This window comes from Acomys russatus, chromosome 30, assembly GCF_903995435.1.
Source record: "Acomys russatus chromosome 30, mAcoRus1.1, whole genome shotgun sequence".
Taxonomy (NCBI): Eukaryota; Metazoa; Chordata; class Mammalia; order Rodentia; family Muridae; genus Acomys; species Acomys russatus.
The window spans coordinates 21557238-21627348 of NC_067166.1; the positions used below are offsets into that span (position 1 = coordinate 21557238).

The 70111-nt window shown below is 43.8% G+C and overlaps 4 protein-coding genes across 7 annotated transcripts in view; all 4 read right to left on the reverse strand.

Annotated features, from left to right (window-relative positions):
* Nucleotides 1-283: 283 nt before the first annotated feature.
* Nucleotides 284-23264, reverse strand: Cdk7 (cyclin dependent kinase 7). 3 transcript variants are annotated; one of them, XM_051172445.1, is made up of 12 exons: nucleotides 23089-23264; nucleotides 22792-22851; nucleotides 18596-18629; nucleotides 17175-17242; nucleotides 15615-15683; nucleotides 13655-13765; nucleotides 12356-12474; nucleotides 10884-10983; nucleotides 6839-6925; nucleotides 3730-3879; nucleotides 1714-1861; nucleotides 284-531 (listed from the first exon to the last, which is right to left on the reverse strand). In XM_051172445.1, exons 1-12 carry the CDS (start codon nucleotides 23152-23154, stop codon nucleotides 503-505), a joined length of 1041 nt encoding a protein of 346 aa, XP_051028402.1. In that variant the 5' UTR covers nucleotides 23155-23264; the 3' UTR covers nucleotides 284-502. The 3 variants fall into 3 exon arrangements, with proteins under 3 accessions (XP_051028402.1, XP_051028403.1, XP_051028404.1); XM_051172446.1 differs by lacking the exon at nucleotides 17175-17242 and having other exon boundaries at nucleotides 23089-23260; XM_051172447.1 differs by lacking the exons at nucleotides 18596-18629; nucleotides 22792-22851; nucleotides 23089-23264 and having other exon boundaries at nucleotides 17177-17242.
* Nucleotides 23265-29288: 6024 nt separating this feature from the next.
* Mrps36 (mitochondrial ribosomal protein S36) lies at nucleotides 29289-36724 on the reverse strand. The gene is made up of 4 exons (XM_051172464.1): nucleotides 36577-36724; nucleotides 33729-33792; nucleotides 30271-30458; nucleotides 29289-29482 (listed from the first exon to the last, which is right to left on the reverse strand). The coding sequence occupies exons 1-4, from the start codon at nucleotides 36613-36615 to the stop codon at nucleotides 29465-29467; spliced, it is 309 nt and encodes a 102-aa protein (XP_051028421.1). The 5' UTR covers nucleotides 36616-36724; the 3' UTR covers nucleotides 29289-29464.
* A 9732-nt stretch (nucleotides 36725-46456) lies between these two features.
* Nucleotides 46457-59088, reverse strand: Cenph (centromere protein H). 2 transcript variants are annotated; one of them, XM_051172479.1, is made up of 9 exons: nucleotides 58921-59088; nucleotides 56121-56176; nucleotides 55025-55073; nucleotides 54568-54642; nucleotides 53421-53477; nucleotides 51649-51712; nucleotides 50973-51024; nucleotides 48548-48711; nucleotides 46457-46682 (listed from the first exon to the last, which is right to left on the reverse strand). In XM_051172479.1, exons 1-9 carry the CDS (start codon nucleotides 59031-59033, stop codon nucleotides 46590-46592), a joined length of 723 nt encoding a protein of 240 aa, XP_051028436.1. In that variant the 5' UTR covers nucleotides 59034-59088; the 3' UTR covers nucleotides 46457-46589. The 2 variants fall into 2 exon arrangements, 1 of the variants encoding a protein (XP_051028436.1); XR_007833542.1 differs by lacking the exons at nucleotides 51649-51712; nucleotides 58921-59088 and having other exon boundaries at nucleotides 56121-56180.
* Nucleotides 59089-63534: 4446 nt separating this feature from the next.
* Nucleotides 63535-70111, reverse strand: part of Ccnb1 (cyclin B1) — an 8987-nt gene continuing 2410 nt past the window's right edge. The window contains exons 4-9 of the mRNA XM_051172476.1: nucleotides 68591-68773; nucleotides 66308-66466; nucleotides 65855-66091; nucleotides 64978-65118; nucleotides 64248-64358; nucleotides 63535-63836 (exon numbers count right to left, since the gene is read on the reverse strand). Of these exons, the coding sequence (XP_051028433.1) occupies nucleotides 63726-63836; nucleotides 64248-64358; nucleotides 64978-65118; nucleotides 65855-66091; nucleotides 66308-66466; nucleotides 68591-68773 (942 nt within the window). The 3' untranslated portion in view covers nucleotides 63535-63725. The remainder of the gene's footprint in view (nucleotides 63837-64247; nucleotides 64359-64977; nucleotides 65119-65854; nucleotides 66092-66307; nucleotides 66467-68590; nucleotides 68774-70111) is intronic.

The following is a 70111-nucleotide window of genomic DNA, read 5'->3' on the forward strand; positions in this document are numbered from 1 at the left end:
TGGAACTAACATATAAGGGGCTGGTCCTGGTGGTGCATGCCAACACAGGCAAAGCCACTCAGCCTGTAGCAGAGAGACACAGTGAGCTCAAAGTAGGGAGTAGTAAGGGGAGGGGCCAGTTTTATCTTTTCACCTCTTCTTAGTCTGGATAGTACTTACAAAACTGCTAACAGTATTTTCCTGTTTGAAATGTGATTTCTAATGATCCTGAAGTAGTCTATCATCCAGAGCTGCAGAATAACCAGTGACTGCATGTAAGGCTCTCCTAGTGCACGCTGAATTACATGTCAGAGACCTGAACTTATTCTTATACTCTAATCATAAATGACAAATATTTTACTTTAAAATATATTTAATAAAAATAACCCATAGTTTTACATATTTTACATGTGCAGAATATTTACAAGTTCTCTTCTACAGCATTTAACGTTCCCTATTTTTCCATTATTTGCCTGTTGGATTATTTCTTTCAGCATGAAACACTGTCCATTGTTCACTGCAACTAAAAAATTAGCTTCTTGGGCAATATTCCTGAAAACAGAAGAAAAAGGTTGTTCACTCCCTGCACTCCAGTGCCATTATTTGGCTTACAGGCTTGTTAAACACTAGCACACAGCACTTTTCTAGCTGCTGGACAGAGCGCTGGAGAACTGACTTACAGTTACGCTGCCCTCTGAGGACCCTTCAACTGCCAACACCACACAGCAGCACAAAGATGTCTATAACTCCAGTGCCAGGAATCTGGTGCCCTCATATAGCCTTCACAGGTACCACACACATGTGGTACACAGACACATGCAAATAAAATACTCATACACATAAAAATAAATAAAAAGATTAAAATTAAAATGCTAAAAACAAAAACTGTTGAAGAAGCTGGCTGTGCTGAAGGTATGTTTAATTCTAGCACTCAGGAGGCTGAGACAGGTGGATTCTGTAAGTTCAAGACCAGCCTCATCTAAACAGTGAGTTTCAGGCCAGTGAGAGATATATACTGAGACCCTGTGTCTCATAAATAAATAAATAAATAAATAAATAAATAAATAAATAAATACATGCACATAAATAAGAGGGGGATGGCTAGAAAGTTGGCTCTGTGGTTAAGAGGACTTCCTGCTCTTCTAGAGAAGCCATGTTTGGTTCCCAGGATGCATGTCCAGTATCTGACAGCACCTGCAACCCTAGCTCCTAGGGATCTGAAGTCCTCTTCTGGCCTCCACACACATATGACATACAATGAGAACACCACAAAAAAAAAAAAAAAAAAAAAAAAAAAAAGAATATTTTTGTTTTTGAGACAGAATCTCTCTGTCACCTTGGCTGTCCTGCACTGTCTTTGAAGACCAGGCTGGCCTCAAACTCACAGTGATCCGCCTGCCTCTGCTCCCCAGTGCTGGGATTAAAGGTATGCGCCACCACACCCAGCTCACAGATTTTTTTTTTTTATTGAAAAAAAAAAAAAAAGTACATAGAAGGCACATGTGGACAGCTCTCAGAACTCTCATGTGTAGCTCACATGCCATTCCTCGGCTGGAGCACAGGAGCACTCTACGTCAGGGTTTAGAGAGCTCCTCGACTGGAGCACAGGAGCACTCTATGTCAGGGTTTAGAGAGCTCCTCGGCTCCATTTTCCTAACTGGCTTCTAGTCACTGGCTATTTAGAGCTCTTTGATGTCACTTCCCCTTTCTGTTTTTATCAGTGGGGATCCTTACCTTGTTCTAAGGCCTCTGTTCTTTTCCGTTTTGTTGCCATGGTAGGATCTGACTGTTCCTTTAACGCCTCCACTGGACAGTTTGGTCTTGGGAGCTGGCATCCAGGTGTTGGCCCTGGACGATTACTGAAGTACTTAGTCTTCAATGCCTTTTCAAAGAAAATCAAGTGAGGTCTTATTCTTCTGTTTTTCCTTTGAGACAAGGTCTAACTGGGTAGCACTGGTTGGTTTGTAGCTTGGCAAGTATGTCAGGCTGGCCTCTTGCTTGTTGCTTGCTGCCATCCCACTGCTTGTTTGTGAGTGCAGAGATTACAAGCATGCACCACCACATAGCTCAAAAGTAATGCATTAAATGTCTGTACTATATATAGGAAAATCAAACACCAAATTAAAAATTAAAATAATATGTAAATACCCCTATAGCCTCAAACAAAGAATTCACATTGACAGTTACACAAATAAACATCATCCTACAACTGGCTGATGCTGTTATTTGAGGGGCTAGCGGGGTGGGCACACTTCCTTCTAATGTTTCTCCAACCACAAAGCCTATAGTGGAACCGTAAGTTACAAGTACAAATGTAAGCAATGAGTTACAAATACAATAACCCACTGCAAATGGGAGAAAATTTACTTGGGCCTATCCAAAGTTTTTATCAACCATTATAATGTTCCAGAATTTAAATTTTTTAAAAGTGGTTTCCTCTCAGATGACAGGTTTATCAACTAATATTTATTTATAATATACCAGTAGTGTCCAACAGCCACAGTAGTTTATTTACTCTAGAATATTTCTCTAAGAGTTAAGAAGATCGGGGCATTTTAATTTTGTAACATTTTTTGGAAGTATAATATATTTTGATTATAGCTAGGCATGGTGGTACATACCTTTAATCCCAGCTCTTGGGAGGCAGAGGCAGGTGGATAGCTATAAGTTTGAGGCCAGCCTGGTCTACAAAGAGAGTTCCAGGATAGCCAAGACTACACGGAGAAACCCTATCTCAAAAAACCAAAAAGCAGCTGGGTAGTGGTGGCACATGCCTTTAATCCCAGCCCTCGTGGATCTCTGTGAGTTCGAGGCCAGCCTGGTCTACAAAGTGAGTCCAGGACAGCCAAGGCTACACAGAGAAACCCTGTCTCAAAAAACAAAACAAAACAAAACCATACCAAAACAAAACAAAAAAACCAACCAAATATATTTTGATCATATTCTTTCTCCTTCCCCAACTCCTCTCAGTTTTATACCAACTCATCTTCTCTCTCACTCTCAAAAAAACAAAAACAAAACAAACAAACAAACAAACAAACAAACAAAAAAACCCAAGCCCATCACTGGTGGTGCATGCTTTTAACCCCAGCACTCAAGAGACAGAGGCAGGCAGATCTCTGAGTTTGAGCCAGCTTGATCTACAGAGTGAGTCTAGGACAGCCAAGGCTACACAAAGAAACCATTTCCAAATACAACAACAACAAAAAGAAGACAGACAGACAGAAGATGCCATTCTCAACTATATACTGAATTCAAGGCCAGCTTAGGCTACAGAAAGTCCTGCTTCAAGAATAAAGAGTTCAAGTGAAACAAGCTAGAGAGATGGCTCAACAGTAAGAGCAATGGCTGCTCTCCCAGAGGACCTGGGTTTGACTTAAAGCACCTAACTCCAGCTCCAAGCAATCTGATGCCCTCTTCTGGTCTCTATGGACACTGTACATACTTGATATAGAGACATATATGCAGGTAAAACATTCATACACATAAACTAGAAGAATAAAATATTCATCTGAAATATAGCAGCTGGAATGAAGACACATACATGCTAGGCAAGTGTAAACTCTTATGTGTACACATAATAAAATGTAATATCATCCTGGACAGTGTTTATAGCATGGGCAAAGAACACAAAAGATACATATCTTGATGGTACTTAAGGGATATTAGGACACTTAGAATACTAGTATTATGTAATATAATATATATAATGCTACTAAAAAGTGGCCCTTAGGTTTCTAATATAAATACCTGTGAAGCTGTAATTCTGGTGCACGGATTAAATAAGAACAAGCCTTGTATGAGATCGAGCAAGTCATCTCCGGCCGCAATGAAGATGTGCTGCAGTGGGATCCCAGGGAAACTCTTAAATGTCACATAATCTGGGAGACTACACATGTCCTGAAAAAATTGTAATTCAAATTTGAGTAAAGGATTCGAAGATACAGAAATGGAATGAAGAGACAACATGACCTGTTAGACAGTCTTTGTAGAAAAGCCTAAGAAAACTATTTAAAGGGAAAAATCAATTAGAATTGGTAATATGTAAAGGCTATAAGACATAACAAATATATTTAAAAATCATAGTTCTACATACTACCAACAAGTATGTGAACATTAGAACAGAAAAGATAATACTTTATAATTATGCCAAAAAGAAAAATACATAGTTGAGAAGTCTAACAAAATGTATATAGGCTCATGTACTAAAAGATATAAAATGCTGATGAAATAAACATCCATATAAAATATGAGAAATAAGTTCATGGTCTGAAAATATTCAACACAGGAAAGAATTGATTCTCCAGGAAACAGGGTTAAAATTTTGACATATTATACATGCGATCAAATTATTCTGAATCTTACACAGAGAGGGAAAGGACTAGTTGAAACAATTTTGAAAAAGAAAAAACTATTAATTCAAGTAGGTACTTATTTTCAGACCTAACAGGGCAACTGTAATTCATACTGTGTGGTACTGCAGGAGGGACAGAGAGGGATCAGTGGAGCACACAGAAAACCCAGAGGTCCACATGTATCCAAGCACAGTTCAGAAAAGGCGTAAAGGATTCTGTCAAGTGTTTTTGACAACAGTTCAAGCATGTGGACACACAAAGACAAAAGGACAGCTTAGGCTCAGCATGGTAACGTATACATACCCATAATCCCATCAAGCCAGGGACCAAGGCAGGATCAATCAATCAAACAAGAAAACCAAAACCAAAGCAGAAACCTTAGAAAATTGAGAAATGACACAAAAAGAATTCCTTGGATGTTAATTTTAGCCTCATATATTTTTGTTATAGTTTTAACAAGAAGATAAAATCCAGCTTAAAATGTTCACTTTCTTTTTTTGGTGAGGGAGAGGTGCAAGAATGTGTGTGGCATATGTGCCATGTGTGTCCCAACAGCAGTGGAGTTACAGGTATGCTGCAACTGCTCTTTTTTCATGTGGCTGCTCGATATTCAAATCAGGTCCTCATGCTTGGGCAGTCAGCACTCTTAACACCAGGCTGTGTCCTCAGCCCCTACAACTCATTTTTCTTACATTGATTTGCTCCTCAGAACTTGGAGCTTCAGTGGGAATAAAAAGCCAAAAGCTCTTCAACTTTAAGAATTTGAATAAGGGGCTGGAGAGATGGCTCAGAGGTTAAGAGCACTAGCTGTTCTTCCAAAGGTCCTGAGTTCAATTCCCAGCAACCACATGGTGGCTCACAACCATCTATAATAGCTTGTATCCTCTTCTTTATACATTGTATGTATAAACAAACAAACAATTTTTTGAAAAAGAAAAGAATCTAAATAAAGTGATAACAGGTATTTGTTATGTTGAAAGTCAGGCCAACCCAAGGCTTTCTCAGAGGCACCAGTGAAAAGACAAGAGACCGAGAGTTCCACCGGGCATGGTGGCGCACACCTTTAATCCCAGCACTCGGGAGGCAAAGGCAGGTGGATCCCTGTGAGTTCGAGGCCAGCCTGGTCTACAAATAGAGCCAAGGCTACATAGAGAAACCCTAGCTTGGGGAGAAAACAACAACAACAACAACAAAAACCACCAATCAAAAAACGGTGTGTGCCTCCACCTAATTATGCAAAATAGCAATGTGCCATCAGTATCTTTTTCGTTTTTTGAAAAAGGGATGGGTCTTGTCCAGGCCAGTCTCAAACTCTTGGCTCGAGTAATCCTCTTGCTGCATTCTCTGAGCAGCTGGGACATGAGAGATATACATCATTAAATGGTTGCTGGAATAAAATGATTATAAAAACAAATATTTTAATCGTGTTTATAATCTACTTTACCTAGACACTGGTTAACTAGCAAGCATCCATAAATGAGAGTATTATTGGTTGGCGGTGTTGGCTCACACCTTTTCACCCCAGCACTAGAGAACCAGAGGTGGATAGATTTCTGTACTAACTCAAGGTCTCTGTAGTAAGTCCTAGGCCAGCCAGCACTTACAGTAAAAATTGCCTCAATTAAAACAAAACAAAACAAAACAAACATTAGGCTGTAGTGCTTCAAGAAAAAACAAAGTTGGTGGAAAAACAAAAGATTAAAAAGTAATCCTGTTGTTATTTCTTCCAGTACATTTAGTAAACCAGAGACCTTGAGCATGTTAACAGTAAACACACTCTCTTCCATATAGCCACACCCCGGCCCCTCATTTTTTATTAAAGAAAGAAAGAAATGCAAGTAAATGCACACTGATAGAACAGCTCTCTATCAAACTGAAGACACTGATTAACCTGGAACAGAATACTGCAGTGGGGAGGGGTATATACACGTAAGATGGTGGGTGTAGATCACAATTACAATGTTTTCCTTTGTATTTCCTTTTTTGTCATTTACAGCCTCATAATAAGGATCATTTTTATTTATTTACTTATTTACTTACTTACTTACTTTTCTGAGACAGGATCTCAATACACAGCTCAGGTTGGCCGGGAACTCACTATTAACCTGGTTGGCCTCACAACATAGAGCTCTTCCTGCCTCCCGATTACAAACATGTGCCACCACACTACTTAAGTTAGCTCAGTGGCAGAGCACTTGTCCAGCACAGGAAATCTCTCTCTAGCAGTCCAAAATAAATAAATAAATTTCTTTAATAGCCATATAGCTGCACTCAGATATAACTTACAGAATAGTAAGTATATTTCAAAGAAAAAGCATAAAAAGCTGAGCATGGTGGCGCACACCTGTAATCCCAGCACTCGGGAGGCAAAGGCAAGCAGATCGCTGTGAGTTCAAGGCCAGCCTGGTCTACAAAGGGAGTCCAAGACAGCCAGGACTATACATAGAGACCCTGTCTCAAAAAATAAAAACAAAACAAAACAAAGAGAAAGTACAAAGGCTTACAGGCCACTGTTCTTCAGTTGGTGTGCCCAAAGTCTCAAATATTCTTGTTAGCTGATCAAGGTCTGAATCTCCAGGCAAAAATGGAACCTACAAGTAAAAAAAATGACATTTCAAGGTTATTAGTGAGAGTGGTTACATAAATAGTGCTGTAAACTTTGTAATAAGAAAATTAAACTCTGAGTGGGATGCTAATGGCACCTGCTTTTAATCCCAGCACTTAGGAGGCAGAGACAGGCAGATCTCTTGAGTTTGAGGCCAGCCTGGTCTACAGAGTGAGCTCCAGGAAGCCAGTTTTACACAGAGAAACCCTGTCTCAAAAAAATCAAAAAACAAACAACTTACTCCTACAGGGTTGGAAAGAGCTTAAAGTAGCTTTAGCAGCTGTTAAAAAGCACTGATTTCCGTTATCAACTTACTGCTTTTCAGTGCAAACCCTTCTGCCCTCTCTGTGAAAAGCAGATTTGGGCAGTCTCTAGCAGGTGCGTCCAGACAAACACTTTCTGAAGAGCTTCCCTCAGCATCCCAGAGCATATTTTCAACATATTCCAAATAGCAGATTTAAAAATTCATTTTATTATTTCATATGTCTGAGTACTGCTTACATTATGTCTGTGCACTATGCTCGTGCCTGGTACTCTCAGACACTAGAAGAAGGCATCAAATCCCCCGGAAGTGGAATTACAGGTGGCTGTGAAGCACCTGTACTGGGTACTCCGAGGTGCTGAGCCTCCAAAAAGCAGATTTTTGGCAAGTCATCAGAAGATATGCAAAGCAATTTCTCTGGCACGCAGCCCTCAGCTGTCCCTTCCAGTGCCTAGATTTCAGCCCTGGAAGTCTTCCTTGGATGCTCTCAAGCGGTGCGCAACAGTGACTGTGCTTGTTCTTAGACTTATTAGCAAATCCTTTATTAGTCCCACCCACTACAGTTTTGAGTAGGAAGAGGTGGGGGTTGGATGGATAGTTGCCAACAGCCGCCCTGTTCAGGGAGCTCACTAGGCATGTGGGCTGTCTAGGAGGTGATCTGGTGTTTGCAAGGTCTTATACCACAATGTACATGCTGTCAGGAGCCATTGATTTGGGAAAGTCCAGGAGGCATGAGAGATCTCTGGAGGTGATCCGATATTTGCAAGGTCTGTATTGTGATGTACCCCAGAACTGCTTCCAACCTCTGACTACCCTGTCAATTGTGCACTGCTGCATCTCTCTGAAATCTGGCATTAGAGCCGGGCATGGTGGCGCATGCCTTTAATCCCAGCACCCAGGGAGGCAGAGGCAAGTGAATCACTGTGAGTCTAAGGCCAGCTTGGTCTACAAAGCGAGTCCAGGATAGCCAAGATTACACAGAGAAACCCTGTCTCGAAAAACCAAAAATAAATACATCTGGCATTGGTGAGAATTGTTAGCTTCTGGGTACTGACCAGCTCTGATTGAGCAAACTTCCTAGAGGATCTTATTGAAGATGTACTTTTTGTTATCCAGATGAATTAATCCCTGATTATGGAATTGCTGATTTGGCTCAAATAGTTTTAAAAGTTAAAGTTAGTTTATGGCTACAATAAATACCTTTGTGGACCTCCAGATGCCTCACTAGGATAGCCTACCAGCAGATTTGTGGCTTCAGATAAGCCTCCACCGCAGATGGCACCACGAATCTTGGTATTTGACCATAAATATAGCCAAATTTGTTTAAACTCCATGTGAACCTATGTAGAATGAAGTTACCTAGAGATGTCTGAATTTACTGTTTCTTAGAATGAAAGACAGACAAAATTATTGTCCTGAGCTCATAATGAACTAAGAGATAGCTGGATAATGTATAGTCAGGTCCGTCCTAACTGATAGGTTGTATACTCTTAACCTTAGACCCTGCCAACCTTCGTCATTTTGAACTCACCATGAACTTACGTAATGGATACATAGATAAGAAATGTTTAGATTTAAAGCATGTAACCTGTTGTATTTTAGAATTCATCTGCTTTTGTGATTAATTGTACTCTTCTAACTATGAAGTATATATATGGGCTACAATAAACGTGAGCAGGAGAACAAAGGAGAAGAAGAGAAAAGAGAAAGAAGGAGACAAAGGAGAAATGAAGGAGAAAAGGAAAAGAAAGAGAGAGAGAGAGAAATGAAGGAGAAAAAGGAGAAAATGAAGGGAACAGAGAGAAGGAGAGAAGAAGGAGAACGAGAGAAAAATGAAGGAGAACAGAGGAGAAAATGAGGGAGAACAGAGGAGAAAAGATTGAACAGCTTAACTTCAGTTGAAGTTAAGACGCCTGACTTTATCCACCTTTTCTCCTGGTCCTCTTCTCTTGAATGTATGTATGTGAGTGGTTTATTTTCTATCTCTCTCTCTTACTTCTTATTTCTCTATAGATTAGCAAATAAGTTAGCAGACTCAGGGGCACCAGCCTTCTATGGCTAATAAGCCTAAGTTTACACCAACTTATTGGAGATCTCCGTAAAGAGGCCTATCTACAGATCAAAGAGCCTCCTTTTACGACCCCGTGCAGTTTCCAGCCAGAAGCCGCTTTTACAGCCTCAGCCACAGGAAAAAAGTGGTCAGTTTAAGTTCTCCTCAGCCGCAGTACAGCCAGTCCCTAGAGAAGAAACCTTGGGCTCTTTTCCCTTTCCTTCCTTTTTCTTCTTTCAATTCTGATCAGTTGCCTGAGCCATCAGCTCTAGTCACCCAAGAGATAAAGTGTACTAGAAGGGCATCCACAATCCAATACCAGAGAATCTACCCTGGACCCTCTCCAGATCACCAGCCGGGCATTAACAGATAGCCTCACTCTGTAACACAGGCAAACTTCAAACTCAAGGTGATTCTCCCTGCCTTAGCCTCCTACGTGCTGTAACTACAGGTGTAAGCCATCACACCTCGCATTATTCTTTTTTTATTAATATATTTTTTATTCATTATAATATATTCACAAAGAATGGGAGGACACAAGGGATGGGATAACCATTGAGATGTAACAAGAATAAATTAATAATAAAGAATTTAAAAATATATATATATTCACATTACGTCCTGATTTTTTTTTTTTTTTTTTTTCTCTTTACGTCCTGATTTTTATCCCCTTGCTCCTATCTTCACGTTCGCACTCTCCCTCCCTCTTCTGCCCTATCCCCCTCTCCTAGACCTCTGATTGGGCAGTGGGGGAGGGGGGCATCCTTTCCCACTGTCTGGCCACAGCCTATTAGGGTCTCATCAGGATAGCCTGCATCCCCTTCCTCTGTGTGCCCACACGGCCTTCTTGCCAAGTGGCAGTGATCAAATCGTGGGCACCAGGTTCGTGTCAGAGGCTCAGCTGCAGTTCCTGAACAAATTAATATGTGGCTTGTTTTCTAACTGGACCCAGAATTGGTCCAAGCTCTAATAGGATGAATTCAGAATGTCTCATGCTTGTGCAAAAAGCATTTCATCTTACCAGGCCCTGTGACGGTCAATGTTGTCACCCTGATGAAATTTAGAGCCACCAATGAAACAACCCTCTGAGCATGACTGGTGGGGAGATGCACCCTAAATGTGTCAGCACCATTGTAAGGCTGAGCAGAGCACCAGCATTTACCTCTGCTTCCTGACTGTAGATGGGTGTGCCCAGGAGCCTCACCTCCAGCTGCTGCCATGATTCCTCTCATAACGGACCGTGCTCTCAGGCTGTGAGCCCAAACAAGTGCACCCTGCCTTAATGTGACTGGCCCGTTACCGTGTCACAGCTTTGTGAAAGAACTACTCAACTGGCCTCAAACTCTTTAGTTGTTCTGATTCTTCCTCCCAACTACCTGAGGCTTTTCCTGTTTTGTGAGACAGAGTTTTTCATGTAACCCAGTCTAGTTTTGAACTCACAGTGATCCTCCTGCCTCAGTCTACCACATGCCAGGATTGTATGTGCCATCATATCTGTTGAAACTTGTAGTTAACAAACTGATTTGCTTGTTAACTTTTTGCTGCAGGGATTTATGAAGAGAAGATAATTCCTAGAAAATGGTAAGAAAGATACCAACAATACATAAGAGTGTACATGGATTTAGAACTTACCCTTAGAAGCAATTCTGCTAATATACAGCCAACAGCCCACATGTCCACACCCACTCCATACATCCTAGCTCCAAACAACAACTCAGGGGCCCGGTACCACCTGACAACAAAAAGAAATCATGTTTTATGAGAATCTTTTTTTCCCCCCTAAGACAGATATCTGACTGTGTCTGCCTCCTGAGCGCTGGGATTAAGGAGCTCAACACCATACCCAGAAGGCCAATTTGTAAAAGATGAACTATCCTTACATGGTTTTAGACATAAGCACTCACCCCGAGCTCTACAGCCCCTGCCTTGCCAGTTCGCAACACTGTTCCTGAAATTCTGTCTTAATTCCTTGCTGTCTATTAGACTTTTCCCATTAACATGCTAACTTGCCACTTTATAATCCACCTGTGTCCAATCCCTCCTCTCATTCTTCCTACATTTCTTGTTTTTATATGTGGAACAGGAAGTTCTGCAGTTGGTTGGTCTCAAGATCACTATAATTAAGGCCCACCTTGAATTCTTGATCTCCTGCCTCTGCGTTCCAAGTGCTGGGATTTCAGGTGTGACACCAAGTCTGGCTCCTAAACGTTTTTTTTTTTTTTTTTAAAAAAAAGGTCTGATCATTTATCTGATAGAGTTGAAGATTTCTGAGTGAACTCAGACTTGGAAGGAGCCACTCTCTCAGTGAGGACAGCCTATGTCTCTTGGCAATCGGCTCCCTGGTGTTTCTTTGACATCCTTCATTGTCTTGGCCAAAAGTCTAACTTATTCTGCAGCCGCCTCCTAGCTTTTCTTAGCCTGTTGTTCCTTTAGAGCAGTGCATCAGTGTTTGTGCTGTAGGACATGTGGAGTAACAAGACCGTTGGCCCTGGGCTTCTGACCTTCTTTGTTTAAGGCTTTCAAACAATGTATTGTCAGACACCATCATCTTTAGAGTCTAAAGAGCCTTCACACTGTCTTTTGGACACAGTAGTACCCATCAAGTACAGGAATATTCTGCCCCAACCACCCCAGCAAGCAGAGAACACTCAGATTGGTATCCATAATGCAAAATTAGACAGACTGCCCTTCCTCTCTCCAGCTCTCCTTGGTCTACATCTCAACAGCAGGCGTACCCTGCCAAGGCTCAAGACACCGTATTCATGGAAGCACCTTGTCTGCTGTTCCCATGCCTGGTTCGGACCACACGGCCCTCCACTCTTCACCCAGGGCATCAGCAGCTACTTCTGTGGCCATGAACGTGGGCTATTTTGTTCACCATCCACTCCAGTGAGTTTCCAACCCCAATGAGTTTCTGTCTGAAAGAGCTACATGCAGTTTTTACTTCGGTGAAGTAGACATAATATACAGTGGGCTGTAGCCTGAGAAGATGCCAAAGTGACTCCCTCCTGAGCTGCCAAGGTATTTCCCAGAAGCCAGCTGATGCTCGTTTGTGGGGCCTAGGCTAACACCCACGGGCTCTCAGTGAGCTGTGGTGCTCTCACCTGGTCACGACGTGGTGGGTGTAAGCCCTGCTGGGGCTCCCGAATGACTTGGCCAGGCCAAGATCTGCCAGCTTCACAACCCCATTCTCATCTATCAACAGGTTGTTTGGTTTCAGATCCTGTATCAAGCAGTTATCAAAACAAGCAGGCAATATTAAGCAGGACTAGAGAAAATCAACATGTACATTGAGTTAGTTTAGTTTATTTAATAGCCCAGGCTGGCTCTGAATTCACTATGTAGTCAAAAAGAAAGACCTTGAACTTCTGGTGCTCCTGCCTCTACCCCAGAGTGCTGGGATTATGGATTATGCCGCAAATGTGGTATTAAGGATCGAACACAGGGTTTCACATATGTTGCACAAGCACGCACTTTACCAACTAAGCTATTTCCCATTGCCAGTTAGCTTAACTTTCAAACGTAGGAAACAAAGCTGGACATAGCACACGACATTAGTCCTAGCACTCAGGAGGCAGAGTCAACCTGTTCTACAGAATCAGTTCCAAAACAGCCAGGGCTACACAGAGAGATCCTGTCTCGAAAACGCAAAGGAAAAAACAAAACAAAAACCTTAAAAAACAAGAGAACAAGCCAAGCATGGTGGTGCACACCTTTCTTTAATCCCAGCACTCAGGAGGCAGAGGCAGGCGATCACTGTAAGTTCGAGGCCAGCCTGGTCTACAAAGCGAGTCCAGGACAGCCAAGCTCCACAAAAAACCCTGTCTCGAAAAACAAAAAACAAAACAAGAGAACAAACTGGGCAAGCTGGTACACACTGATAATCCTAGCACTTTGAAAATAAGGAGAAAGGATTGTGAGTTCAAAGCCAGCCAGGCCACAGGGAAGGCACTATCCTCAAAACAAAAACCTCCAACTAAGCTGGTAAGTTGGGTCAGCTGGTAGAGCCATTTACAGTAAACTTGATGACCTAACTTTGATTCTCAGAACCCAAAAAGTGGCAGAAGAGAATTGACTCCTGGGAGTTGTCATCTGACTTCCATTTAAATGCTGTGGCACATACCCACCTACAGTCACGCACTTGACACACCCCCACACACAGACACATGCACTCAAAATACATAAATAAAACCCCCAACTAACCAATGACAAAGTTTAATAAAACTTTGGCAGCAACTTTAAAAGTCGGTGTGGTGATAATCAGCTATACTCCCAGCTTCCAGGAGTCAAAGGCAGAAGAATCATGAATTTGAGGCCAACTTGGGCTACACAGCAAATTCCAGACCATGCTGGAATATAAAATGAAGCAGCTCTCATGGACTGATCATTATTTAAAATCTTACCCTGTGGAGAATCCAATGCTGATGTAAATATTCTAGCCCCTGGAGAGTCATTAGCATGTAGGCTTTAATGTGGGACGGCGTCAACACAAGACTATTATCCTTTATTATAACCTAGAAGAAGACAGGCAACACACAGGTATGTTTCATTACTCCACATTATCTCCAACAAACAAAAAATATAGACTTAAAATGAATGTATCAATACACAAGAATTTCTAGATTAGCCAATGAATTTCCAGAATTAGGTGGTACAAAAGAACATCGTCCACTAGGGGAGAAAATAATTCTGCACGCCCTGCAACTCTGGCTTAGAAGTAGCCAATATCTGTGGGTTTTGTTTGCCCCGCCTGACAAGTGCTTACTTTGGGAAACCACTTCATCCCAGCTCAGCTCACAGGTGAAAGTAAGACTGGACTGACCTCTCTACCCAAGGCCTGGACAGGAGAAAGGCTGCTTAAAAAAAAGACACATGCAGCAGGCGTGGTGGCGCACGCCTTTAATCTCAGCACTCAGGAAGCAGAGGCAGGTGGATCACTGTGAGTTCGAGGCCAGCCTGGTCTACAAAGTGAGTCCAGGACAGCCAAGGCCACACAGAGAAACCCTGTCTCAAAAAAACAAAACAAAACAAACCAGACACATGATCTCTAACCTAAAACCTAATACCAACCAAGAAACCCAAGTAATGCTAGGTGGAGGTGGTGCATGCCTTTAATCCCAGCACTTGGGAGGCAAATGCAGGCAGATCTCTGGGTTCAAGGCCAACCTGGTTTACAGAGCGAGTTCCAGTTCACCCAGGGCTGTACAGACAAACCCGGCCTCAAAAAACCATGGGGGGAGGGAAGAAAGAAAACCAAATAATTGTGGTAGAACCAAAGGGAACCAAGCATTTCCTTACAGGGGCAACGTAAGACTATAAGGGAAACTCTGTCTCTAAAAACCAAACCAAACCAAACCAAACCAAACAAACAAACAAACAAACAAAAAAACCAACACTATACGGCCTGGAATTGCCTAGGAAAGAAGGCAACAGAGGGCAAAGAGGACTGAACCAATGAAGTTACCTGTAGCCTCTGCCACAGTCAGTGTACTGTTCACCTAACTGGTTCCTTTTTAACCCTAGGTCGTATTTTCATGTACAGTCAATATGTCTGTTTACATATCCACTAGATGAAATACATTTTAGATGTTTCCAGCTTTAGTGAACACCCACACACCAAGTGATTTCTGTACTGGCAATGTTTTCCTCTTCGATAAATACTGAACAGTGGTTGCTAGATCACATTATTATTACTAATGACTACAACATTACTGATATTATTATAAATAATAGAATACTAGTAAATTAGTGAATGCTAGGATCTACAGTAAGATATACCATTGTCGCCAGTCTCTAGATTTAGTGCATTCCTTTTACTATTTGATGCCATGTCATAAAAATCCCCTTTTATCTTTGATCTGACCGTAAACATGTCTTTAATTTTATAACAAACTGTACTGTTTTCCAAAGTGACTATAGTATTTGCATTCAAACAGCAATGTTGAGAATTCTAGTTGTTTTAAATCCTGGAACCATCTAGTGTTTCTGAGATTCAATGAATAAATATGATGTTAAAAAGAAACTTGGTTCATAAAAGATGACATTAATCTGTGATAATATGGGAGCAAATTCAAAATTCTGTCAAGTTTAATGTGCATAAAAATGCCAGTATGTTAAAGAGAACTTGGTAGAAATGCCAATAAAATCTAAATCTCTGTACATAATACTAGAAACACAACTAAATTAAGGGAATCACAGATCATTTGACTTCCGCAAAATTAAGCTTTGCATGAGCTCTGTGGTTGTGTGTGTGTGTGTGTGTGTGTGTGTGTGTATCTGTGCATGTATGTTTAAAGCAGAATAAACATACGGGTTTCTCTTTCACTAAGGGGAGGAAAAAGTCTCCAGGAATCCTAATCTTACCTCTAGGTCAGTTTCCATAAAATCAAAGACAAGGCTAATATTAGATTTATGTCCAAATGCATCAAGGAGCTGCAAAGCAAGAAAAAGATTGTTATTCTTTTTAGTAATGTTGGAATTTATTGGTAGTAAAATAATTTTTAAAAATTATTTGTTAGCCAGGCATGGTGGTGCATGCCTTTAATTCCAGCACTTAGGAGGCAGAGGCAGGTGGATTGCTGTGAGTTTGAGGCCAGCCTGGTCTACAAAGCGAGTCCAGGACAGCCAGGACTGTTATACAGAGAAACCCTGTGTTGAAAAGCAAAACAAAAATCAAACAAACAAAAAAATTTTAATTAAAGTAATTTCTTGTCAGACACGGCAGAACATGCCTTTTCCCAGCACGCAGGAGGCAGAGGCAGGTGGGTCTTCTGTCAGCTTGAGGACAGCCTCATCTAAGAGTGCTTTCCAGGATGGCCAGAGCTACACAGAGAAACTCTGTCTGGAAAACAAACAAAATTCCTAAGCAAAATGCTTAAGAAAATTCTTGCCAGGCACAGAGATGCATTCTTATAGTTTCAGTACAGTAATTACAGTAAAATTTTAACAGGGCCCAGAACTTAATAGGCCTCCACACCTTAGCACACAAGTGACTCCATGATGGGAGTTCCATTAGGCCACAAAACTCAGCACATACCCTGTATCGAAAAGCCAAAACCAAACCAAACCCAAAAAACCTTAGCACAGAGACAGCACCACCTGCCAGGATGAAAACAAAGACCTAATCCATCAAAGCCCATAGTTCTGGGACCATCACTAAATGCACTAACCGTGCCTTCTGCCTGCTGAAGTTCCGTTTCTGGCTGACTACAGCTGTTAAATGAAGACTGTCAACCTAAAACATGATTTTGGTGCTTAAAAGGTCACCCTGAGAAAGCCCTGTTGCCACACTGGGATCCGGACCACCCTGTGTAGTCAGCAGCCAGCAGGTAAAGATTCTGTTGTTCAAACCGTGTCTGAGCAGTCTTCCCTGGTGGACACCCCACAGCACTATTTACTTGGGAGGCCAGACAAAAGAATCACCTGAGCCCACGAGTTCAAGGCTACGCTATGCAGCTCACAAAAGACCTCCCAAACAAAACAGAACAAGAAAAAAAGTGTCTTCTAAATAGCTTCTACCATCCATTGAGCATGTGAGACTGTCCACAGCAGGCACAGCTGCAGACACCATCAATTGGCTAGCCTGCAACAATCAAAAGAACACACTCCAGCCCTCACACAGGCAAAAAGAAAGGCTCTGAATTTGAATGCAAGCTGCTACCCTAAGCCTGTGGCTACAGCTCTCTAGGATTCAAATCATTGACAAAACCGGCCTACATGGCAACATGTGGTTCAGGTCACCAGTCTATGTATCATGCTAGAGGCACTGCTCACAGCACAAGTGAGGTAAAAACACATCTCAAACTGGTCAACTTCCCACCGCCTGCACAGCTTGTCTAATCAGTTCATCTTGCTGAGCCTGTGATCAATACCCACCATATTCAGAATATGGAGGACCCCAAGCAAACAACAGATCATACTCACACCAATTATATTCGGGTGACTTAGCTCCTGCAACAGTTTTATCTCTCTTAATGCTGTTCTATTTATACCTACGGAAAAAGAATGCAAAAAAATGAACAGATTCTGAAATCTCAAACCTTCTGGAAACTTATCTTTTAGGAAAGGTCATTTCAAGAAATAAACATTACACACAAACACACACACAAGTAATTTTAACTATTTTTATGAGAAAGTTCTTTGCCTCCCCTCTGTATTTTTTAGAAGAGCTTAACCAAGTCTATGAAATATGGTGAAGGAAGTACTTATTCTATCTCTGTAGCAATCATTACAATAATATATATAGACATGGAGCAGACATGTCGGAATAGGGTCTTTTCCCTTGACCTACAAACATTAAAGGAAGACTATGTGTAAATACCAATTAGCACTACAGATATTCTTTCAATACAAATGATAGAGATAAAAATTAAAACACAGCTGGGCGTGGTGGCGCACGCCTTTAATCCCAGCACTCGGGAGGCAGAGGCAGGCGGATCCCTGTGAGTTCGAGGCCAGCCTGGTCTACAAAATGAGTCCAGGATGGCCAAGGCTACACAGAGAAACCCTGTCTCAAAAAACAAAACAAACAAACAAACAAAAAAAAAATTAAAACACAGTGCTGGCACTGTCACAGATGACTTCTTCATTATAACTATGTTTTTGTTTTTTGGTTTTTTTTGAGACAGAGTTTCTCTGTGTAGCCTGGGCTGTCCTGGACTCACTTTGTAAACCAGGCTGGCCTCGAACTCACAGCGATCCACCTGCCTCTGCCTCCCGAGTGCTGGGATTAAAGGTGTGCGCCACCACGTCCGGCCAAAACTATGATTTGATGACTAAACAGGACCTGACATTCTAAAGAGACTAGGAAATAAATCTTTTCCCAGTGTGTCCATTCTATAGAAACATTGTGTTCTTCTAGAAAGATGCCATCTTGAATCTTTCAAAGCAGTTAGAAAAACAGAGGTGGAAAAAACAGTGACTTCCAACACGCCAAACAGCACCGAGGATCCCAACAAGCTCACTGCCCTCCACGTCTGAGATCAGAACGTCTTTGTAATGCTCACATGCTGTTTCTAACTGGAATCTCTTTCTTCTCTAGAGCAGTGCCCTCAGCCTGCTAACACTGCCACCCTTTAGTACAGTTCCTCGTGCGGTGGTGACTCCAACCGTAACATTATTTTCATTGCTACTTCATAACTGTAACTTTGCTTCTGTTATAAATCATAATGTAAATATCTGATATGCAGGAGATCTGACATGTGACCCTGGAAAAGTCATTCCACCCCAAAGGGGTCGTGACACTGTACTAACTCGACAGAACTATTATTAACTCTCGTTGACATTTTCATCTCAGATCAGAATAAACACATATTCTGTTTGGTCAAATTATATGTAATACTTACCATCTTTAGCTTCTGATCTGTGTCCAAGTTTGATCTGAGATAGAAAGAGAAAAAAGCAAAAACACAGACATTAACAATGTGTTGAGGATGGAGCTGCATCAGAGGTTCAGAATAGTGACTGCTTCGAAAGGTTCCGTCCCCAGCACCCACACAGCGGCTCACAAGTGCCAGCTCCCGGGGGACCTGATGCCCACTCTGACTTCACATGGCACTGAGCAACAAGCGGTGCATAGACACACCTGGAAGGAAAGCCCTGACGCACCAAAACGACAACAATCTTACAGATAAGACCAAACAACCCAAAACTCCCAATAGTAAACTAATGTACAATCTATATGTACAAAAACCCAGCTACAAGCAGGCCTGACATGGTGGTGCATGCCTGTACTTGGGAGGAAAAACCTGGGCTACACAGCAAGAGGCGGCCTCAAATAAATCAAAACAGCTGGGACTGGTGGTGCATTCCTTTAACCCCAGCACTCACGAAGCCAAGAAGCATGTTACCCAGGTTTACATACTGAGTTCTAGAACCCCTCAAAAAAAAAAAAAAAAAAAACAGCAAGTTGCGCACAGTAAGCGCACGTAGCAGTGCACAGCCCCTGAAACCAACTGGAGCTCCAGGCTGAAGGCAAAGGCATTGCTCAGGAGCCAAGCGAGTCATAGCGTGGGGAAGGCAGAGCTCCTTCCCCTGCTGAGCTCCAGCACAGCAGGACCAAAACCAATCAAGTGTCTACTTTAAGTTGCTGAACTACACAAGTGGTAAACAACCAAACTTAAAAACAGTAAATATCTTGGACCTGCAAGATGGCTCAGATGATAAACCAATCCCCTGGACCCACCGCGTGGAAAGGAAGAACTCCCACAATTATCCTGTGACCTTCAGAGCATGCTGTGGTATGCGCGCGCGCGCACACACACAAAGCAGCAATCGTCTCCTTTATCCCCTCCCCACCTTTGTTTTTCCAGACAAGGTTTCTCTATGTAGCCCTGACTGTCCTAAATCCTTTAGACCAGTGTGGGCTTGAACTCACAGATATCTGCTTGTCTTTGCCTCTCAAGGGCTGAGATCAAAGGTATGGGCTACCATTGTTTTTGTTTTTTCCAAGACAGGGTTTCTCTTTGTAGCCATGGCTGTTCTGGACTCTCTTTGTACACCAGGCCGGCCTCAAACTCACAGAAATCCTCCTGCCTCCCTCTGCCTCCCAAGTGCTAGGATTAAAGGCTTGGGCCACCATGCCCAGCTGAGAGTATTCTATTTTTATTGTGTCTATTTTGAGTTCTTTCCCATGTACATTTTATAATCAATTTGTCAATGCCCTATCTTATTTTATAATTTACAGTAGGGAGAATGCTCTTTTTTCTTTCTTTTTGAAGTAGGGTTTCTCTGTGTAACAGCCCTGGCTGTCCTAAAACTCACTCTGTAAATCAGGCTGGCCTCGAACTCACAGAGATCCACCTGCCTCTGCCTCCCAAGTGCTCAGATCAAAGGCGTGTGCCACCACTGCCCAGCCTAGGAGAATGTTCTTAAGGAAGAATAAGTTTTCCAGAGGTAATCTTTTGTCAACAATTGACGGCCCTGTGTAAACAGTAAGGAAGGGAATGCTGACCCGGTCATTACTTTGTGTAGTTTGCTATGCTTATTCAGTGTTCACTGTTTCATAGAACCATCACGTTTTGTAAGTTTGCTTTGTGGAAAACACAGGATTATTGGATATATTACCAACTCTATATGCTATTTTCTGTTATGTTACTTTTTTCTCCCAAGTATACTACATTGAAGTGATTTTGGGGAAATTACCTGCAGTTATCTGGTCCAAATTTAACTTGAAAAGATGAAAGGAGATGTGAGTGTGGTAATTAACACATGTAATCCTAGCATTTCTGAGGCTGGGGTGAAGATTTAAAAAATAAAAATAAACAAAAGAATAATCTCATGAAATTCTTTATGATCTAATTTTAAGTGATGCTGGGATTACAGGTGTGTGCCACCGAGACCAGCTATGGTTGAATTCTTATTTCACTCAAACGTCTTCACCAAGAGATGCCTTTTAATTGCAGCAAAACAGGTGTTTCACTTTCCTTCCCTGTTCTTTGCAGTTCTTCATTCTATGTCATTTTCATGCCATTACCAGAGTCTGAAGTCCTTCCATCTGAGCTCATTGCCCACAACAATCTATTAACATTATTCCTGGTACTGTGATGAGCATATGTGTTTTTGCGTGCATGTATGTCAGTACAACTATGTACAGAGGCCAGAAGAGAGTGTCTTATCTCTGGGGACTGGTGGGAATCAAACTCAAGTCCTCTGGAAGAGCAGCCAGTGCTTTTAACCACTGAGCCGTCTCACCTGTCCTACAAGTGGTTTCTTTGTCTGCCTTTAACAAGCATTGGGATTTAGAATTCAGCCTTTTCTCCTTTGTTAGAGCCGAGCCTTTATGACCTGGCTCCAAAGTCACTATGTAGTGGAGAATGACTTTTAACTTCTGCCTCTATCTCCTAATTGCTAGGTCTCCTAATCGTTATAAAACCTTTCTTTTCTTTTTTAAAAATTTTTATTTATTTATTTTTGTTTGTTTTGTTTTTTGAGACAGGGTTTCTCTGTGTAGCCTTGGCTGTCCTAGACTCACTTTGTAGACCAGGCTGGCCTCAAACTCACAGTGATCCACTTGCCTGTCTCCCGAGTGGTGGGACCAAAGGCGTGCGCCTCCATGCTGGACAAAACCTTTCCTTCTTGAAGGTGACTTAAATATTTTTTTCTTTGCCAGGCGTAGTGGCACATGCCTTTAATCCCAACACTCAGGAGGCAGAGGCAGATGGATCTCTGTAAATTCCAGGCTAGCCTGGTCTACAAAGCAAGTACAGGATAGCCAAGGATACACAGAGAAGCTGCTCTTCTAGAGGTCTTGAGTTCAATTCCCAGCAATCACATGGTGGCTCACAACCATCTATAACGACATCTGGTGCCCTCTTCTGGCCTGCAGGTGTACACGTAGGCAGAACATTGTATACATAATAATATTTTTAAAAAATTATTTCTTAAAATAAAGCATAGATAATAATAGGAGCAAAACCTGAAAGAAGACAGCAAGCCAAATAAGGAATGAAAAGGAGTTCCTGGGAGGCCGCAAGACGGAAGCCTGGTCAGTCATACTTCAAAAGGGCTGAGTTTACAAAGGAGGACACACTGACAGCAGCACAGGGCTATGGAGGCCAACTACACCATATGCCCTGAGTTACGTGAGGAGAGACAGTCACGGTGAGATGGCTACAGATCTCAGGAGTGCGAGAAAGAGAGGCCAGCGGCTGCGCTCTAACCCTGCCTCAGCAATTACTAGCTGTGTGATCTTGAAGTCATCTAACTTTTGCCTCAGGTACCTCCAAGGTGAAGCAAGGAGACCTTTACCTACTTTACAGGCTGTTTGAAAGGTTAAGTGGGGGGGGGGGGGGAGTAAGGGGAGTAAGTCAAATTGTTTGGCACACAGGAAATTATGTCATTAGTGTTGTAAATGAAGTTAAGTTTAAAAACTACTTAAATCTTTCTAGAAAATACACTATTATCAGTGTTGTTAAGGCCGATGAGAACCTTTCCGTATAGATAGCACAGACAGAACCACCGTGGCCTGGAAATATCATGGCGTCCAAAAACTGAAGAGATGGCAGCACTTGCCTCCTTGGCTAACAACCAACCTGTATGGATCAAAAAGTTTTAATTTATAGTATTTGAACAAAGCCCGGCTCCGCCCGGATTCCATCTTGATACACAAGACACTAATAAATACCATCGTCTCTAGAATCTTTGTAACTCCCACAATCAGACTGTGAGTGTGCTTACTGAAATGAAGCCAAACGTGGTCCGTATCTGTAACCCCAGCACTCGGGAGGCACAGGCAGAGGCACAGGCAGAGGCAGAGGCAGGAGGACTTCTACGAGTTGGGAAACCAACCAGGACAACCCAACAAGGCTGTCTCAAAGACAACAAATAGCTACCAAACAACTGTAAATGCACGGGTATTTTCTGGCGTGGTGGAGCATGCATGCAAACCCCAAAACTCACAACTCGGAAAGCAGAAGCTTACGGCTCGCCGCAAGTTCTAGGCCAGCCGGGTCTAAACAGCAAGCTCCGTGCCAGCAAGGGCTATGTGGCAGGAAAGAAAGACACAGACTAGAGAGAAACACACACACACAAAGAAACTCACTTTCTTAATGGCGACAATCTGGTTCGTGTTCTTATCTCTGGCCTTATAGACCGTAGCGAACTAGAAAGGAAAACAGTGGTTGGTTGCGGATCTTTCCCACCATGACTTTTTTTTTTTTTTTTTTTTTAGAACAAAGAAACCCTGGAGCTGCCTCGCGACGGCTTGCTACGCGGTCAGGAGGCCTGGTCTCCAGCAGGGAGGGGAAGCTCCCGGAGGGCGAGGGGGCACCAGTCGGGCGAGCCTCTCTCCCCAGGAAGAGCCCGCGGTGGCCAGGCATGAATCAGCCCAAGGCCTCACCTGCCCCTCTCCGAGGAAATCCAGCTTCTCATAGCGCTTCGCTCGAGACTTCACGTCCACAGCCATGCGAGGGAGAAGCCAGACTCCAACAACTAAGCAAAACGCTCCACCCCGCAGGAATTTAAGGCGTCTGAAGCCTCCCAACAGCTACTTCCGTTCACTGGACGCGCACATCCTACTGGCTCCGCCCATACTTCCGCTGTGGGCGGGGCCAGGCCTACGGATGTGAGCTGGGCGTTGAGACCGGCCCGCCCCGCATCGCCCCCGCTGCCACGTGCTCACCGTGGCCGGAAGCATTGTATTTCTCCTAGACAGCTATGGGCCTGTCAGTTTGTTACTGTTTTTTGTCATTGTTTTGAACTTGGATTTTCTTCCCTTCCAAGGATAGGCCAGCGTTCTGATATGGTGTTTCTGACTTCAGAATTTAGCTAGGGTGCCAGACGGCGGAACGCTTTGCGTTGCCCTGGCGCCTTTGTCGCCATGGACACCAAACCGCTCCGAAGAAGAGCCAAGTTCTTAAAAGGTGATTTATGAAGAAACAGGCCCAGAAATCCAACTCCAAGCCCTACTGAACAGGATGTTATGGAAGAGGGCTTTGGTCTTCTATGAATACAAACTAATGAATTAAGAGAAACATACAGAGCGTTTAGACATGGTGTCAGCTATGTGATAATTACGCTTCAAGCCTATCATCTGTTAATTACTGGCTCCAGCAATGGTTTCCTCTTGAGTCACATTTTTGTTTTCACGTCGCTCCAGTTTGCAGGGTTGTGGGTGGGAGGGTGGTTTTGCTGAGATTTCAATTATTTGATAGATTTAGGAATTGATGCCACCTGGAGTGGTGGCGCACACCTTTAATCCCAGCACTCGGGAGGCAGAGGCAGGGTGAATCTCTGTGAGTTCGAGGCCAGCCTGGTCTACTGAGCGAGTCCAGGACAGCCAGGGATACACAGAGAAACCCTGTCATGAAAAACCAAAAAAAAAAAAAAGAATTGATGTCACATTGTCCTTTTTCTCACGAGAAAACAAATGATGAAGCCAAAATTACAAGACAAGAATCACAAGTTTTAACACCTCTGCTTTAAAAAAATATGTGTATAACGCCGTGCTTGGTGGCACACGCCTTTAATCCCAGCACTCGAGATGCAGTGCTCGACAGGCAGATCGCTGTGAGTTCGAGATGAACCTGGTCTACAGAGCGAATCCAGGACAGCCAAGGATACACAGAGAAATCCTGTCTCGAAAAAAAGAGAAAGAAGGAAAAACAAGCAAGCAAGCAAACAAACAAACAAACATTTGTGTATATAGATGTTTGCTTGCATGTATGTCTGTGTATCCCACGTGTGCAGTGCCCATGGAGGTCAGGAAAGAGCATTCGATCCCCGGGAACTGGAATTACCGGTCTGAGCCACCATGTGAGTGCTGGGAACTGAACCTGGAAGAGCAGTAAGTGCTGTTCAGAGCTGAGCCATTTCCAAGCCCCTTAATGTCCTTGCTAATAAAATTTATCAGAGCATTCGTTTGAACTGAACTTCTGCATGAAGTTCACCCTATCAAACAAAAATGGAGTCATGCGCCCTGAAGTTCCACACTCAGCAAAAACTAAGTTAATTATTATCTGGCTTTCCAAGAAACTAGCAGCCATATCTCCCAAACTGGCCAGTTTTAGGTGACGTGCTTTAACACTTATGAAAACAATGGAAGTATGCTTAATTAACCAGATTTTTCTTCTGTGCCTTATTCTTGTTTTATCCCCACACATCCCTGGCCTGCCAGGCATGGCAGGGCTCCCTGGAAGCCAAAGCAGGAAGGAAGCTCGCAATTTCCAGGAAAGCCTGAGCTATGGTCCCACAAACACAAACCATGTTCTGCTATTGGTCATTGGGAGTTCTTCCTATAATCCTGGAATGAATTCTCAGTTTACGAATCACAAAATCCTGCAATAACACAAGCAACCTGGTTTTGATTAGAATCTAACATCTTAGTTCCCACAAATCAGGCTACAATAAAAAAAATTTAAGATGCACGCACACCTTTACTCCCAGCACTAGGGAAGCACAGGCAGGCAGACCTCTGAGTTGGAGGCTAGCCTGATCTAGTTAGTAAGTTCCAGGCCAGTCAGGAATAAAAACGAGAAACCTTGTTTCAAAACAACTAGAAAGGGCTGGAGAGATGGCTCAGTGGTTAAGAGTACTGTCTGCTCTTCCAGAGGTCCTGAGTTCAATTCCCAGCAACCACATGGTGGTTCACAGCCATCTACAATGAGATCTGGTGTCCTCTTCTGGCATGCAGGCATACATGCAGATAGAGCACTCACATACATAAAATAAATATTTTTTTAAAAACCTAGAAAAAATTAACAAATATGTGTGTTACTTTCCATGTGCCAAACATTATTGTGGATCTAAAACATCTTGTAGCAAAACATCCCGTTGTAGTGGAAGATGAAAAAATAGGTCCAGACCATCCAAGTCTACATAGTGAGATCCTGTCTCAGAAAGTTAAATCTGAGGCACAGCAGTAAGTGCTATAAGGGACTGAGAAAGAGATGGGGCTTTGCTGTTTTAAATAGGCCAGTGCAAGAAAGATGTCACTGAAAGGCCACTGGAGTTTAACAATAGAATCAGGTTAATTTATTTTTTTTAAGACTTATTTATTTATTATATATACAGTGCTCTGCCTGCATATACACTCACAGGCCAGAAGAGAGCATCAGATTACACTGTAGATGGTTGGGAGCCACCATGTGGTTGCTGGGAATTGAACTCAGGACCTCTGGAAGAGCAGTCAGTGCTCTTAACCACTGAGCCATCTCTCCAGCCTCAGGTTAATTTCTTTTCTTTTCTTTTTTTTTTTTTTTCAGGTTAATTTCTTAATTCCATTTTATTTGTCATTACAGTGAGGGTACCACAGTGCACATTTGAAGGTCAGGTCTTCAGGCTTGATGGTAGGAGTCTTTTTACCTGCTGGTCCACCTCTCTGGCCCCAGATAATGTTTTTAAAGGTTGGTTCTGGCTGCTAAGAGACTACACTATACATTGAAAGAAGGGCAGGGAAAATGAAGACGGCCTGTTGGTGAATTGTGGTAACACAGATGGCTTTACCAGAGTGATACCAATTTTGACTCCTGGCACACAGGCTTTACAAACAGGCTGATCCCAAAGTTCTGAGCTGGAATAGCTGTCAAGTGGCTACTTTTCCTCTTTGCAACTGATGTTTCTAAAAATTAGGAATCTTAATTTTTAGATATATGTTGGAGATAGTAACTAATACAAAAACTAATATTTAAAACGCTAGTATAATGTAGTAGTAGCTCTGGATCCAGAATTCAACCAGTATTCAATCACTAGATAAATGACAATTTAATTTTATTTTATGTGCATTGATGTGAGGGTATCAGATGCCTTGGAACTGGAGTTATAGACAGTTGTGAGCTGCCCTGTGGGTGCTGGGAATCGAACCCAGGTCCTCTAGAAGAGCAGACAGTACTGTTAACCACTGAACCATTTCTCCAGCCCTTAAATTTATTTTTGTCTGCACCTTATTTCCTCCTCTATAATAGGACCTACTCAAACGCTGCTGGAAGGGTTAAATGACTTTGCACAGGTAAAGCCAATGTCTAGCAAGTGGGCTACCTAGCTATTACTGCTTCAGCCCTTTGTCACCACCTAGGTCCAAGTAAAATACCCCTAGACGAGGGCTGGAGAGATGGCTCAGTGGTTAAGAGCACTGCCTGCTCTTCCAAAGGACCGGGGTTCAATTCCCAGCACCCACATGGCAGCTCACAACTGTCTGTAACTCCAAGGTCTGACACCCTTACACCAACACACATGAAGTTTAAAAATTAAGCAAATAAAAAATATGAAAAAAGAAAAAAAAAAAAAAAAACACCCATAGACTGCAGAAAAACATCTTTTTGTTTTGAGCCTCCAGAGAGCCCCAGGCCCTGCCTTTCTACCTTGCCAGCAGAGGGATTACAAGTACTCAACTGTTGCCAGATTTTACATAGGTGCTGAGGCTCCAGCTTAGGCCCTCAGGACTGTGTGGCAAACATGCTGTTACAGCTATGTCTTCACCCTCAAATAATCTTGAGGAAAAAAAAAAGATAAATCATAGTGAGGCATAGCTGTGCATCCATTAATCGTAGCACTGCAGAGCCAGAAGCAGGGATATCTAGGAGATTGAGGCCACCTTGGTCTATGCAGTGAGTTCTAGGCCAGCCAAACTACATAGTTTAAGACCCTGTCTCATAAAAACAAAAAGATGAATTATGTATTTTTCATCAGTTACCAGAATAGGTTACTATTAACATCAAACATAAACCCACACTTCTGATTAGAGCAACATTCATAGCACAGAATTTATCAAACAAATCAACTCTTGAATGATAGGTGGAAAAAAAAAAAGGTAAAGATTAACAAAAATAAAAACTGAACATTCTAGTGCCTACTGCACAGGGGCTATTCATTATTAAGGATGACTTCTCTATAAAGTATATCCTAGAAATTATTACAAGGTATGGATTTAGTCAGCTTTGTGGAGGTTGATATAAGGAAAACCTATTATAGTTTCCTTGATTGCCTAGATTTTAAAAAAAGATTTATTTATTCGTTTATTTATTATTTATACATTGCTCTGCCTGCTCATACCCCTGTAGGCCAGAGAAGGCATCAGATCACATTATAGATGGCTGTGAGCCACCATGTGGTTGCTGGGAATTGAACTCAGGACCTCTGGAAGAGCAGTCAATGCTCCTAACGTCTGAGCCATCTCTCCAGCCCTGTTGTTGTTTTTCGAGACAGGGTTTCTCTGTGTAGCCTTGGCTGTCCTGGACTCACTTTGTAGACCAGGCTGGCTTTGAACTCACAGCGATCCGCCTGCCTCTGCCTCCCAGGCACCTAATTAGATTTTGAAACACTCCCAGATATTAAAATAGTGAAAGCTAATTATCGGGATTTGCAAACATGACACAACCAACAGTAAGGTAAATGAATATCCTTCCAAAACACTAAGTAGCAATTTCTAGTGAAATACTTGTTCCTATGCTATATTCTTATCTATGATTGTTTTCTACTTTATACATTGCCATGGCCCACAGGGCTTGAGTTCTGGAGCCCTGTCTAGGAGCAAAGAGGCAATGAAGAAATGACAGACACAAACACACAGGGTAAAGCTGGGATCAGGTGGGGTTCTCCTGCTGCTCCCAGAACCTCAGCCTGTTTATCAGGTACAGCACACAGGGAGGAGTTAGCTAGCCTTGGTAGGAGGTCTCCGTAGGACAGCAATCTCATGCTGGAAAAACATCACAGAGAGGAGCTGCAGTTGCTAGTCTCTGCACACACCAACGACCAATCATAAATGCTACGTTCAGTCCCTCTGAGCCCACCTGGAAGGCCGTAGCGTTCCTGTGAACCCACCTGGAAGGCTGTAGCGTTCCTGTGAGCCCACCTGGAAGGCCGTAGCGTTCCTGTGAACCCACCTGGAAGGCTGTAGCGTTCCTGTGAGCCCACCTGGAAGGCCGTACCGTTCCTGTGAACCCACCTGGAAGGCTGTAGCGTTCCTGTGAGCCCACCTGGAAGGCCGTACCGTTCCTGTGAACCCACCTGGAAGGCTGTAGCGTTCCTGTGAGCCCACCTGGAAGGCCGTACCGTTCCTGTGAACCCACCTGGAAGGCTGTAGCGTTCCTGTGAGCCCACCTGGAAGGCCGTAGCGTTCCTGTGAGCCCACCTGGAAGGCCGTACCGTTCCTGTGAGCCCACCTGGAAGGCAGTACTGTTCCTGTGAGCCCACCTGGAAGGCACTCTGGGCTGCTGCTCACTACAGTACAGACACTCTTTCACCTCTTATATTATCTTCATAGTCTTAATTCCACTGCCAGCTCTTATGTAAATTGCACTTGTATTACTTAGGATAGGATATGATTATATCCATTATATTCAGATAACCTTGTGTATGAAAACAGTAAGAGAAATAAAAGGCAGGAGGTGGTGGTGCGCGCCTTTAATCCCAGCACTCAGGTGGCAGGGGCAGGCGGATCTCTGTGAGTTCAAGGCCAACCTGGCCTATAAAGCGAGTCCAGGACAGCTAGAGCTGTTACACAGAGAAACCCTGTCTTGGTTAAAAAAAAAAAAAAAAGTAAACATGTTAAGATTTAAAAATGTAGACTTTAATAAGTGTACACGTCAGCTTGTGGAGAAGCTGGCTAAGATACATAGAGTAGGAGGAGATACAAGTGGCCACCTACAGTTTCTATACTTCATTCTTTTTGCAGAATATTTATTAAGGTTGTTTAATATACAATTTTTCATTTCACGTTTTGGAAGTCCTTTATCGTAAAGATAATCCTCTTGTCTGATGACAAACAGCAGCCATAATGATCATTCTGGGCCTCCACGCTGAAAGGAGAAGCATAGAGCAATGAGATGAAGGGCAAAACTGGCCGGGACTTATACAATAAAATGCTCTTCAGGTGTCTGGATGTGTTTTAAGACAAAGTCTCACTCAGTAGCCCAGGCTGTCCTAGAATTCACTATATAGCACAGATTGGCCTCTAAGGAATCATAGCAATCCTCCTGCCTCAGCCTTCTGAGAGCAGAGATTACAGTTGATGTTTGGTTTTTTTTCCCTAAACAACAACAAAATCATCATCATCATCATCATCCAGGTTTTGCATAGCTTGGAGGCACTTATGGTAACTGTTATAAATTCAGCTCTAGAAAGGACTCTATATTGATGGTAACCCTGGGTTACCATCTGAACATGCTGGGGGAGGCAGGTAGATCTGTGAGTTTGAGGCCAACCTGGTCTTCATACCAAATTCCAGGACAGCCAGGGCTATAGAGAGACCATGTCTCAAAAAAATCAGTTATCCTCAAATTCATCCGTGATCTTAGAAGCCCTTTATACTTTGAAAAGTTAACTCTTCACCCAAAGAGATTTTCTAAAATATGGTTTTATGTTTTTGGGGGACTGAACCCAGGGTATGGCACATGCTAGTCAGGAGCTCTGCTAATGAGCCACATCCCCAGGCCTTAGGGTCCTAACAGATTTGTGTCTGACATCTCTGGCCTATCTGGCCCATTTGTCAAGGCAGAGGGAAGAACATGCAGGTCAGCAAACAAAATTTCAAAGCCAAAATGTCACAGCACTCAGCACCATCTTGTGTCAAAGAGCAACAGTATACCTGGATATATTCCATTTCTTCTTGAGACATAGGTTTCCTTCTGTATTTCTGAGGTAATGTTTTTATTATTTCTGCAGTGTCTGGTGGCCCCTGATGCATCATCAAATCTGGGGATATACTTCCCTTAGAATGCTGTGAAATTACAGACGAGTGAGAGGGTAGCCCAGCAGATCTCAAAGCTTCTGAGGCTGAAATTAAAAACAAAAGTTCTAATTAGAGAAACTACTCAGGTATCTTTAAATGTTATTTTTTAATTATCTACTACTGAATAGTCATCTTTTGTAACCAGTCCCTGAGGCTGGAGAGATGGCTCAGAGGTTAAGAGCACTGGCTGCTCTTCCAAAAGTCCTGAGTTCAATTCCCAGCAACCACATGGTGGCTCACAACCATCTATAATGAGATCTAGTGCCCTCTTCTGGTGTACAGACATACATGCAGGCAGAATACTGTGTACATAATAAATAAAAATTAAAAAAGCACTTGGCTTTTCCAGAAGACCAAGGTTTAATTCCCAGCACCCACAGGGCACTCTCAGGCTGAAAGGATCTGACACTCTTTTCTGGTCTTTGTAGGTACCAGGAATGCATATGGTACACTGACAAAACATCCATGCAGGAGGCTGGGCATGGTGGCGCACACCTTTAATCCCAGCGCTCTGGAGGCAGAGGCAGGCGGATCTATGTGAGTTCGAGGCCAGCCTAGTCTACAAAGTGAGTCCAGGACAGCCAGGGCTACCCAGAGAAATCCTGTCTCAAAAAACAAACAAACAAACAAACAAACATACACATTTAGTAAATAAAGCTAAAATTGTAACTATGCAACATTATACATGGCTTCAAATAATCCTTGAACTATTTTAATTCAATACATATACACACACACATAATGCTCTTTTTGAAAGGAGCAGTAGTCTCTTTTGTAGTGTTCTTTTTGAAAGAAATTATAATCGTTTTTTGTTTTGGGTCAGGCACTAGGACGCTAGGCAGACAATCACTGAGCCACAGCTACAGTTCTTTGTATAAGGTCTCACTATGTTGGCCAAGCTGACCTTAATTCCTGGGTTTAACTGATCCTCCTGCCTCAGCTTCCTGAGGAACTAGGATTACAGGTGTGTGCCTCCATCCATGCCCAGCAAAGTAGTTTAAAAGTAAATTATAGCCGGGCATGGTGGTGCACACCTGTAATCCCAGCACTTGGGAGGCAGAGGCAGGTGGATCGTTGTGAGTTCTTGGCCAGCTTGGTCTACAAAGTGAGTCCAGGCGGGGTGACACAGAGAAACCCTGTCTTGAAAAAACAGAAAAAGAAAGTAAACCGTGACTGATGAGATGGCTCAGGAGATAAAGGTAGTCAGTTGACAACCTGAGTCTGATCCCTAGCCTCATGTGGCCCATAGGACAAGAGCACTGACTGATGCAAGCTGTCCGGACTTCCACACCTGTCCTAGGACAAATGCACATGCTGGATGTGGTGGTGCAGAGGCAGGAGGATCTCTGTGAGTTCCAGGCCAGCCTGGTCTACAAGGTGAGTCCAGGACAGCCAAGGCTACATAGAGAAACCCTGTCTCAGAAAAAACAAAACAAAAACAAGACAAGTGTATGCTTGAGAGCTAACATGCTAACACACACACTCTCTCTCTCTCTCTCTCTCTCTCTCTCTCTCTCTCTGAATTAAAAAAAAAAAATTAAAAGACATAAATTATTAGGCCAGGTATAGTGGCACATACATGCAATTCCAGCAGGTGGAAGGTAGAATACAGGAGGATCGCTGGGAATTAAGAGGCCACCTGGTCTACTGAGCAAGTTGTAGGCCAGGCAGGGCTTGCCTCAAGCCAATGGCTTCTGAGCTAGAGAGGCAGCTCAGCCACTAAAGGTTCACACTTATCTTTTTTTTTTTTTTTTTTTTTTTTCTGAGACAGGGTTTCTCTGTGTAGGCCTGATTGTCCTGGACTTGCTTTGTAGACCAGGCTGGCCTTGAACTCACAGTGATCTGCCTGCCTCTGCCTCCTGAATGCTGGGATTAAAGGCATGCACCACCACGCCCGGGACACTTATCTTCTAAAACACACAGTTTGGTGCCCAGCATCCACATCACCAAAGCCTGTCTCTCCAGCCTCCCTGTAGGAGCTGTTTGATGGTTCAGTGACTACAGATACTTACTGCCATGTCTGAAGACCTGAGACCTGAGTTTGATTCCCAGCTCTGACATGGTGACTCAAAACTATCCATAATGCCAGTTCCAGGGGACCTGATGCCCTCTTAAGACCTCTGTGGATACCAGGCATGCATGTTGTACACATACATAGGTGCAGGACAAACATTTATGTTCATAAAGTTTTTAAATTTATTTTAAAAAGGGGAGGGGGACTGGAGACATGGCTAGTGGTTAAGAGCATTGGCTGCCATCTCAGAGGACCCAGGTTCGGTTCCCAGCACCCACAGGGCAGCTCACAGCTGTCTGTAACTCCAGTTCCAGTGGACTCCCTCACAGACATTCATGTACACTAAACACCAAATGTACATAAAAAAATAGATAAATAAAAATTTAAAATAAAATAAAATAGGGATAATAAGAAGCTAATCACACCAGACGTGGTGTCGCACACCTTTAATCCTAGCACTCGGGAGGCAGAGGCAGGAGGATTGATGTGAGTTCGAGGCTAGCCTGGTCTACAAAGTGAGTCCAGGACAGCCAAGGCTACACAGGGAAACCCTGTCTTGAAAAACAAAACAAAATAAAACAAAAAACAAAAAACAAAAAAAATCCAACAACAACAAAAAGAAGCTAATTACTAGCTGGCTTTGGTGGTATACACCTTTAATTCCAGCGCTCTAAGAAGCAGAGGAGTTCTGTGAGTTAAAGACCCGCCTGGTCTACATGTACAGTTCCAGGTCCTTCCTAGCTACATAATGAGACTCACACACCCTCCCTCCCTCTCTCTCTCTCTCTCTCTCTCTCTGTCTGTCTGTCTGTCTGTCTGTCTCTCTCTCTCTCTCTCTCTCTCTATATATATATATATATATATATATATATATATATATATATATATATATGAAGTTATATATAAAGTTAATTACTTGTATGCTACTTGGGTAACATTTTGATTTAAACTACAACAGCCTGATTATAAAATGAGGAATATTGAAGCTGGACGTGGTGGCGCACACCTTTAATCCCAGCACCACCTTTAATCCCAGCACCTGGGAGGCAGCAGCAGGCAGATCCCTGTGAGTCTGGTCTACGAGTGAGTCCAGGACAGTCAAGGCTACACAGAGAACCCTGTCTCAGAAAGAAAGAGAGAGAGAGAGAGAGAAGAGAGAAATATTCTCTAATATTCATTTCTAGATATGAATACGCACATTTATATTTTTGGTTGTGAGCCTAGCCTTTAATGGCTGAGCCATCTCTCCAGCCCGAATGTGCACATTAAAAAAAAAAAACCTAAATGAAATACAACTTACCACTGAGTTTAGGATTGTCTCTTCTGTCAGGGAACCTTATTAATGGAGCATGTGGCTTCACTACCTGAAGGAAAATAAAATGTGGAGAAAAATGACCTCATTAACAATAAAATCAACACCCTACTTATCACAGTGGAAGGAGAGAATGGACTCTCAAACTTGTCCTCTTCCCGCCATACATATGTGTACCCCATACACATTGCAGTAATAACTAAAAAGACACAGTGAATGGGCTGGAGAGATGGCTCAGTACTCAAGGTCACTTTCTGTTTTCACAAGGACCCAAATTATTATTTTTTTTAAAGATTTATTTATTTACTTTTTATTATGTACAAAATGTTCCGCCTACATATACACCTGCATGCCAGAAGAGGGCATCAGATCACATTATAGATGGTCATAAGCCACCATGTGGTTGCTAGGAATTGAACTCAGGACCTTTAGAAGAGCAGCTGGTACTCTTACCTCTGAGCCATCTCTCCAGACCCAGCTTTCTTTTTTTAAAGTAGGGTCTCTCCACATAGCCCTGGCTGTCCTAGAACTCACTATGTAGACCGGGCTGGCTTTGAACTCAAGTCACCTGCCTCGGCTTGTCTGTGTGTGCTTTTGTGTTTGTGTGTGTGTGTGTGTGTGTGTGTGTGTGTGTGTGTGTGTGTAGGCTTGTGGAGGTCAAAAGTCAACATGGGATTTCATTCCTCAGTTGCCTTCTGTCTTATATTTTGAGGCAGGGTCTCTCTCTGAACTGCCTCATTGGCTAGTCTAGCCAGCCCACAAGGGTTAGAGATCTGCCTGTCTCCACCTCCTACTCCCAAGCCAGGGTGATAGCCAGTTTTTACATGGCTTCTAGGGATCTGCTCTCATGCCAATGTAGAGAGCATTTTTGCCCATGGAGCTTCCTTTTCAGTCCTCTATAAACATTTTCAGACAAGTCTTTTTGTAGGTAGAGACACTTCTCTTGGGTAATAAATCAATAGCAAATAAATTATGAGTTTCAGGTGCTTCTAGAAGCCTGTCTCACCACTTGGTATGGTCAAGCTTCTCATAACAAGGTCTGTGTGCAGCTCAGAGGTCGGGTGCCTGTGTGAGGTCTGGGCCCAAATGCCAGTAATAGAGCAGGGCGTGGTTGCACACACCTTTAATTCCAGCATTTGAGTGGCAGAGGCAGGAGGATATCTGTCAGTTTGAGGCCAGTTTGGTCTACAAAAGGAGTCCAGGACAGCCAAGGCTACACGGAGAAACCCTGTCTTGAAACCCCGCCCCCACAAAAAAGTAGATTTTAGTTATTTTGGTAAATGTGTAGTGCCTTCTGGTTTTAATTTGTATTTTCTTGGCAAGTAAGAATTTCCAAGTATCTCTTCATAAACTTATTGCTGCAGTGGCCATCTTTTTTTTTTTTTTTTTTTTTTTTTCTATATCAATTTCTACACACACACACACACCTATTTTTTTTTTTTTTTTTTTTTTTTTTTTTTTTGAGATATAGCTTTACTATGTAGCTTTGGCTGTACCTCAACCAAATAGACCACTCTGGCCTCACAGAGGTCTGTCTGCCTCTGCACCGAGTGCTGAGATTACTGGTGTACGCTGCCATGCCTGTTCCTTTACCCATTTCAGATGGAGTTATATACGCGTTACTGATGTTTGAGGTTCTATGGTAAGGACAGCAGCCTTTTGTCAGCTAGTCAGCTGATCTGTACTTGGAGACTCTTACTCACTGCTCAGTGCCTACCAACTGAATGAGTAACTAAGGATTACTCATTGCAATGGCACCAAAGGTCTAGGGTCAGCATTAAAACAACTTCAAGGGAAAGACCTTTTATCAGATTTGTTCCTGCAAAGGAAAACGCACTTATTATCAAAGATGAACATTAACAAGGAAATACTCCATGTCCAGACTATTAAGACCTCTACATAATTTAGGGGTTGGGGTAGGGTGGGGTTTGAGACAGGGTTTCTCTGTGTGATAGACCTGGCTGTCCTGGACTCATTTTTGTAGACCAAGCTGGCTTCGAACTCATAGAGATCCACCTACCTCTGCCTCCGGAGTGCTGGGATTAAAGGTGTGCGCCACCTCGCCCAGCTAAAAACTCTAGTTACAAAAGCCCGTGTCATGAACTTTGCCTTCTCCTGTTATGTTAGAGGCCACAGCCGAGAAGCAGCTACCAATGCTGTCAGATGTTAGTACCTGATGGGAGGATTAGCAATGTTACCCTAGCTGCTTACCTAAGCACAGTGGGGGAAAGGCTTGGCAAAGGCACCTCGAAACATACACACTAGTAAGTAATAAACTTAACTACCCCAGTATTTCACTCTTTCACGCATCTGAAGCCAGGCGCCTGAAGAGATCAGATCTAACCGGCTCCAGGGTGAGGAGGCAGCCCAAGGGGCCAGTTATCCGGCCATGCCCAAGTCCTTGAAGGGACACCAGGTCAGAACCAGGATTTGCTTCCTTCCCCGCCCCGCTACGGCCTTCCTCCGGATTGGCTGGCTGCAGGAACATCACGGGCCATATTAAACGGCGATTGGCCGAGTTGCTGGAGGGCAGCGTAGTCCGCAGACTCCAAGGGCTAAAGAGGTGCTAGGGACCTCGGGCGAGCACGAGTCTACACTACCAGAGGCCACCTCCCGCCGCGCGCTTCGAGCCCCCGGCGCCTGACCCTGGCTACTCCCGGCCACCGGAGCTGGCCAAGGTCCCATTCTCAGACACACACACACTCACACACGCTGGCCCTGGTCAGGGCCGCGGTCACGGCGCATTCCCTGCCACCGCCTTTCCTCCCCGGTGGTGCCGCTACATCTGCACCCTCCCTACCTCCCTCTCAAGCGCGGGAGGGGCCCAGGCTTTTACCTGCACGACCCTGCTGGCGGAAGCCATCTTGCTGCCCATCGTGACCCCCGAGCAGGGGCAGCTTCCGGGGCGCCTGCGAGCCGCAGAAGTATCGGGAGTGGGCAGCGTGGGGGCGGAGCCTGTGTGATGTCACTGAGGAGCTATACGGGCAAGCTCCACCCCCCTGCGCCCGGCCCCTCCCCTCTTCTCGCCCAGGCACTGACCCTTGGCTTTTTCTAGATTTTGTTTTTGTTTTTAGCAACCGGCTGGACTATTTGGTTCACCATCTCAAATTATCTAGGACCATTTCCTTTAGATAGCTAGTTTCTAGTTTCAGTACAGTTCAAAATTTAATCTGAAGCCACCTCTTGTGGCTTTTTATTAAAACTTGGGAGTTAGATAGATCCCTCCCTTTGTTCGGCCATCATCAGAAAAGTCTCCTGCAGCAGTTGGGAACAAATACCGAGACCCACAGCCAGACACTATGCACCATGAGAGACCTTGGAACACTCAGCCTTAAAAGGAATGTCTCCATCAAATTCCTCCCCTTTGGGCTCAAGGAGCCCTGCAGAAGAGGAGGAGGAAAAGTGTTGAGGCAGAGGGGATAGGTGGAAAACATCAGTAAATCAAGGCCTTCTAGGTACATCAGGGCTGGCACACATAAGACCTCACTAAGACAGTGGTTGCATGCATAGGCTATGCACCAAAGGGCTCCTAGAGCTGAAAAGAAGTGGATACGTGCTCCCATCCCTAACCCAGGAGCTATCTCCTATTAATAACCACTTGGAAGTCAAAATTTGATTTTCTCCAAGGGATTCTCACTGGAGGAAACAAACCACTCTTAAGGGGAAGCAAGTGGTGGCGCACACCTTTAATCCCAGCACTCAGGAGGCAGAGGCAGATGGATCGCTGTGAGTTCGAGGACAGCCAAGGCTATCCAGAGAAAGCCTGTCTTGAAAAACCAAAAGTACCAAGCAAGACGGACGTGGTGGCACACACCTTTAATCCCAGCATTTGGGAGGCCAGCCTGAGTTCAAGGCCAGCCTGGTCTGCAAAGTGAGTCCAGGACAGCCAGAGATACACAGGAAAACCATGTCTTAAACCCTACCCCCCCACACACACACAAAAAAAAGAGTGCCAAGCAATAGACACAAAAAGATAAGCAATAGACTATTAACACAAATGAACTCAACAGCATCTTTGGAGGACCTTTGTCTCATAATGGTAAGCCAGGACCCCCCCCCCTTTTTTTTAACTTACAGATCTTTTGCACATATAGATTTTGATTTTGTGTTTTTATGGGGTTCCTGTGTGTGTGTGTGTGTGTGTGTGTGTGTGTGTGTGTGTGTCTGTATCTTTATGCATTTCTTGTGCTTTCTCTTTGGCTCTTTTTCTTGTTTGGTTGCTTTGTTCTATTCTGACTTGTCTGTTTTTGTTTTATCGTACTGTGCTGTATAGTATTATTCCTGAGATGCCTCCGTGTTTTCTAACCAGAGACAGGAAGAGCAGTAGTAAATCTGGTTGGGAGGGGAGGCGTGTAGAAACTGGGAGGAGCGTGGCGAGAGGAAGCCAGAACCATAATACACTGTACAAAAGGAATCTATTTTCAATTAAAGGAAAAAGAAAGAAAGAAAAAAAAAGAGCTTGAGAGTTACCTCAAGCACAAAAGAAAGGATGAGTTTTAACTTAATAAGGGCCAAACCTTATTCCCTTGCTTGATTTCAGTTTGCTTCTTTCTTTTTTTTAAAGATGTATTTATTTATGTGTTTGTTTGTTTATTTATTATGTATACTGTGCTCTGCCTGCATATACATCTGCCTGCCAGAAGAGGGCATCAGATCCCAGTATAGATGGTTGCTGGGAATTGAACTCAGAACTTCTGGAAGGAATAGTCAGTGTTCTTAACCTCTGAGCTACCTCTAGAGCCCTGTTTCTGTTTTCTATAACTCATTATTTCTGCTGATTACCTGCTTCTGTTCCCAGTTTGAGAGTGCTCAAAATGTCATGGTGTAATTTTTGGTTTTGGTTTTGCTTTTTTGAGACAGGGTCTCTCTTCATAGCTCTGGCTACCTTGGAACTCACTCTGTAGACCAGGCTGGCTTCAAATGCCCAGAGAATCAACTGCTCTGCCTCCTGGCTCATGGTCTAATTGCTGAAACATAACCAGCTACCCATCCCAAATTACTATATTAAAGTCTATTCTATAGTAATATTGATGCTGAAGGAGGAAGCAGGAGGGTTGCATGTTTGAGGTCAGTTAGGGCAACAGCATGAGCCCATCGTAATATACACATACATGATAACGGATAGCGATATAACCCATAAGGCACTCGTGTAGTATGTGTAAGGCCCTGGGTTTAACTCTCAGTACCACACGTGCATATACACAAAATATGTGTGTGTGTGTGTATGTAGGTATATATATGCGCTTACCTATATAAAAGTGTATGCTGGGTGTGGTGGCAGGCCAACATCAGGTACACAGTGAGTTTGAAGCCAGCATGGAAACTCTGTTTCATTAAAAAAAACAAAACAAAACAACAAAAAAAACCAAAAAACCTAGACCAGCAAGATGGTTCATCAGGTAAAGTTCCTGCTGCAAAGCCCAGTGACTAGCGTTAGATCTTTGGGAACTACAGTGGAAGGAGGAACCAACTCCAACAATTTGTCCTCTGCCCTCTTCCTTGTGGTAGCTCTTGAGCCTGTGGACAGTGTGTTGGTACATGCTCCTTGAGAGGGAAGCAGCAATTCGGAAGCAGGGGAAAGATACCTTGAAGCAGGTTGGGGCACTGGGAAGTAAACTGGATCTACCATCTTTTTTTTTTTTTTTTAAAGATTTATTTATTTCTTTCTTTCTTTCTTTCTTTCTTTATTTATTTATTTATTATACAGCAGCTTGCCTGCACGTGTGCCTGCAGGCCAGAAGGCGGCACCAGATCTCATTTTAGATGGTTATGAGCCAACCATGTGGTTGCTGGGAATTGAACTCAGGACCTTTGAAAGAATTGACAGTGCTGCCGGGCATAGTGGCGCACACCTTTAATCCCAGGACTCGGGAGGCAGAGGCAGGCAGATCACTGTGAGTCCAAGGCCAGCCTGGTCTACAAAGTGAGTCTAGGACAGCCAAGGCTGCACAAAGGAACCCTTTCTGGAAAAAAACCAAACCAAACCAAACCAACAAGAATAGACAGTACTCTTAACCTCTGAGCCATCTCTCCAGCCCTGGATCAAGCATCTTGGAGCCCAGGTGAAGGCTGACAATAGGCAATGAGAGGGGGGAGGGGGGGAAGGAGAGGAGAGACAGGGCCGGGGAAGAAAGGACAGGAGAGAAGGGAAAGGAGAAGTTCAAAGGGAAGCAGTTTCCACCAGTCTATTTGAGATCTTTGTGAGGATTGCATGAAACTGCAGACAGAAAGCTGGGCATGGTGTCGCACACCTTTAATCCCAGCACTTGAGGAGGCACAGAGGCAGGCAGATCTCTGTGAGTTCGAGGCCAGCCTGGTCTACAAAGTGAGTCCAGGACAGTCAAGGCTGCACAAAGGAACCCTGTCTGGAAAAACCAAAAATAAAATAAAATAAAAGACAGCAGGCATATCCTAAATGTTACCCTTCCCTTCTGGTGAATCAAACATGGAGATTAAAACGTCAAGAACTATGCCGCCAAACACTTCTGGTATCCTAAGTTCTATAACAAACCTGGGAGAGTGGTGATCCATCTGTGAGGCAGCTACTCAAAGATATTTCTAGGGGTCCGGGGAGATGGCTCAGCAGTTAAGAGCACTGGCTGCTCTTCCAGAGAACCTGGGTTTGATTCCCAGCGCTCACCTGGTTTCTCACAACTGTCCTTAAGTTCTCTGGCTCTGAAGGCACGAGGTACAAATATGGTGCACAGATACCCACATGCAGGCAAAACACCCACACACATGAAATGAAAATAAGTTTAAAAACTTTTAAAAATAAAATTTGAAATATCCATTTCCAGGGCCAGAAAGCAGCTCAGCCAGTAGTATTTGCTATGTAAGTATGAAAACTTGAGTGCAGTTCTCAAGACCCATTAGGAGAACAGGTGTGGCGTGCACACGCAGTTCCAGAGCTAGAAAGGTGGAAGCAGCCAGCCTGGAGCAATCAGGTGAGTTCCAGGTTAGTTAGAGACCCTGTCTCCAAAGCAAGGTGGGTTCCTAAGGAATGCTGTGTGAGGTTGACCTCTGGCCTACACACTGTGTGTGTGTGTGTGTGTGTGTGTGTGTGTGTGTGTGTGTGTAGAACTAAGGACAGAGGACAGGCCCTCTGCCCTGCAAGAAGGGGTGGGTTTCGCAGAGCTCCCCGACCAGAGGTTAATGTCCAGCTGGGTCACATGATATGAAAGCAGAACTGAGTCCAGCACTGGCAGGTTTCCCACACTCAACCTTGACTCGGCCTTGCACTTTGGCCCAGTTCTGTGCTACATACATGCTCTGGAGGTGAGAACAAGAACACTACTTCTGTCGGGCGTGGTGGTGCACACCTTTGATCCCAGCACTCAGGAAGCCGAGGCAGGTAATCGCCGGGAGTTCGAGGCCAGCCTGGTCTAAAAAGCGAATCCAGGGCAGCCAAGGCTACACAGAGAAACTCTGTCTTGGAAAAACAAAACAAAACAAAACTTCAGGCTGAGACAAGCGGCAACAGCCTCCACCCTGCCAGCCAAGGGGTTTATAGATCCCTCTTCCCCGTCTGTTCTTCTCCTGCCCTAAGCTGGTGTTCCTAGGAGAGGGTTATGCTTTTCTCAGAAGCTGACTAACCCAGAATTCAGCCTATTATATGTAAGTACATGCATACTATGCCAAAATATGCATATGGTTTAAGTGTGCCTAAAGTTGACGCTTTTACTAGGGGAAGGGTGACAGCTCTCTGCATATGGGAGATCTGAAAGTTGCTTCAATCCTGCCTAGCTAGCATGCATCTGCCAGCTGATTTCCTGGGCTGAGCTGGCCTCTCTGTACTCCACTGGTCACTATTTTTATATCTTTTTTTTTTTTTTTTTTTTTTTTGTTTTTCGAGACAGGGTTTCTCTGGGTAGCCTTGGCCATCCTGGACTCACTTTGTAGACCAGGCTGGCCTCGAACTCAGAGCGATCCACCTGCCTCTGCCTCCCGAGTGCTGGGATTAAAGGCCTGCGCCACCACCGCCCGGCTATTTTTATATCTTTACCACCAGCCAAGCACCACCATTATCTCTGCACCCTGTTCCAGGCCCTTTAGCTGACACACCCATTGTGTCTGTGTGTCCCCACCATCTCTCTGTCTGCCTGTCGTCAATCCCTCTCCTTCCCAGAGCCTGCATAACATTACCAACCTCTGTATCTGTGGGAACAGTCTGTGACGGTGAGAGAAGCCTCTTGGAATGTAGTAATTTAGGGTATCTGTTGCTTCCACCAAAGCTGAGAATGTCATCAGATAGTACCCTAGGCCTGTAGCCAAACCCTTCCTACTGTGCTAGAACTGCCCCCATGATGTTCCTACCACTGCACTGACACTTTGTGACTTTTTTTTTTCTTTTTCGAGACAGGGCCTCTCTGTGTAGCCTTGGCTGTCCTAGACTCACTTTGTAGACCAGGCTGGCCTCGAACTCACAGAGATCCACCTGCCTCTGCCTCCTGAGTGCTGGGATTAAAAGCATGAGATGCCCTGCCTGGTCTTTGTGACTTTCTTTTGCCCTGTGACTATAGAAGTTCATGTGACCTCTCCACCGTGAGACACATCATCCAGGGTAGCCCGAATCGGTGTTCTCTGGCCATGGTCACTGTCTGGCTCACAGTAAGAGACCTCATTCCCTTTGGATGGAGAGCTGTACTTTGCTCTGGAGGCTAACCATCAAGGTCATGTTGCATTCTGGTTTGCAACCAAACAACCAAGAAGTAGCCACCGTCTCTTTAGGAAGTAAATAGTCCAGGACTGGGCTGGGCGTGGTGGTTGCACACCTTTAATCCCAGCACTAGGGAGGCAGAGGCAGTTGAATTGCTTTGCGTTCCAGGGCAGCCTGGTCTACTAAGCCAGTCCAGGACAGCCAGAGCTAGAGAAACCCTGTCTCAAAAAACAAAAACAAAATATCAGGACTGTTCCTTTGTACCCCCTGTCTTGTGTACAGTCAGTTGAGTTAAAATGAACTTTTGATGTTTCCTCTGCTGAAATGTTAGGAACACTGTGGTCCTCCCATCCGTCCAGTAGACATTTTCCTGTGTGTTGTCCGGCTGTACTGCTGGCGGCCGTGGGAATTTGTGTCAGGACTGGCCCTTCACTTTTGCCTAGAATCTGTAAAGCTCACTAAGTTCTTTGTTTCAGAGCCCTTTGGTTTGACGCCTGTGTACTGGATCCATCCATCTTAGCGGGATGTGTGAGGACGAGGCTCGCACGACCACCTGAGTGGAGATGCTCGCTGTCTTGCTTTACTTCCTCATCAGTCATCACTGGGGAGCAGAACCAGAGTCAAGGGAGACCAGGCCTGTCAAGGTCAGAAGTGGGGCATGGAGCAAAGCACTCCTGGTCCTATCAGATCAGGGCCTGAAGGCTGTGGCCCACATCCTTCTAGGTTTCAGGCAGAGGCCAGCTTGAGAATCCTGTGTCACCGGCATCTGGAGCCCCTGGGGGCACTGCCCTTCCACCTGGTTCTGAAATCTTTCACCTGGTTGTGAAAATTTTCCAGGTGCTTATTTTACAGTGTTGCACCATTCTGTGTGTTTATTTGCTTATTTCTTGGTGTAGTGTTTCACTTTTTTTTTTTTTTGGAGACAGGGTCTCTCTGTTAGCCTTGGCTGTCCTGGACTTGCTTTGTAGACCAGGCTAGCCTCAAACTCACAGCAATTCATCTGCCTCTGCCTTCCGAGTGCTAGGATTAAAGGCGTGCACCACCACACCTGGTTTCACATCTTTTCATGTCCACTCCCCTTTCTTCCTGTCCTTCCAAGGGCTTGCTAAGTAGTATATGCAGATCTTAGACCTTCCTTCATCACAAGTCTTAGAAGTCCAGAGATTACAGGGCACACCCGCATTTCTCATTGCACTTTCTTGCTTCAAAAAGCGTATCCTCAGGCTGGAGAGATGGCTCAGAGGTTAAGAGCGCTGGCTGTTCTCGCAAAAGTCCTAAGTTCAGTACATAGCAACCATTTGGTGGCTCACAACTATCTGTAATGAGATCCAGTGTCCTCCTCTGGCTTGCAAGCATATATGTGCTCCCCCCCATGCCGCCTGACACCCCCAGACAGGGTTTCTCTGTGTAGCGTTGGCTGTCCTAGACTCACTTTGTAGACCAGGATGGCCTTGAACTCACAGAGATCCACCTGCCTCTGCCTCCCCACACCCAGCCCTTGTTTGTTTTTTATTAAACCTGGTCTCTTCTTGTAGCCTAGGTTGGTCTCAAGCTTGCTATGAAGGAGAGTGGGCATGGCTTTGGTCTTCTGATTCTTGCATCTACTCTTGAGTGCTGGATTGCAGCCTGGCTTATATGTGCTAGGGATTGATTGGAGGGAATCACGCATGCTAGCATCCCTAGCACTCTCTAGACCAGTGCTTCTCAACCCGCCTGAAGCGACCTTTAATATAGTTCTTCATGTTGTGACCACAACCATAAAATTATTTTTGTTTCTACTTTATAACTGTAATTTTACTACTGTTGTGAATTGCTAAGTATCAGATATGCGACCTCCGTCCTGTTCCAGGCTTTTCAATCCCTCTTCTGCACTTGCTACAGCAATCCAGATGCTTTAGTCTAGCTAAGTGTGGGATAACTTTTTTGGGATTCTGGAAATTACTTTCTGGATAAGCGTGTACCAAACTGTAGGGTCATCTGCAGAATGTTGCATCTTGTATTCCAAGGCAGACACCCACAAACCACCTGTTAATACAATCTCATGCCAGGGCTTCTCTAAATAAAGCATCCTTATAACCTGGTCCCGCAGACATCGTCTGTCTCCTGCCTGTAAACTCAGCTGAGTCTTACTGCTCCTTAGGATGTCCTCACCTTTTCCCATCTGGGTCAAGATGCAACAGGAGTCTTGTTATCAGACTGGCCACAGGGTTGGATGACATGTCTGATTGTGGCCAGCTGTGTGCCAAAAGGAAGGGTAGACTACAGGCATTGGCTTTTAAAGGGACGGCAGCTCTGTAGGCTGAGTTGAGAGGTCTGAGAGGTCAGGTCTTTGACCCTTTGCAAGCACCCACCTAGATGTTCCACGTCAGGTATGAACAGGAATTTCCTGCAAACGCCACACCATGTTGAAGACTCTGCAGCCTGGTTAAGCAGAGCCTCCATGTGGAGAGTTGGAATGCTGTAGGGCAGGAGTCAAGAGGCTATCTTTAGTCCTCTTAGTAGCCATTATCACCCATTTCTTGTTTGAAATAATGTTTTTAACCATTAGGTAAAATCTCTTTTTTTTTTTAAAAAAAATTTATTTATTTATTTATATAGTAGTCTGCCTGCATGAGTGCCTGCAGCCAGAAGAGGACACCAGATCTCATTATAGATGGTTGTGAGTTACAATGTGGTTGCTGGGATTTGAACGCAGGACCTTTGGAAGAACAGCCAATGCTCTTAACCTCTGAGCCATCTCTCCAGCCCTCCATTAGGTAAAATCTTTGGGATAATAACTAAATTATCGGACCACTAGCTACCACCAAAGCTCAGACTATCATGAGATAGCAACTGCACACCTTACCTTTCTTGTTGCTCTGATCAAATACCTGACAGGAAGCAATCTAAGGAAGGAAGGGTTTATTTCTTTGAGGGAATATAGTTCATGCTCGCAGGGAAGACATGGCAGCAAAAGTGTGAGGCACTTGGTAACACTGCATCTGCAGTCAGGGTCCAGAGAACCCACAGGAAGTAGGGGCAGACTACAACCCCAAGGCTGCTCCTGTGACTCGGGTCCTCCACTTAGTTCTACAAAGAGAGCTCTAGGACAGCCAGGGCTATTATAGAGAAACCCTGTCAGGAAATCCACAATGGGCTGACAAGGTGGCTCAGTGGTTATGAGCACTGCTGCCTTTGGGGAGGACTTGGGTTTATTTCCCATCACCCACCTGGTAGTTCACAATCACCCAGTTCCAGGGGTTCTGATGACATCTTCTGAACTTCAGGGGCACATACACACTCATACACAGTAAATTAAAAATAAGTAAGTTAAAAGTCCTCAACTTTCCAAAACAGCGCCATCAGCTGGAGATCTAATGTCCAAATACATGAGGTTACAAAGGACATTTCACACTAAGATAAGTGCAGAGCAGATGGTTGAGTTAGTTTGAGGCCAAGCAGAGCAATTCTGGGCCAAGAGAGAAGCCAGGTTAAATAAATCAGCTGGGAGAAGAGTTTGAGCCAGAACACCTGAGTTGAGCCAGCCAGCCCAGAGCTCAGAAAGAGCAAGTAAGCGTGAGCCTACTAAACAGTAAGTCTCAGAGGCTGAAAACATTCTAGGCCTCTCAACTGTATGGAGGCCAGAGGCTTCTAGGACTAGGCCTGGGTTAGCAGAAGGAGGCAATAAACTTCCCAGACAACAACTGAGCCAGGCGTTCTTTTTACAGAGCCATCTCTCCAATCCTGCAAATTTCCTTTTTTTAATTAATAAGGCAGTTACATTTATTTATTTTTTAATTCTCAACTTATAAAAGTAAAATGAATGCTAGATAAGGAAGGGGGGAAGGCACAACCGTACTTCCATAATGAGAATCCTTTACACTTTTCTAATTTTGGGCTATCAGACTGATGCACAGATGCATGAATGTGTTGGAAAGCACTGCCAGGAGAGTGCTCGCAAAGATGTCCACCTCCTGTGGCAGTCGGACCCACCTTCCCTTCAAGGCTGGATGCTCAGGCTCCCGCAGGGTACCCCAGTCACATTAACGATCATATTTCAAACAAGACGTTCCATGTCATATCATCAACGCAAGCCCTCAAACTTGAAGCAGCAGAATGGTCCCCAGACCACCACTTACATTGTCCATGAACTCAGCAATTTATATGACAGACTGGGCACAGAAACAACCTAAAAATGCCAAACGGGGTTCTTATTAGATCGTGTCGAGATCCTTCCCCAGCTGCAACACGGTCTCTCTGAGGGCAGAATCCTCTGCCCAGTTGACTTTACTCCCCAAAATAAGGCCCTGAAATTAAAAAAAAAAAAAATTACGCACTTAATTTAACAAGATTTTAACAAATCCTTTCCTGCTTTCCCCACCCCATCCCCTCCTGCCCCCAAAGGTTCCATGTAGCCTAGGTTGGTCCTGAGCTTTCTATGCATCAACTCTGTAGCTGAGATGGTGCTGCCTCCTGCCTCCACTTACTCAGTACTGGGATTACAAGCACCTGCCTACACTACAGTTCATGTGGGCTGGGGACCAAAGCCAGGGCTGTGCGGCTGCCAGGTGAACACTCTCTCAACTGAGTTAGGTCCCAGCATCCTTGGACTGATATCATCGGATAATTACTGAACATTTCCTGTTTTGCAGAAGATCAAGAAGACAAACAGAACCACATTCTCACTTTCAACAAGGTTGCAGCCTTGCTTCCCATAATGCTGGTATCTCCAGTGTTCACCTGTGGGTTCCCTGGACAGCTTTTACTTGTTAAGAATACTTGCAGTGAGCACTTGGGAGGCAGAGGCAGATGGATCACTGTGATTTCGACCAGGGCAGACAATGCTACACAGAGAAACCCTGACAAACAAACAAAAAGGAATACTTGTAGTGTCGCCTGGGGTCAAAGCCAGCTTTGTATCAATTGCTCTTTTGCTCTAGGGTGAAATATTAGCAACTGGGATGGAGAGATGGTTCAGAGGTTAAGAGCACTGACTGCTCTTCCAGAGGTTCTGAGTTCAATTCCCAGCAAGTGCATGGTGGCTCACAACCATCTATAATGTGATCTCATGCCCTCTTCTGGCCTGCACTGTGTATATGTAATAGTAAATAAATCTTTAAAAAGTAATTAAAATCAATATTTAAAAAGAAATATTAACAAACAAAACTAATATGTTTTCTTTCTCTTTTTAATTTTATGTGAATTGGTGTTCTGCCTGCATGTATGTCTGGGCGAGGGTGTTGGGCTCCCCAGAACTGGTTACGTTACTAACAGTTGTGAGCTGCCATGTGGGTGCTGAACTGAAGAAGGAACCTCTGGAAGAGCAGCCAGAGCTCTTAACTGCTGAGCCAGCTCTCTGGGACCAGTGTTTTGTTTTCAAAAGAAATAAAAAGAAGAGTTTAGTTCATCAAAGTTTTAAGCCTTTGAAATAGTGCAAAATATTTTTGTAGCAAACAATGAATGAACTATAAAATGATTAGAATCATAATTAATGAAAATTCTGGTCATTTATGTTTTAATAAACAATGGCTCAATGATAGTAAATTACTTATAAAATGTTTAGACAGATTTTAGAGAATAAATGTTAGGCTGTTATGTACAAAAATATTGGGCTATAGAAGGGACAGTTGCCAGGTAGTGGTGGTGCACACTTAAACCCAGCACTTGGGAGGCAGAGGCAGGAGGATCTCTACAAGTTCAAGGCCAGCCTGATCTACTGAGCAAGTTCCAAGACAGCCAGGGCTACAGCTACACAGTAAAACCTTGCCTTGGGGGCAAAAAAAAAAAAAAAAAAAAAAAAGACCATCCCTTTTCTTGTTTGTTTTTTAATTAATTAATTTTGTGTGGGTTTTTTTTATCTACATGCCTATGGGCTCATTGGGCCTATTGCCATGAAAGCCAGAGCTCAGCCCCCTGGGACTAGAGTGACTCGGAGGTGTGAGCTGCAGTGTTGGTAGTGAGAACTGAACCTGCGTCCTCTGGACGAGTACCACTGCTCCCAACCACAGAACCAACTCTCCAGTCCCGGTGTCTGTTTTTTGAGACAGGATCTCATCTGGCTCAGGCTGGCCTCGAACGCCTAATCCTACTGCCTTTCTTTCCCAAGCACTCAGATTATAGGTGTGTGCCACCATGTCCAGCAACGTCTGTTCTTAATTTATATAAATGTTACCTGGAATGTGTTTTGAATAACTGTAGTAATCTTTATCTCCATCTGTAGGTTTTTTTTCATAGTCTTTATCATTTCTGAATTTTCCACATTATCCAAGTCCTCTTTCTGTTTGTTCTTCTCAGTTTGAATTTCTAAAAGCTTATTTCTTGAAGCTTGCTTTAATTCTGTTAGGTTAAAAATAAAACAATATGATATATATGAGTTTTGTTTGGTGTTTTCCTCCTTTAAAGATTTATTTACTTATATATTTATTTATTATGTATAGTGCTTTGCCTATATGTACACCTGCATGCCAGAAGAGGGCATCAGATCACACTATAGATGCTGGTGAGCCATCATGTGGGTGCTAGGAATTGAACTCAGGACCTCTGGAAGAGTAGCCGGTGCTCTTAACCTCTCAGCCATCTCTCCAGCCCTATTTCCCCCTTTAAAGAAAGGGTCTCTATATATTACCCTGGCTGGCCTAGAACTCATTATGTATACTTAACTTACCCAAAGGTACGTGCAGCTTTATATAAGGACCAAGAAAGATTATAAAGCAGCATTTCCTGGTTATTCCAATCAAGAAGTTTTACTTTATTTTTTTTCTGTCTATGAATGTTTTGCCTTCATGTAGATCTATGCACCAAATATGTGTAGTACCCACAGGGCCAGGCCAGGGAGATGGATGCCCAGAGACTGAAGTTACAGATGGGTGCTGGGAGTCACATCTGGGTCCTCTGGATGAGCAGCTGGTATTCTTAATCCCTGAGCATAGTTTGGCTTTGTTTTGTTTTTGTTTTAGATAGGCTCTCATGTTGCTCAGGCTGGCCTTGAATTCCTGATCCTCCTGTCTGTCTGTCTGTCTGTCTTTCTCGAGTGTTGCGATTACATGTATGTGTCAGAATGCCTGGCCCAAAGGCACGGCTTCTTGCATGTTGACTGACTACCAATGTCTACACCTTTAGTCCTTGTTATGTGTAAGTACATAAATGTTTACCACTTTCAGTTTTACAGTCACTGAAAGAATATCCCTTGGTGGATACGTGCTTTTCTTCTTATTTGTCTGTTTTTCAAAACAGGGTTTCTCTGTGTAGCCCTAGCTGTGTTGGACCTTGCTCTGTAAACCAGGTTGGCTTTGAACTCACAGAGATCTGCCTGCCTCTGTCTCCCAAGTACTGGGATCAAGGTGTGTCTCATCACTGCCTGGTATATGTGCTTTTCTAATCCCAGAATCGTTATTATTAGGTATCTGTATATATTTTTGTAGTTTCCTTTTAGAAGGGCAGTATGGATCCCCACAGTTTTCATGATCTGAAGGTGACATGATTTATCTAGAATCTTTTACAAAATGTGTGAGGAATGCAATCTGTAACCAATGAGACGACCTATATATTTATTCATAGTCTAGAGGCAGCCTGCGGCCTCCAAACTACTGAACATAAAATCCATGTCCTATGTGTGCTGACTGTTTCATATGTATGTATGTCTCTCTCTCTCTGTATGTACATATGTATGTATGTATTTATGTATGTATATGTGTGTGTGCGTGTGTGTGTGTGTGTGTGTGTGTGTGTGTGTGTGTGTGTGTATATATATATATGAATGATTTTTATGTTTATCAAATACATTTTTGGAAGGTCTTGCTATGAATTCCTGTCTAGCCTGCTGAGCCGATGTAGCTCAGAGTGGCTTTGAACAAGTGGTGAATCTTCTGCCTTTTGAATGCTAGAATTTTGTTGTGGTAAGTTAGGTGGTGCAGCTGTGGAAGCATGTGTACTGGTCATTGAGAAATTATGTACTTATAAATATGCTCAGATGGGCATGAAAACAGTTTAGAATGACAAGGGGCACGACTTCTGCACTATAATTTTCTCTACCATTTAATTTCTTCACTCATGGAGAGAATGGACTAACAATGTACTTTTTTCTTTTTTTTTTTTTTTTTTTTAGAGATAGGCTCTCAAGTAGCCCAGGTTGGCTTTAAACTCATTATATCGTAGTCGATGACCTGACCTCTGATCTTCCTGCCTAAGCTTTCAGAGTGGCTTTACTGGCTTGTTCCGCCACACCTGACCAGAATTTAAAGTTCTAAAATAACAAAAATAAAGCAAAATGCATTTTTACTCTATTTCCTTAACTGCAATGTTTAAAAATGTAAGAAAAATTGAAAATTAAATTTATCAGTTACTGAGAAATCTGTCCCTATTAAACAGCTAATGTAGATAAAAATGTGTTCCGCAAAGTAGATAAATCATTTAAAAAGGCCAGTGAGATGGTGCAGTGAGGAAGGGCCTTTGCTGCCAAGCCTGAGACCTGACGTGGCAGAAGGAAAGAACTGGCTCTCTGAACTCCGGTGAGTGCCTCAGTGTGCGTGTGTACATGCATGTGTGTGCGTGTGCTCGTGTGTATGTTTATAAGAAAAAAGTAAACATAGTCTACATACGCAGTCTCTTTCTTCTAACATCAAGCAGTTTCCCCTCTAGTTCCGAAGACTCCTGTTATTAAAACAGATGAAAGCACGTCACTCAATGATAAATCTATACTTATACCACTGACTTTCACATAGTTAAATGTTCTTAGGCTCCAATTTCCCTTTTTGCCCTATCTTTGTTTTTTGTGTATTTTATTTTGAAACAAGTCTACTATGTAGCTGGCCTTGAACTCACGCTGCATGCTGGGACCTATCTTGTTTGGTTTTTTTTTGTTGTTGTTGTTGAAACAGAGTATCTCTGTGTAGCCCTGGCTGTCCTGGAACTCTCAGAGACACACCTGCCTCTGCTTCCACAGTGCTGGGATTAAAGGCGTGTACTACACTGACAAGACAGGGTCTCAAATAGCCCAGGCTGGCCTCAACTCACTTTGGAACCAAGAATGACTGAACTCCTGGATCCCCATTTCTACCTCCTGTGTGCTAGGATCACGGGCCACAAAGGAAGGAGACAGTCAGTCACTTAAAGTATGTTGGTAACTTGTAACCTCAGTAAAAAAATAAGCTCTATGACAAAGACAACCTACGGAAACCCATCTGCAACGCCACTGCACATCTCAATACCGTGTGTCAGTTTCCAGAAGGCTGTCATCAAGACCACAGAGACATGAGCAACCGACACACCGCTTACCTCCTGCGACTTCATTACTAACTTCTGTAGCCTTAATACGTGCTTCATGTCATCAGTGAGCACACTGCAACGGAAAAAAAGGTCACTTATTTACTTCAGGTAAGAGTAAGAGTTGGGTGTGGTGGCGAACGCCTTTAATCCCAGCACTAAGGGCAGCAGAGGCAGGTGGATCTCTGTGAGTTCCAGGCCAGCCTGGTCTACAAAGCGAGTCCAGGACAGCCAAGGCTACAGAGAAACCCTGTCTTGAAAAACCAAAACCAAACCAAACCAAGAATAAATGCCGAGGCTGAAGAGGTGGCACAAAATGGGCAAATGTTTTAAAATGTTTGGGTTTTCTTTTTCTTTCTTTCTTTTTGGTTTTTTGAGATGAGGTCTCTCTGTGTTAGCCTTGGCTGTCCTGGACTCACTTTGTAGACCAGGTTGGCCTCGAACTCACAGCAATCCACCTGCCTCTGCCTCCTGAGTGCTGGGATTACAGGCATGTGCCACCCTGTCCAGCTTGGTTTTTCTACTGTTTTCTATTTTTTTTTCCTTTTTTCCCCAGACAGGGTTTCTCTGTGTAGCCTTGGCTGTCCTGGGGTCACTTTGTAGGCCAGGCTGGCTGGAACTCACAGATCTGCCTGCCTCTGCTGGGATTACAGGTGTGCACCACCATGTCCAACTTGGTTTTTCTTGAGACAGGGTTTCACTATGGAGTCCAGGCTAGCCTCAAAGTTACAGAGATCTGCCTGGCTCTGCCTCCTAAGAGCTGAGAATAAGGCATGTGCCAAACACCTGACAATTATAAGCGGAGCCAGCAGGAATGTCAAGGGGTTACAAATCAACCTGAATGAAGACACCTAGGTGGGAGAGGTGCCCAGACCCACCTCAGAACTTGTCTGGTGCTCACTGGAGGGTATATTATATCACAAGCCTTTTAGAGTTTTAGAAACAAAGATGGAGTGGGGGATGGGGAGAGGCTGAGGCAAGACTGCTGATTTCTAGAGCCTTTATTTATACTTCCTGACAAAGTCTTTAAGCAAAACCAGCACCCACTTTCCTTCCCACCCACCTTTTCAGTACTGAGACTGAACTCCTGTCATATAAGCTAGCTAAGCAATCTACCACTGAGCTACATCTCCAGATTTGTTTTTGAGTCAGGATCTTATTAAGAGGTTCAGGCTATCCTTGAACTCACTGTGTAGCTCAGGCAGGTAAAACAAGATCATTTCTACCACCGAGAAACAAGGAGTGTCCTTCTATTTAATTAAGTTGCTACTGGAGGATCTAAGTTCAATTTCAGGGCCCATATGGCAGGAGAGAACTAAGCAACTCCTTCAAGTTGTCCTCTGATCTACACACATACATACACACACACACACACACACACACACCCCTCTTTTTGAGATAAGGTCTCTATATATAGCCCTGAATATCCTGAAACTTACTATATAGACCAGGCTAGCCTCAAACTCAGAGATCTGCTTACCTTTGCCTCCAGTGCTCTGATCAAAGGCATGAGCCACCATTATTTTTTTTTCTTTAAACTCAAAATCTGCCCGTCGTGGTGGTGTACATCTTTAATCTTAGCACTTACGGAGACAGAGGCAGACGGGTCGCTGTGAGTTCCAGGCCAGCATGGTCTACAAAGTAAGTTCCAGGACAGCCAAGTCTACACAGAGAAACCCTGTCTCAAAAAATAAACAAATTAAAGTTAAAATCTAAAATCAGTTTATGTGCATACCTCCTTTATTGTTCCTATTCTTTCCTAATCTAGGAGAAAAAAGTCATACCTACTCTCGCTGTCCATGTTTTCCATGTGATTCTTAAGTGCCATTGACAGTTTCATCCTAAAAGAAGAAAACAAAGCATTAAATAACAAAAAAGCCAAACATGGTGGAGCAAGCCTGTAATCCCAGCATGGGAGACAGAGGCGGGCAGATTGATGTGAGTTCGAAGCCAGCCTGGTCTACCCAGCGAGTCCAGGACAGCCAAGGCTACATACACACAGAAGCCCTGTCTCAAAACCTCCCCCCCAAAACAAAAAACAAAAACCACAATGAAAAGAAGATGGCATCTTAGAGAAAAAGCTGTATTGTACAGAACAAGTAACATCTATAGGGCCTTAGATTTTTTTCTAAATATTTTCTAAATCTAATATATTGATTTCCCTTCAAATATATACAAAACATAGTATATTTTAAAAAACAGTATGGTAGGGGTTGGAGAGATGGCTCAGCAGTTAAAAGCACTGACTGTTCTTCTAGAGGTCCTGAGTTCAACTCACCAGGAACCACATAGTGGTTCACAGCCATCTATAATGTGATCTAATGTGCACTGTATACATAATAAATCTTAAAAAAAAAAACAACAAAAAACAGCGCTGGAGATATGGATCAGAGGTTAAGGACACTGAATGTTTTTCCAAAGGTCCTGAGTTCAATTCCCAGCAACTACATGGTGGTTCACAACTATCTATAATGAGATATGGTGCCCTCTTCTGGTGAGCAGGCACACATGCAGGCACAACATTGTATACATAATAAATAAATCTTCAAAAACAAAAACAAAAAACCCCAAAAACCAGTATGGTAGTCGGGTGTGGTAGCACACACCTTTAATCCCAGCAGATCGATGCCAGCCTGGTCTACAGAGTTCAGGACAGGCAGGACTACAAGAGAGGCCCTCGCCGGGTGGCAGTGGCACACACCTTTAATCCCAGCACTCAGGAGGCAGAGGCAGGTGGACTGCTGTGAGTTCGAGGCCAGCCTGGTCTACAAAGCAAGTTCCAGGACAACCAGGGCTACACAGAGAAACCCTGTCTCAAAAAAACAAAACAAAACAAAAACTCCAAAAAACCAACCCTCGCCTTTCCTTTCCTGCTCATGTTTGCACCTAGTTCACAATTTTTACATTTAGTAATAGTAAGGCAAGAATTACCTGTTTAGCGCAAGACTTTTGATTTCAAAACTACTTTTTACATCTTCAATTTCATTCTCCAGGTCTTCAATTTTACTATTACAGAAACAAGAACCGAAGAATTTCAGCAATATTAAAGTTGTTACTGAAATGTGCACAAAGTAAACCTTGGGGATGAAAGTTGAGCGCCTTTATCTCAACAGAAGAAAATGACAGGCTACCCTCACAGCAGCCTATCTACACAGCTGGGGAGCTGAGCTGAGTCCCCACACTAAGCATCCAGACAGTGTGGAGGAATGCCAGGCCACAGAGAAGCCACCACCCCATAGCGCCATATACTCCACTGTAGGTCACCAGCCTCGCAACATAGGCATGACTTATTTAAAATCATCCAGGAAAGGAAAGACAGCATTGTAACAAGGATCATATGAGTAAGTCTTAGTAAGAGCCACAGATAAAATATTAAAATAAGACATACCTTTCAATTTGTTTTTCTTGCATGATCTGATCTGGAGTTTTTTCTTCATCTACAAGTAAAAAGTTTTTTTTTTTGTAAGTCATTAACACTTTTATTTAAATAAACACATAGCGTATGTGAGTATATCAGGGAACACATGTGACCGTCAGAAGATAACTTGTCAAGTCACTTCTTTTTTTTTTTTTTTTTTTTTTTTGAGACAGGGTTTCTCTGTGTAGCCTTGGCCATCCTGGACTCACTTTGTAGACCAGGCTGGCCTCGAACTCACAGCGATCGCCTGCCTCTGCCTCCCGAGTGCTGGGATTAAAGGTGTGCACCACCACGCCCGGCTCTGTCAAGTCACTTCTACCCTCCACCTTCTGGGTCCTAGGCACTGAACGCGGGGCACCAGGCTTAGGACAAGCACCTTAACCGGTTAAGCCATCTTGTGGCCACATCACCATGCTTCATGAGTATCTTGTATGTTTCTTTGTTTACCGGTTTAGCTACACAGAATGCACAAAACTTGTTTTCTTGAGACGGTTTCACCATGTAGCTCCTGCAAGCCTGAAACAACTCAATATACAAATCAGGCTGACCTCAAACTTAGAGACCCGAGTCTCTACCTCTTGAGTGCTTTAATTAAAGGTAGAGTCTCCATGTTTTACTGAGAAAAACAACTTCTTGTTTCCCAAGAATATCATTCGTCTGGGGGCTGGAGACAGCTCAGCAGTTGAAAGCACTGGCTGCTCCTGTAGAGGATCTGGTTCGATTCCCAGCACCCAGACAGTGGCTCACAACCTCTGTAACTCTAGACCCAATATTCTCTTTGGCTTCATGGGTACTGACAAAGCAGGAAAAGCACATATACATAAAATCAAATTATTTCTTAAAACAAATAACACTCTTTCGGGCATAGTAGCACATGTCTTTAATCCCAGCACATGGGAGGCAGAGGCAGGTGGATCACTGTGAGTTCGAGGCCAGCCTGGTCTACCAAGGCAGTCCAGGACAGGCAAGGCTACACAGAGAAACCTTGTCTCGAAAAAAAAAACCAAAAAAGAAATACCATTCTTCAGAAAACTCATAAAACTTATTTGAAAATGAAACCACTTACTTGCATCAATCATTGACCTATATTCTAAGAGTTGTTGTTTCGTCTGCGCTTTTAGCCTGAAAATTGAAAAAGAAGACTGATAGGAAAAGCATTTATGGATGGTGGTTATAAACATCATGCAATAAATTATGGGAATGTTATAATCTGCTTAAACCTCTCCGCTGAGTCCTGCTCTAGTTCTTAGCATAACTGTAGCTCCTCTGTTAACACCTACGTTCACCTTTAGCATAACAAAGCCACTTTTCCTTTAAGTTTCCATTTATATCATAGGATGAAATGAAGTTCAAGTTCAAAGGCTCTGCCTGCCTGAAAAAAGAATATCCTTTACTTACAAATCAATAATTCAGTACTTGCTGCCTAGATAAAACAATAGATGGTAAATACTGTTCTGCTTGAGTGAAGATAAATGTATGTTCTGTTAGAGTTAAACCATAACTCCCTGCTATGTTCTTTTCTCCTGGAAAGCTGGAAAGCCCCCAATCGCTCCCCTATCTTAAAATTCCAGCCAATTAGCTTAAAATGCTTTGAGATACAATGAACATAAGACAAAAATGTATTCTTCTTGCTTGGATGAACACAATGAACCTGGAATAGAAATGATTTTTCCTGCTTGGTTGTGGTTTTTGTTTTTTGTTTTTCCTTTTAAAACGCACTTTGAAAAAGGTTCAGGAGAGCCGTGCACAGTGGTGCACGCCTATAATCCCAGCACTTAGAAGGCAGAGGCAGGTGGATCGTTCGAGGCCAGCCTGGTCTACACAGTGAGTCCAGGACAGCCAGGGCTACACAGAGAAACCCTGTCTCGAGAACCCCCCCCCCCAAAAAAGAGAAAGAAACAAGCTGGGTGGTGGTGGTGCACACCTTTAATCTCAGTCTAGGATGGCCAAGGCTACACAGCGAAACCATGTCTCAAAAAAAAGAAAAAAAGAAAAAAAGAAAAGGAAAAAAGAAAAGAAAGTGGCTCAGGGACACTGTCTGGCTTCTGAGGGCAGGTTGTGTCCTTGACTGGTCAGTTTTTGTTTAGTGTTCAATAATTTCCTATGGACCCGAGTCTGCTGTTGGAGTGGTCAGTGTACGGCTATTCCTGAACCCTAACAGAATGAGACTTGACACTGAAGTCTTCTCAGTTACCCTCATCTTATTTAAAACAGTTGACAAAAGGAAGACATGAGAGGGAAAACAGCACCTTGGAGAGAAAGTTAAAACTGTAACTCTTATACACATTAACACGCCAGACTGAAATGTAGTCAACAAAAACTGTGACAGGTAGGCAGCCCCAAGTGATGATAACCCCAAACTCCACTAGCTTTGCATACAGACGGCAACATTTTCAGACGAGCTGCTGGAAAAGGGCTCAGTCATCAAGTGGGTATTGTTCTTGTATGCGGAGCCGAGTTCAGTCCTGTTACAATTATGTAAATAAAAACTCTTAAGGTTTTTTTGAGACAGGGTTTTTCTATGTATCCCTGGCTGTCCTGGAACTCACAAGAGATCCACCTGCCTCTGCCTCCTGAGTGCTTGGATTAAAGGCACACACCTTCCCCACACAGCTTCAAAAATAAACCTATTTTTAAAAATTGTTATTTCTATTTCATGTGCATCTGTGTAAAGGTGTCAGTCCACCTGAAACTGGACTTACAGACAGTTGTGAGCTGCCATGTAGGTGCTGGGAATTGAACCTGGGTCACCTGGTAGAGAAGCCAGTGCTCTTAACCACTGATTCATCTCTCCCGCTGCCCAAAATACACCCTAAAAACATAAAACTAGGGGCTAGAGAGATGGCTCAGCCTTAAGAGCACTGCTTGCTCTACCAGAGGTCCTGAGTTCAATTCCCAGTAACCACATGGTGGCTCACAGCCATCTATAATGTGATCTGATGCCCTCTTCTGGCCTGCAGGTGACCTCTAGATAGGGTACTCATATATGTAAAATAAATAAATCTTAAAAAAAAAAAAAAAAAAAAAAAAAAAAAAACAAGAAAATAATAAAATATTGAAAAGCATTTTCAGAGCCAGGCGTGGTGGCGCACACCTTTGATCCCAGCACTCAGGAGGCAGAGGCTGGCGGATCACTGTGAGTTGGAGGCCAGCCTGGTCTACAAAGTGAGTCCAGGACAACCAAGGCTACAAAGAGAAACCCTGTCTCAAAAAAACAAACAAACAAAAAAAGATTTCACCACAGGCAGTAGTGCGGTTTTGGTCCAGGTCTTTTTTTTTTTTTTTTTTTTTTTTTTTTTTTTTTGGTTTTTCGAGATAGGGTTTCTCTGTGTAGCCTTGGCCATCCTGGACTCACTTTGTAGACCAGGCTGGCCTCGAACTCACATTGATCCGCCTGCCTCTGCCTCCCGAATGCTGGGATTAAAGGCGTGCGCCACCGCGCCTGGCACTTGGTCCAGGTCTTATTGCCATCAAATTTTCCCTAAAAACTGCTGACTGGAGAGCATCACTGTCTTAGCAGAATGATAAACAAATGAAGTTTATGGGCAGCCAAGGGTCTTAGCCATATATGGTGGGTCGTGCCCTCCCTCCCTCCCACCGTCCCTCCCTCCCTTCCGTAGCTTGGCTTAGATGTTTTGCTCAGCCAGCCCGTTCAGGTTCGGAGCCTGGCTAAGGACGGGGCACTGCGTTAAGCACTTCCTCAGTGTCCCAGGGACACCCCTAGCGTCTCTGCGCAGAGGGTGCCCTTTGCGGCCCCCCTTCCCATTGACCCGGTTCAACCGATAGTGCAGTGAGGCTGGGAGCCATGGAGTTTGAGTTTGAACCCAGCGGGTCCTGAGTGAGGGCGGGATGCCCGCCGGAAGCACCTGAGCAGCAGGCTGATGCGGTCCTCGATGCGCTCCTCAGCGGCTTGCGGCAGACCCCGCGCTTCTCCGCAGGCCTCAGCCCCGGCCGTAGGCGTCTCTGGAGGCTGCTCCATTGCAGAGGTTGCTTACAGGTTTGAACGCTACAGGAACACCCTAGCGGTTCTTCCCGCCACGAAACTGACACCCGGAAATACCTGTCCCTTTCGTCCCGCCCCTTCCGCCCAGAGCCCCACCCTTCTGCCGTCGGGTTGCCGTGGTTATGGCGCAGCGTTCCTTTCCCAGGTTACCCAGAAGAAACAGATTCTATTCCACCAGTTAGACTCTCCCCAACACACTGGATCTAATCGAAACCTTTGGGTAGGGATGTATGGAGATGAGGCTCAGTAGGAGAACGCTTACCTAGCGTGCGTAAATCCCTGGGATCGACCTAGCACGGAGCCGGCGCGGTAATCTTTAATACTTTAAGCTGTATCCTAGTGTCTCAAGCCGGGGGTGGGGGTTGGGGGCAGAAGTGAGTAGTCATCCTGCCTGGGTTCTGTAACTGTCACTCTAGGTCAAGGCTTAGAGGATGGATGGGTATATCCTGCAGGGTGGGATATGTGACCCGAAGTGCGTGCAAGTGGCTGCGGAGGCACAAGGGCATCAGCATCAGATCCTCCCCAGAACTGAAGTTACAGGCAGTTGTGAGCCATGTGATGTGGGTGCTGGGAATTGAACCAGGCTCCTCCCTGGGAGCTCGTGTTCTTAACCATGCAATCATGTCGCTAGGTTCCACTCTCTTCTTACCCCTGTGAGACTGGGTCTCGTGCAACCCAAGCTGGTATTTTACTACCAATCCTCCACTTTCCAAGTGCAGAGAATCGCGTGGCTCTTGCAGTATTGTATTGAATAATTAATTTCTCTTGCTGTGTTAGGAACACATCTAGGGTCCCTCAATTATTGAACTACATTCCCAATCCCTATTAGAGCTCCTGAGGCCCATAATTGCTGTTCAGTGGAGAAACTAATGCTTCGAGTAGGAGGCAGGGCGGACGTGGTGGCGTACGCCTTTAATCCCAGCACTTCGAAGGCAGAGGCAGGCGGATCTCTGTGAGTTCAGCCTGGTCTACAAAGAGTTGCAGGACAGACAGGGCTACACAGAGAAACCCTGTCTCAGAAAAAGAAAAAAGAAAATCAAGTAGGAGGCAGTGCTGGCTTATGTCCTTGACACTTCTTTCAATTCCTTGCACTGGCGCTCCAATAGAAGCTGGGCATGGTGGCGCACACCTTTAATTCCAGCACTTGGGAGGCAGAGGCAGGTGGATCTCTGAGTTGGGGCCCAGCCTGGTCTACAAAGTGAGCCCAGGACAGCTAAGAAAACACAGAGAAACCGTGTCTCAAAAAACAAAACAAAGCCGGGCCTGGTGGTGCACAACTTTAATCCCAGCACTTGGGAGGCAGAGAAAAGTGGATCTGTGAATTTGAGGCCAGCCTGGTCTACAAAGCGAGTCCAGGGCAGCCAAGGCTACACAGAGAAACCTGTCTCGGAAATAAAAATTAAAAGAAAAAACAAAAACACCCCAAGATTCCTAACAGAAAGGGAAAAGAGCCTGCAATCCTAGAACTTGGGGGAGGCTGAGGCAAGATTGCAACAAGTTCGAGACCAGCCTGTAATACACAGTAAGTACTCAGTTTATGAGTACTTACAGAGTTTATGGCAAGACCCTGTTTGTGGGTTGGGATTGAAAAATCAATGAGAAATAAGTGTCCAAGTTTCTGCTTTCTGCCTTGGCAGGTTACAATTGAACCTTTTAGCTGGACATACACTTTCATTAGTAAGGTTTTCACGGTCACTTAGGGATACTTCCTTGCAGCCTAAGGACAGCCGCTCCATGACAGAAGGGGCCAGGTGTTCCCTCGGATCTCTAAATTAATGTGTTGGCATAGAGGAGGCCTGCCCCAGGTTGCTTAACTGACCTCGAATGTCATCCCCAGGGGCACAGAATAAAAAGGACAAACTCACTTTTTTACTGTCTCTCCCCATGCTTCTACAATAAAACTTATATCGTGTATGCATGCTGTGTGGCACATATTAAAACTATACTTGTGCTGTATCAAAGCTCCCAGGACACAAAGTTGGGTTGTATCTATCTAGGAAGAGTTGAGGTATGTTTGTGTATCAAATAAGATCAAAACAACTTATATATATCTTTATATATTTTATATATATTTTGGGGGGGGGGGAAGACAGGGTTTCTCTGTAACAGCCTTGACTGTCATGTACTTGCTTTGTAGACCAGGCTGTCCTGGAACTCGTGTAGATCCACCTACCTCTTCCTCCCAATTCTGGGATGAAGGTGTGTGCCACCACTGCCGGGCTATACCAAACTTTATATAATTTATTATTTTATGTGCATTGGTGTTTTGTATGCATTTATGTCTGTGTGAGGATGTCAGATCTTGAGGTTACAGACAGTTGTAAACTGCCCTGTCGGTGATGGGAATTGAACCCAGGTCCTCTGGAAGAGCAGTCAGTGCTAACTGCTGAGCCATCTCTCCAGCCCTTATACCAAACTCTTAAATAAAAGTTAAAGATTTAAAATCTCTACATGGACTGGTACTTGAGTGTAGATCAACTTGCTACAAGCATGTTAGGTCCCCACCAGACCCGCCATACTAACAGAAGCAAACCAAGGCAGTCATAGTGAGACTATATTGTAATCCCAGCATTTAGGAGGAAGGATTCAGAGATCAACACTAGCCAGAGAGACAGCTACAGTTACAAGCGCTGCATTTGAAATGTCCTTATACCCACAGAAAACCACAACCCACCAAAGCAGAGCAAGTGATCCTGTGATGCCTCACCCCACCCACACATCAACACCATTACTACTCTTAAGGATCAGGAACACCGGAGAGTGGGTATACGTAGTAAGACTGTATCTCCTCTATTGTCAGGGAAGTTACACCCATGAAGTCTCGGACATGGCTGCCTAAACAAGACTTCAACAAGGATGAAGACAATAGACATGCTAACTTGAACGGGGAAACCTCATGAGGGCCCCAACCTTAAATAATTACAGGGTACTAAGTAATTCTGAGAGTGGGAGGGGAGTCTTCCCTAGGAAGGAGTTCTCTAGTTCATCTTTAATACCAAAGTGTTGGTCAGTGCTGAAATTATATACACACAGAGCGGACTATATATTTATAAACAAACATATACCACAATAAAAGCCAGAGGCTGTGAATGAGAATGCAAGGGAAGGGCTACATGGGAAAGGCTGAATAAAGGCAAATGGGAAAATTATACAATTACATCTACAAAAGTCTTTTCACAAGTGAAAGAAGCCCAGTATAGCTTAAGGAACCATAGGAGTATGTAGTGGAAGATCAGCAAGTTTCTAAGCAGCAGCTCACTCCCAAGCTAGCCTACTGTACAGGTAAAACCTTGCACTCCCAATGTTCATGATAATGCCAAGTACATGAACATAAGTCAAACTATATGTGGCCACACAAACTCCTAAAACTCAGTTAAAAAAAAATAACCAGAGAAAAAAAGTCCATTTAGATCAAACAACAATGAATGTGCACTTAAAAAACAAAAAACAAACAAAAAAATCAGTGACACAAATGGGTGTTCATCTGGAAGAATCCTATATACCACTTAGTTTACTGAAGGAATATATACCTACAAGGGAAAGCATTTTAGAAAAAAAAACTTGAGACAGGGTCTGACCTTGAATTTACAAAGTTACCTCCCTTGTGCTGGGACTAAAGGTGGTCACACTTCTGAGTTGGTTGACTTTAAGATTGAAAATCTAGAACTATAGGATGAGGTTTACCAGCAACATGAAGTTTGTTTATTAGCAAAAGACAAAATGGCAAAATGAGAAATGGGGAGAGCTTCCCATTAATAAAGTTTTATTCAACTTGATATCAGGTGTATAAATTAAAACAGCAAGTGAGACAGGATTTCTTTTTCCAGTTGGAGTCAGGCACGCTCACCTGGCTCTGTGAGAATTTAAAGCCCACCCCCTGGGAAAACAGCCATGCATAAAGCCAAGCAACACAGAGGAGCGTTTAAGAAGTGCTGTGTAGAGGGGCAGTGAGAATGCAATTTGTGTGTCATTAGAGGAAGGACCGAACACGTTACATACAGTTATCCATACCATGACATGCAATATAGGCATTGAAAGGAATGTTGATAAAATGAACCCATTTTAAAAATCCCCTTGACAAGAGTATGCATGATTATATTTATACAGGACATACAAGAAAATACCCTTATTTGTTGGTATTGAGATTTGGAGCAAATTCTTTTAAAAGACACCTTTAATTCTGAACATCCTATTTTCCAAGTCAATTAACAAATAAATAATTACATAACAAGAAAACTGGGTTTTAGATCTGAAAGTCCATAGCCCAGGACGGAGTGGTCAGAGGCAGCAAGCACCTGAAGGCAGAAGATGGAACTAAGGACAAGCTGGTAGACAGTGTTTAAACCAGGTGGAAGATGTTTCAGGATGACTTAAGACATGATCGGGACACACAAAGTGAAGGAAGTATATAAACATATAGGCTACAATTATATACATTAGTTGGATGCTCTGTTAAACTAAGTATTTTTAAATGTTTAAATGTTTTAAAAGTCCTATATATTTATCCAACTTGTGTTGTACAAAGTCAGAAGTAACCACATTCAAATGAGTTAAGCTATGAAAAGTAAAAAGTCACAACCTTTATTGAAGAGCAAGTGAACAGTTTATACTATGTACAGGTGGGCACATGGTGCCAACTGCGTTTGCAGATGGAGGAGTCCATTTGAGTTACGATGCCTTTGCCACAGCCTTGGACAAATTCTGAACTAGTGTACAATTCAGCTGTGCCAGAGTGCTGATCTTAGCATGCTTAGATGTTGCATATTTGTTCTTGATAGTCTGTAAGAGAAAAGCACTACAATCAAGAAGAAAACAAAAACCATCCCAATATGCTGCATGCATAGGAGGGGTTGGAAGGTAAAAAGGAAGCAGTTCAATTGTATATAATTACACTTTAACTGAAAAACAAAACAAAACAAAACAAAACAAAAAAAACAAAACCAAAATCTTGTTGTAGTCCTGGCTGACCTTGAACTCAGAGACCCATCAGACTCCCTGCCTCCAAGAGTGCTGGGATTAAAGGTCTTAAACCAAGCCGGGTGTGGTGGTGGTGCATACTTTTAATACCAGCATTGGAGGCAGAGGCAGGCAAATTGCTGTGAGGCCAGCCTGGTCTAGAACAGCCAAGGCTACAACAGAGAAACCCTGTCTAGAAAAAGGTCTTAAATCATCCATGAGGTGTTGACTCACCATGTGCTTTGTAAGGCCTCGGTTCACCATGACTACGTTCTTAGCCAGGTGCTGCATAACAGGAAGGAGAGAGTCTTCAGTGTAGGATAGGTAGTGCTGCAGTGTTGGTGTCTAAGAAAAAAACAACAAAAAACTAAAAAAACACAACATGTTAAAAACCCCAGTGACTTTCAGAAACTTCCTAGGTGCTATTTAGGAGTATGGCAGGGGGATAGCGTATGGTAACCACAATTGAAATTTAAGACCTCTGACCACATATCTAACCACAGTTGGGACCCCCCCCCAATGTCGGGACAGCCAGCACTGGTACATGAGACGCATCCAAGAAGGTGGATGGGTTTCTTAGATTACTTGGGGGTAGCTTCGTTTCTCAAAAGGGTGTTACCATAAAGATTAAATTAGCTGGGCTGGAGAGATGGCTCAGAGGTTAAGAGGTCCCGAGTTCAATTCCCAGCAACCACATGGTGGCTCACAACCATCTATAATGATGTCCTCGTCTGGCGTGCAGGTGTACATGCAGACCAAACATTGTATACATAATAATAAATATATCTTAAAAGAAAAAATTACTTAGCTAAAGGCGTGGAGCCATTTTAAGACGACAGCACAAATGTTCATTACCATTTATGTTTATATTCGTATTTAGGAACGGGAGAATGCTTTGAACATTAATCGTGCATTCAAAGGCTGTTCATAACTTAAAAGCTGGGTGGCAGGTGAGGCAGCTTACCCATTCACCATTGTCAAGAATTTTCAGGGCTAAGCAAAAAGCCCCAGCTGCGATTTGAGAAGGAGCAAAGTGCACCATGTCATAGTCCAGCATAGTGAGCTCCATGAGGTATTTGGCCAAAGTATGCTGCTCAACGTCAACCTGGAACAGACGCATACACCGCTCTCAGCCTTTTGCAGAATTTTATTTTTGGAATAACTTACAAAGTCCTGTCTGTAGCTGGGCAGTGGTCCGCACACCTTTACTCCCAGAACTTGTGAGGCAGAGGCAGGTGGATCTCTCTGAGTTCAAGGACAGCCAAGGCTACATAATGACTCAAAAACAAAACAAAGTCCTGCCCGTGTCTGCAAACTCTCAAATACAGTTGTCCACAGAAAGCCTTGAGAAAAAGCATAACCATGTAGCCAGGCATGGTTGGGCCTACCTGTAATCCCAGCACTCCAGGACGCGGAGGTGGAGGCAGAGGCAGGCGGATCTGAGTTGAAGGCCAGCCTGGCCTATAGAGTGTCCAGGACAGCAAAGGCTACAGAGAAGAAACCTTGTTTCAAGAGGAAATTAAAAAAAAAAAAAAAAAAAAAATTAACTGGGTAATACACAGCTTGGTTAGAAATAAATGAACAGCCATGTTTCTTTCTTATGCAGTAAGGTATTTAATACACAACAGCAGAGCTGGGTATGGTGGCACAGGCCTATAATCTCAGTACCTGGGAGGCAAGAGTCAGGAGGATGGCTGAGTTCGAGGCCAGCCTTATCTACAAACTGGGAGTCTAGGACAGCTAAGGCCACACAGAGAAAAACCCTGCCTGGAAAACAAAACAAACAAAGCAGCTGCTCTTCTCTAACGCAGCAAACCAAACGCTTCTCAAGAAACCCGTACCTCTCCAATCTTAGATGCTCTACGGAGGAAGTGCAGGGGCAGAGGGCGACCCAGACTGAAGTTTAGAGCTCTTAGAATCTTCATTTCCATCTGTCGGATCTGGTGCTTAGTATAGGTGTTGTTAGTCACAAAAGCAAAGTCCCCAATCTCTGGAGGGTACATCTCTTCATACTTGCTTGCAATAAACATGGCAGTTACACCAACCAGCTGCAGCATCTTCTTGGACACACAATTGTTCTGCAACAGCACGTTCAATTGACATCTCAACTGATGACACCTCACCTCCCAAGAAAGATTTCAGTTCCAGGCTAGGTATAACAGCTCAAAGGTTTAAGGTACCTGCCTAACACATATGGGACCCCTGGATTCAAACTGTAGTGTCCACTTCCCCTCCTCCAAGGTTCTCAACAGAACTCAGGAATGGAGAAGTCTCAATTACTGAATTACACGTACCTGCATAAACCGGTCAATAATGGAAACAGTCATGTACATGGTCTCCTGCAGCAGCCTAAACTTCATCTGAACCTGCACCAGCCAGTCGATTAGGATGGCTCTCATGTTTCCAGTGACTTCACGACCCATTAAGTATTTTGCTCTAACAGACTGTTCTTCCTGCAAAAGAAAATGTCAGTTACTCTAGAAGCATCTCTCCATATCCCATTTGTGTCCATAAACACCAATTAATTAAGATAGCTCTGGTGCAGTTGACTAAGAAAGCAAGGGTCAGAAGAGCCAGGCTCAGCCAGCACTTGGGAGGCGGAGGCCAGTCTGATCTATAGAGCTAGTTCCATGACACCTAGAACCATATAAGAAACCCTGTCTTGAAAAAAAAGACAGCTAGGCTCTTCGTATTGTGACATTCAATTTACCAGAACTACCGCAGCTCACACACTGTAACTATCATTATCTCAGATCTTTTCACCTGAGCTTGTGGTACAGAAAAAAATAAGTCTTATATCATAACTAAAGAAAAGATTGGGGTATGACTTTCACACGTACTCTGGTGCCTCATATTTGACCATGTCCCCTGGAGGGGGAGACCTGGTGGTACACAGAGGAAGGATAGCAGGCTACCAAGAAGAGACTTGATACCCTATGAGCATATAAAGGGAGAGGATGTCCCCCTCAGGCACAGTCATAGGGGAGAGGAGTAAAGGGAAAATGGGAGGATACAAGGGATGGGATAACCATTGAGATGTAACAAGAATAAATTAATAAAAAAATTAAATTTTAAAAAATGAAATTAAAAAAAAAAAAAGATAAGGCATCAAAGACTAATATGTTCAATTACCAAATCCAGCTCTGCAGCTTGACAACACAAATGTTACTAAGTACTAACAAGAATTAAAAAGCAGACAGCTAGTTTACACAAGCACCTTACTGAAGACTCCTTTAGGAAACAGGTGCTAAAAGGAATAGGAGTCGGCAAGATGGCTTAGTGGGTAAAGGCCTGCTGACCCAAGTTCAGTCCCAGGAGCCAACTCTTGAAAGCTGTCCACTGACCCCACACCCACCTGCCACAATGGACAAGAGAGACTGAATAAAGCAACGATAACCTGAGCCGACAATGCGAGGGTCTACAGATCAGTGGTTAAGTGCTTGCTTAGTATGCACAAGGGTCTGTAAGGTCATAAAAGGGGGTGGGGGAGGCAGGAGGGGTTAAATCTGATAGAACAACATTAACCTGTGTCTTGTTTAAAGAGGTGAAAAGCAAATGCTATTAGGAGAAAGGTTTTCAAGTGGGCACAGATAACTTCCCTGACAAGCACATGCACTCCCTTTCTGTCATGACAGGATTACTCTTTTTTCTTTAAAGATTGTTTATTTATTATGTATACAGTGTGCTTTAGATCACATTATAGATGGTTGTGAAGCACCATGTGGTTGCTGGGAGTTGAACTCAGGACCTCTGGAAGATCAGCCAGTGCTCTTAAATGCTGAGCCATTTCTCCAGCCCTGACAGGATTACTCTGAACGTGCCATCTCCTTTCTCTTCAAACCCAGAAGTTTGGGGCTTTCCCAACTGTGACATTTGTCTACTTTAGGAATCATCCTAGTAGTAGCTCCCCAACACAAATCTTGTATTCAACGTGGCAAGCCTGCTTTATAGACCAGACTGGCCTGGAACTCACAGCAAACCACCTGCCTCTGCCTCCTGAGTGCTGGGATTAAGGGCGTGAGCCACCACGCCTGGCATAAAAAAAATCTTTAAAAAAAAAAAAAGGCTTTGCTAACTGGGCATGGTGATATATGCCTGTAATCCCAGCCTGGTCTACAAAGAGAGATCCAGAACAGACTAGTTCTGAGACAGATAAGATACACACATACATATGTAAATAAAATAAGCCAGGTGTGGTGGTGCATGCTTTAAATTACAGCACTGGGAAGGCTGAGCCAGGGGTATTTTTTTTTTTTTTAAAGAGAGATTTATTTATCATTTATACAGTGTTCTGCCTATAGAAGACGGTACCAGATTTTATTATAGATGGTTATGAAGCACCATGTTTTTGCTAGGAATTGAACTCAGGACCTTTGAGAACAGCTAGTGCTCTTACCTCTGAGGCATCTCTCCAGACCTCTCCCCCACCTTTTAAAAAATATAACTTATTTTATGTGCATCAGATCCACTGGACACTTGTTACAGGCAGTTGTGAGCTGCCATGTGGGTGCTGGGAATTGAACTCTTTAAAGCTGGCTGCACTAAGTAAGGGCGGACTGTACCGTGTCAATACTGACCTCCAGCTGTCTGAGGTAAGCATATATATCTTTCACATATTCACTACAGAGGTTTGGATCAGCTCCATCATCTGCATCCACATCACTCACTGCGAGGATTACATCAGAGAAAGCCTGACACAGATATTCTTCTGCAGGTGCACATCCAGATGTTTCCATTGGGCTTGGAGAGGGATTATCAACCTGAAAGAGAAGCACGGGCTACAGCCTGGGAAGGAAAGTCAGTACTGGTATCCCCAATTCAAGAAATCATTCTGAATTGAAGTAATTCATTTCACTAAAGAAAAGCATTTCAGACAGCCCCCTCCCCCAATTTCCTTTTGGGAAATGGTTGATATTAGAAGTCAATACTGGGGGGGAAAGGTCAGGTGTGGCATCCCAGCACTTGGGAGGCAGAGGCAGGCCAATGGCTGTGGGTTCCAGGCCAGCCTGGTCTACAAAGTGAGTCCAGGACAGCCAAGGCTACACAGAGAAACCCTGTCTTGGGGGGAAAAAGCCAAACCAAAAAGTAAATGCTGGGCCAGAGTGATGGTTTAGCTGTAGAGAGCACTAGGCACTTTTGTCAAGGACTGGAGCCCAGCTTCTATGCAGGAACCAGGTGACCCAAGTCCAGCCCCAGGATATCTGATCCCCTCTTCTGGCTTCCTTGGGCACTGCATCTGTGTGCAAAGCCATGTCCCACCCATGAACAATAAATCTTAAAACTGCAAGCCAGTAAGATCTGGGGTCATAAAAAACGTAAATCCCAATTTAGATTAAGTCAGTTTAAAGGAGGAAGAACTGGGCTGGCAAGATGTGCAAGGTGCCTACTGCAAAACCTAGTGACTAAGTTGTTGGGGCACACGTGGTGGAAGAACTGACTCAAAAGTTGTCTTCTGACCTCTACAAGTTTGCATTCAGACACAAAATACAATGTAAAAATGTAAGGGGCGAGCTAGATGTGGTGGCCTTTAATCCCAGCACTCGGGAGGCAGGGGCAGGCGGATTGCTGTGAGTTCGAGGCCAGCCTGGTCTACAAAGTGAGTCCAGGACAGCCAGGGATACACAGAGAAACCCTGTCTTGAAAAACAAAAACAAAACAAAAAACTTTAGTCAGGTGTGGTGACGCACGCATTTAATCCCAGCACTCAGGAGGTAAAGGCAGGGGGATTGCTGTGAGTTCGAGGCCAACCTGGTCTACAAAGTGAGTCTAGGACAGCCAAGTCTAAAGAGAAACCAACCCTGTCTCAAAAAACCAAAATAAAACAAAACAACAACAAAAGGGGGGGGGGCACCGATTGGGAGCTGGAGAGATGGCTCAGCAAATAAAGATGCACCCCATCATGAGGACCAGAGTTCAGATCCTAGCACCCATACTGGGCTCACAAACACCTGTAACTCTGGCTCCGAAGGACTAACATGCACATACATGATTGGGCACCCACAAATAAAAAGGTGGATTCTACACACTACCACATAAAGAGAGCCAAAGGGAAGGGACAGGCAATAAAGCTAACTAGCACTCAGCCCCACATGAATTGG

Bases quoted from the DNA above. Each gene is read 5' to 3' on its own strand.
- Cdk7 (XM_051172445.1), bottom strand. From the start codon at position 23,154: ATGGCTGTGGACGTGAAGTCTCGAGCGAAGCGCTATGAGAAGCTGGAT. The intron at 10,984-12,355 runs GTGAGAGCACCA...TTTTGTTGTCAG, and splicing joins ACCCACCACGTCGTGACCAG to GTGGTACCGGGCCCCTGAGT. The intron at 3,880-6,838 runs GTAAGCCTTTGT...CAATTTTTTCAG, and splicing joins CAACTGAAGAACAGTGGCCT to GACATGTGTAGTCTCCCAGA.
- Cenph (XM_051172479.1), bottom strand. From the start codon at position 59,033: ATGGAGCAGCCTCCAGAGACGCCTACGGCCGGGGCTGAGGCCTGCGGA. The intron at 54,643-55,024 runs GTATGTCTTATT...TTTCTGTAATAG, and splicing joins CAAGAAAAACAAATTGAAAG to TAAAATTGAAGACCTGGAGA. The intron at 46,683-48,547 runs GTAACATTTATA...TTTTAATTTCAG, and splicing joins TTATTCAAAACACATTCCAG to GGCCTTATTTTGGGGAGTAA.
- Mrps36 (XM_051172464.1), bottom strand. From the start codon at position 36,615: ATGGGCAGCAAGATGGCTTCCGCCAGCAGGGTCGTGCAG. The intron at 33,793-36,576 runs GTAAAAGCCTGG...ATTTTCCTTCAG, and splicing joins CCGCCAGCAGGGTCGTGCAG to GTAGTGAAGCCACATGCTCC. The intron at 30,459-33,728 runs GTAAGTTGTATT...TTTTAATTTCAG, and splicing joins AGACAATCCTAAACTCAGTG to CCTCAGAAGCTTTGAGATCT.